Genomic DNA, 63,398 nt, shown 5'->3' with positions numbered 1-63,398 from the left:
TCTTGTTTGATGGATTGGAGGGAGGTTTTTTTTTTTTTTTACTGAAAATGAGGTACATTTTTACCAGTTTTAAGGGAGTGCTGTTTCTTGTGTCTGATTCTGTAGTGGTTTCAAAATATATTCTAAGCAATTGTTGCTCTCCCAGCTTTCCTTCCTATCATGTGTATGCTGTGCAAGAGCACTGCTCCTCTGAGACTGAGGCACTGCTAATAGACCGATGAGTAAGTATGCTTAGTTGTACACTTGCAATGAGGTTTGTGCCTATTTTACATTGCCAGTACTAAAAGCTAGTTCTAAGTATATAAGAGCCTTGGCTAGATCAGACAAAGGCTCCATCTAGTCCATTCTGTTTACATAGTGGCCAACCTGTGGGAGCCCAATTGCACCCTCCTGTTGTGTTCCCCAGCAACTGGTGTACATAGGCACACTGCCTCTGATATTAGAGGTAGACATTGATAGCTTTTATTGTCCATGAATTTGTCTAATTCCCTTTTAAATCCATCCAAATTGGTTGCTGTCACTACATCTTGCGGAAGTGAATTCTATAGTTTAACACAGTTTAACTTCACAGATGTACTGTGTGAAGAACTTCCTGTTATCTGTCCTGAATCTCCCACCAATTAGTTTCATGGGATGACCCTGGATTCTAGTATTATGAGAGAGGGACAAAAATGTCTCCCTATCCATATTCTCCACACCATGCATAATTTTGTACACCTCTATCATGTCTTCCCTCACTTGCCTTTTCTCTAAACTAAACAATCTCAGATGTTGTCATCTTTGCTCATAGGGGAGTTGTTCCATCTCTTAAATCATTTTAGTTGCACTTTTAACAACTACAATATCCTTTTTGAGGTGCGGTGACCAGAACTGTACACACTATTCCAAGTGTGGTCACTCTATAGATTTGTATAAGGGCAGTATGGTAAGAATTATCTGTCTCCCCCACTCCCCATCAGCCCACTGGGGTGGGCAGGGAAAGAGAGATGTGTGTCAAAAAGAGAGGAAAGGGTGGCCCACCACTGGCTTTATTCCTGAGTGAATGCAGCCAACAACAGAAAAAGGATTCCTCACTCTTGAACTTGTAAGAAGCACAGCTGGCTTCATTTTGGTGGGACACAGATCTTTCTTCAACCCAGTTCAATTCTTTTCACTGTGTCCCAAAATAGGTAGGGGACTGTTGTTATTTTTGCTTAAGAGAATATTTTATTTATTTTGTTATGTGTTTGTTTATATAGTATCATCTATTTATTTATTTGTGACAAATATATACTGCTGACTATAATAAAATCCCTCAGCAGTTTGTGCATGGCACTTTACATACACAGGTATGTAATTTCCCTACCCCAAAGGGATGTAGGGAAATAACAGAGGAAGGAAGGTGAAGGGGAAATGGAGGTGTGAGCAAAGGATGATTTCTTCAGTTACATTGAACTTTGGTTTAGCAGGGCCCTAGGGTTCATTGTGGCTCTCTGCATGCAATCAGTTCAGGTTTTTGGCAAGAGCAATCTGTCCCTTCCCCGGAAGCCCATTGGGTGGGGAAAGAAAGAGGGAGAGAGAAAAGGGTGGCCCAGCCGCTTTGGGTTCTAGTCCTGCCCAACACACAGCCCCTACAATAAGGCACATGGAATAGGGGGATGATCCACAGGCTTCCCGGAAAAGGTGAGTTTTGAGGAAGGAAATAAAGGAAGATGGTTGTACAGAAGACTTCTGGGGGCGGGGCAATTCCAAGCATAAGGGGCAGCAAGGGGGAAATGGGCGAAGTCATTTCAGGGAGCAGAAGACCTTTGGATGGCTGAGGGTAATGGAGCTGGATGAGCGAAGGTCACAGGAAGGGATGTATGCATTGGGATGTAAGTGCAGAGCGATAAGGAGGGACATGGCCAGGGAGGGCTTTATAAGGAAGGACAAAAAGGTGGTGCAACAGCCCACTAAGGGATTTTAGGACTGGAATCACATGATCAGAATGATGAGAGGTGAATAATTTTCTCAGCAGATTGCTAGAAGGATGCAAGTAGATGAAGGTGAGACAACAAAACACTTGAGTGTAGGAGAATGCACTAGTCGAGGCAAGAGATGATCAGCACACAGACAAAAGATTTGCTGAAGGGACAGAGACAAAGGGCTGTATTTTTGTAATGTTGTAGAAGAAGATTTGGAGACAGACTGAATGGGGTGGGGGTAGGGCAAAGGAAAGAAAACTCAAAGAGGAAACCAAGACTTCATGCCTGATCAACTGGGTGAACAAAGAGAATGAACAGGGAGAGGAAAGATGAGAAGTTTGGTGTTGGACATACTGAGTTTGAGACGAAGAATCCAAGCACAAATGGGGGGCTGGATAGAGGGCAAAACATCTGGGGTAGTGAGGTAGAGCTGAGTGTCATTAGCATATATAGGTGAGGCAAACTGAACACCATGAGGCAAAGCATGTAGAACAGCAGAAGGCCAAGTACAGAGGTTTGAGGTACCCCAACAGAGACAGGGAAAGCAGAAGAAAAGAGCGTCTCCCTATGGAGCCATTGACATACTGATTCTAAGGGCACACTCCTATGCATATTTAGACAGAAAAAGTCCTAAAACTCAGAATTCCCAGCCAGCATGTTTGGTGTAAAAATTAGACATTCACACCTATCTTTTATATGTGAATAGGACAAGCATGTGAATAATAAATGTGCCCTCCTGTGTCACATGTATTTTGGCCCTAAGAACATATAATTTGAACAAACTGGGTTTTCAGAGTTAAATATAAGACACTTCCTTAAATTAACAGAGATTGGGAGATACAAAATGCGAGCCTGTATGCAGGATTAGTGTTACATGCCTACAAATTGAGGGATGATGTAGAAACTAATACAAGGGTTAGTGATTCTGTGAGTTTATTTAGCATTTTCAGATGGGAATCGTGAGTTGTCATATGTTTCTGTTGTAATCTGTAGTCCCGTCCCCCACTGCTTAAGGGAACTTCTTCAATTGATGTCTACCAGGTCCTATCATTACAGGCCTTTGAGTGTGCCCTATAGACTCACCTGTTTAACTTGGCCTTAAATTGTGTTAGGACTTGGCTTGGGCTGTTCTGTATATGGTGCTATCTGGTTTAAATTATTAATTTTGATCTTATCATTTTCCTTATTATATTTTTGTTTTATGATGCCTTGGGAGGTTTGTTTTAAAGGCATTTTATAAATCAGTCAAATAAATAAACAATCCTAATTTTGCCTAGGAGATAACTAATATGAACCAAATTTTCCAGATGCAGCAACTAAACTGAATAAGTTAAATTTAAGTTCAGTGGCACCATCTGAAATTAGAGCCATTAATAGTTTTCTCAGACAAAGAGTCTGAATTTTCCTGATGTAGTTTTGTAGATAATTGGGACAAAAAGGGCTTGCTAGCATTAGGTACTGTCGTCATGTAGTCTCCATCCACTTTTATTCCTCCCCATTTAAACAATCTGACACAATTCATTCAGAACTAGAAAAGCAATGTAAAGATGGTGCCACTTGTTCTCCTGCACCTTGTCAATCACAAGGAACTGATTCTCTCTGTTTTCTCAGTGCACATGCCATGTTGCTTGAACCAGCAAATGTCTACCTGTGTACACTGAGCAGCTTAGAGAACACTTCTGTTTTCGATGGACGTGAGCTCGCTGTCAGGGAGATCTGCCATAGCAACCAGTGGGAGTACTGACAGACTCAAAGGAAGAACGTGAATGCATGAGTTTCATATCCGGAAGAGAACTGTGTTTGCACTAGTCTAGTCGTGATGACTTACAGTGCAATCTGAAGCATGTTTAGTCAAAAGAAAGCTCACAGTGGGGCTTTCTGAGTGCACACAGAATTACAGCTATTCCAATGATTGCATATCATGTGTAACCTACCTCTTCTTTCTTTAGGAGTTAGCCTATGCTTGCATTGTGTATTGCAAAAACATAGTTTGGGGTTTTTTGTTTTTAATTGCAGCTCTTTTGCTTACAAATATGTACTGGGAAAGATAGGTCTCAATTTTAGGTCACCCTTTGATAAATAGAAAATGTGTTCATCTTGCTCAGTGTTGTGTAGCCTTGATAAAAGATTACACCTCCTCCACGCCTCAGCGTTCAGTCTGAAACATGGAGATTATAGCCATGAACCACCGTGGGATAGGGTGCTTAGTTCATTGTTTTGGGAGTAACACAGTGAGCAGCTCAGGATGGGATGAGCTTGCTAGGGGGAGAAAAATATGTAGATCACATTTTTAAAAATCTGCTTATTAATTAATTGATTAATTTTTATTACATTTATATCCTGCCTTTTTCACTTTTGCAAGGAACCCAAGGTGATATATATAATCCTCCTCCTCTCCATTTTATTCTCAGAACAACCCTGTGATGTAGGTTAAGCTGAGAGTTGGTGACTGGCCCAAAGTCACCCAGTGAGCTTCATGCTCAAGTGGGGACTACAATCCAGATTTCTCGAGTTCCAGTCCAACACTCTTAACTCCTACACCACGCTGGCTCTTTGGGGGATTTCTAGAATTTTTTTGTAAAGTGTGTCACACTTTCCAAGTCGTTTTATGATTCCTTCCTCTTTATCTTGTCACACTTTCCCCATTTTAAACACTGCCCGATCCCTCCTTTGTCACAAATTCCCTACCCTCTCCCCATCACCGGACATACAACGTATATTATTGATAGGCCTGTCATTCAATTAAATAGAATGTACATTTCATTTTTTTAACGTCTTGCTCCTTTATGATGTACGTAAGGAAGGAGCACAGGAAGCAATGGGGGACCACCCAGCATCTGCACCAATTGTCAGCAGCTCTCTAGGGTTTCAGGCAGAGGTTTTCCCAGCACTACCTGAAGTTGCCTGGAATCGAACCTGGGATCTTCTGCATGCAACACATGTGCTCTATCACCAAGTTACAGACCACATTCACAGATGGCACAAACAATGCGAGATTAAAAAAAATGTTTAATTTTTTTTACGATCACATGCAAGTTCTATAATTTTCAGTGGGGCTTACTGCCAAATAAATAGGACTATAGTCTTTAATGTTTTAATGGATATTATTCTTAGCTATTTTATACTTCATTTTAATAATTTTGTTGTAAGCAGCCTTTTTTTGAAGAGAAAGGCAACTAAGAATTATTAATAATAATTTTAACCAAAAATATTTAACCTCATATTTAACCAACACTTGGCTAGATTTAACTGAGAAAATGCCTTTCTGCCTCATACCCTTTTTCACCAGTGTTGATTCCTATTGCCACATCCAAATTCTGTCTAGACAGTGCCATTGGGAATCAGGATCAGCAGTAGTCTAGAGCAGGCTACTGAGAAAACTGCCCAGGGCCCCACACAACAGAATGAGCAGGAGGGCTCCAAAATGCAGCCAGACTGACTTACTACGTTTTGAAGTGTGGTGCAGTGGCTAAGGTGTTGGACTGGGAGTCGGGAGATCCAGGTTCTAGTCCAGTAATGTTACCATCTAAAGAGAGGGGGACCATTAAATCCATTGCCTAAAATTGCCAGCTGCACCACTGAATATTATACTTATACTTACTATACTTATATTATGCTGATATTTAGCACCTTCTCACACTATGCATCTGACAAAGAATTTTCCTACAAAAGTATGCGGGAGATGGTCAATATGTGGGCCACCCCTCACCCCAGCCACTGTAGTGCAGCCCCTGCTGGGTTGTTTAAATTTGATGGTGTGGTAGCAAAAGAACCCAGCAGTTTGCCATCAAATTTTGGTGGTAAAACACAACAGAGGATGAAAAAGGACAAATCTAGCTTGCTTCCAACCTGTTGGGTTTTGCTGGATTTTTGGGGCACTGCCACAACACTGAATTTTGGCAATAGCAGCAACACAAGTGTAGCCTGTGGGGAGGTTTGGGGGGGGGGAGTACCTCCCAAACCCTCTGCGGTTGCCCACCCCTAGCTTACGACATAGTAACGCCAGTAAGCCTTTAGGGTGCCCTAGCCCCTTTTTTTTAAAAAAAATAAAAATAAAAATCTTGGACCTTTCAGTAACTCCTCCTGGAAAATATTTCCTTCCAAACAGTTGGGCTTGAAAATTTCACAATCCTTCTATTTGTTTTTGTGTTTTTTAAGGTATGTGCTTTATATAATCCACTACTGTGTCAGAGAAATTATGGTTGAGGCGGGATCAGTCTGTAGGAAGCAGCACATTGGAAAGCACGCTGCATAACAATCTATACCAGTTCCCAGTTTTGGATCGTGGATGGTGACAGAATGTGGAATTGTTCAGTCTCAGAGCTTGAACATCAACCATATGTACTGAACAACTGTTCTTTAGCATTTATAACATTGGAACTCCTACATAAGAATCCTGCTGAATCAAATGGGACTGAGTCCATCTACTCCAGCATCCTAACAGTGGACAAGACAATGCCTTCAGGAACCTGACAAGCAGGACATTAAGCTGTTACCAAGTTCTGCTGCTCACACTTTGGTTTGAAAGAATTCCATTTTGTCTGGGAAGGCAAGTTAAGCTAAGGCTTGGATTTTAAAAAAAGGATGTACTAACACAGCCATCCCAAACCCAATGCCATTCAGATATGTTAGACTACAACTCCCATCAGCCCTAGCAAGCACAGTACCAATCTCTGCTGGTCTATATGATGAGTAGTTTCAGCAGGCCTGGAACCTCTGGAATATGTAAATACACTACTCCCTATCCTAATTTAATCAACCCTCATAGGCATGCCCATTGAATAAGCTTGGAGAGCTCTCAGAGGTAAAGAACATTACTCAAACCGGATCATAGGTACTCAGCTAGCCATTAGAAACATTGCTAGGGACCCACACCCAAAATAGGCACACAACCTCTTCTGCTGATCAACACAGTGAGAAAATCAAACACTGTCAGTGTCTTCTGATTCCCTTTGTCTTCTTACTGTATTAGGAAGAACCCCTACACAAACTCTGAGGTTTTAAGAAAGAATCCTTGATTTGGCAATAGAGATTTGTCTATGTGAGCTCCTTCCAGGTCATGTCTATCCTACAGCAAACTAGCAAGGAAGTTCTACCTCTCCCCATTTTGCCACAACATTCCTGCATCTTGGACGGTTCAAGCAGAACCCAATTTTAGTTTTGTTTGAAGTTCCTATCATACAGGCCTGAAGGGGATCTGCAATAGCTCATCTTACCCTCAGTCACCCACCATTGCCTTTTCCTTCAATGTTTTAAGACAAACTATTTCTTATTGTCTAAGAGCTGGGGTGTCCACTTCTTTGAAGGGAGCTGTAAAGAACAGCCCCCTGCAACTCAGGTGTTGTGGTCCCCTGACTCCCCCCCCTTCTAAGCCCTCCACTTCAAGATAGGTAATATCTGTGCTTCACCTTCTCTTTCCTTTCTAATCAAACCTTTCCTTTTGCCTCTAATTTTTCAAAACTGTTACCCATGCCCACCTTGAGCTAAGAGTTATTTACATGTAGGATACTTTCCCCAATTTGATTAGGCATTGCACATCTTTTGTGAACCGCCCAGAGAGCTTCGGCTAGTGGGCGGTATAAAAATGTAATAAATAAATAAATAAAATAAATAACCTCTGCCACCCTCCTACCTTCTTATTTGGCATCCATTCACCTTCCTCCATCTCTCCACATATTGTTCCATTGAATGCGTTCTTTTTCTCCTACCTCTTATTTCCTGAATGCTGTTTATGTAATTATATGGCCAGTCTTGAAAGAAAACTTACTTTTGAATACTTAGACGAAGGCTAGGAAACCTTTTTGAGCTGTGGGCATATTTGGCAATTAGAGAGACCAGCACAAAATGACTACCATAGGAAGCATAGCTAGTAAAAGTGAGCACAAGGCAGTGGTGGGGTCTGAGTCCTAATGCACTAAACAACTGCTCTGAATCCAGAATTTTCAGCACCAACAAAAAGCTATTTCACATCTGTCCCAACTGCCGGTAAGAAAATGTATAAATTTGCATTGCCTACCCCAGCCCTAGACCAGGGGTGCACAACCTGTAGCCTGGGTGGGGGGGGCACATGTGCCCTGAAACCCCCCTCCCCACTGCTAAATCCACACACAGTCCTGATTTTTTGCTGGTTGTACCATGCCTCCTCTTCCTGAGCAATCCTGATACAGATTGCTCTTTTGCCACCACTGCTACCAGTGAGGAAAGAGTGATCTGTATCAGAATTGCTGGGATATGTGCATATGTACAGGGCTCCAAACTCCAGAGCCAATTTGGCCCTTGGTGCCAAAAAACTTGTGCACCCCTGCCCTAGACCAATGGTAGTTGGGTATGATGGAAGTTTTAGTTCAACACATATGGAGGGTACCAGATTGAGGAAGATTGCCCTGGAGGCCAGTGTCCACCATGTAAATAACAAGTCATGTGCCAACACGGTCATCTTTTCGGTGCCAGGTGCAGATAACCCTCTACTCCCACACATTTAATGGTATATCATGAGGCATCTATGCCTGTTGTTTTAGAAGACATCTATTAGGAAACACATTGTTTATTTGTTTTAACTGTTTCCATTGTTTTATTTTTTCTATGTTAAATTTTTTGACTAACTTTGTTCACTCAAGGAAACAGAAATATAGGCTCAAAATTAAACGGAATAAAATAAATAAAATTCAAGTAGCTAAACTAAACTTTGGCTTAGAATTGACTACATTCACTTGGTATGGAGCTTACATATCCACGATCAAGCAGGATACAGCTTTCAGACATATGTAGCTAAGTTCCCATCTGTCCTGGTCCTAAGGTGGCAGCATGGGTATAACTGGCCAGTGACAAATCAGATCAACAAATGGCTCAAAAATGGAAGGCAAACTTAAAAAGGAAAAAAAGAAGTCAACAAAAGCCAAGGTGCAGTATTGGTGACATCAGTTCTAACCAATCCCCGAACTTCTTTCTCTAGGTGTCCAGTGTACATAAAGTATTATTTACATTTCCAAAAGCATGAAATGTAAACTAATTTCCTATAGAAACTCATGTGTAACAGGATTTAATAAACAGACAGACAGATCCTGTTGGGCACAAATCCTGTTGAAATCAATGAGACTTAGGTTGAGTAAATATGGTTAGAGTTGGATTTCATCTCTCTCCTGGCAGGAGATTTGGGTAATAGCTGCTGTAATTGATGGGCCATTGATTTGGGCAGAAGAATCGGTTGTTTATGAAGGGCACCATTTAGTATAGGTGGTTATTAGTTTCTCACTTATATTGGTATAGCAAACTGCATCTTCCCTCTGTTCCATTCCCTGTGGTCACCTTTCATTGAACGTGGTATGGAATGGCTTCTACATGACTCATAGCATACCAGACAATCATATTTCTATGACAATCATAATTCTACAAATGGGACTTGCAACAAAATGTTGCAGTATGGAATGCACCTGTTTAGGGTTCCAGCCAGCCATGCCATCCTTTTTGTTTGGGGTGTATATGGTGAGGGCAACACTCTGTACATGCTCAGAGGTCCTCTCTATTATTATTACTTCCTACATTTCAGAAGTGAACCTCCAGTATTGAATCCAGTCTTGGGCTGACCCTTAGGAAACTCTGGCTGGCTCTCAAATAAAAGTCTTGATTCTCTTTCTTTCTTAAGCATCGGGTGGGCAGGACAGGGAAAATGACACAGCAAGCATCGATCTCCATAGAATCTAGTGCTTCTACCTAGGAAAAAGATGAGTTGGAAATCAGGCCTGACACCCACACTACCCTCTCCTGTTATGAATTCTGTGTAAACAAGATTAGATTAAATACTCTGTAGCTCACATTATGGGAAATTATATCTCACATTTTGGGAAATTCAGTCCCCTATATCCCGATGGATGTGTGGGGTCTGGATTTCTTTATAGTTATTCATGATGAAGGAAATGCATGATTCTGACAAATCTGCCCAGGAGTATAGCATTTTACCTAATTTTATGAGCAGTAGGCAACTTGTGACTCTCCAGATGTTTTGGCCTACAACACCCATCCACCCTAGCCTGCATAGCCAATGGTGAAGGACGATGGGAGTTGTAAGTGAAAACATCTGGAGGACCACAGGTTGCCTATCCATTTCAGAGTTGCACCCTGCAAACAGCTGCCAACACTCCCCACTAATGAAACCCTGGCAATGCTCCACGCAGCTGAATGACCTCTTCTATTGGCAATTAATGGTGGATTAAAGCCAAAAAGGCCGCATAACCACCACCTACTGGGAAACCCACCCATCCCACACACAGTTAACTCTTACAAGTGGCCATTGGTGCCTGTAACTCTAACAAATCTTGTAGCACTTTGAGGACCCCATTTCTAAGATCCTTAAATGAAAAACCTCCAACACCCAAGCTCAAGAGCTCATTAAAAAGAAAGCCCCATTCAGTACTATACACCACCAGACAATCGCAGAGAAGGTACGTAGTCTATTGTTTCATCCACTTCACAAACCCCAGAGAGCAGAATAAGATCCCCCCCAAAACAGATAACTATGTAAAGTGCCATGTTTGCAACTTGCTGAATCCGACCACGTTGGCCCCAAATCCTAAAATTATCCAGGGCTGTACCAAAAAGACCGGGGGGGGGAACTCTACCAACAAGCCCACACTCACACCGTTTCTCCCAATCCTGTTTGATTGCACACCGAGCCCAGCTTTTAACTTCCGATGGTGACAAAGGAAGTCCGCTGTCAATGAAAGCGGCCTGAGCAGCCTTGGCCTGCTTTCCCTCATTTAAAAGGGCCGCCTTCCCTCACTCTCCGCCCCCTCCGTCGGTTGTCAGGCACGTGGTGCAAAGAGCGCGCGCTGGGAAGCGTAATATAGCCGGCAACCCAGGCGAATTCGCTGCGCCCCGGCTCTGCGCGCCCGCCGGCCGATGCTCTCTCCGCCTGCGCTCCTGTGTCACCTGCACTCTCCAATAGGGAGCAGCAGCACCAGCACCAGCACCAGCAGCACCGCCACCTTCCCCGCCGGCCGCGCCTAATGGGGAGGAGGTGATTTCTCGCGACCAGCCTTCTCCTCCAATTTCTCCCGCTTTCTCGCTCTTCCCCGGCGCCTCGGAGCGAGCGAGAAGGCGCTGGTACTGCGAGCTCACTCGCCAAACACCCCCCCCCCGCCTCTTCCTTCTTGCGGCGCCAGCCCTCCCGCCCGGGCTTGCTGCCGGGGCTCCCGCCGCCCCAGACCTACGGTCGTCGCAGGCGGGGAGCGCTCAGCTGGGATGGCCGCGGGCGCAGCGCGGGGCTGAAGCCGGAGCGGCCCCGCCATGGCCAAGCAGTACGACGTGCTCTTTCGCCTGCTGCTCATCGGGGACTCTGGCGTGGGCAAGACCTGCTTGCTGTGCCGCTTCACCGACAACGAGTTCCACCCTTCGCACATCTCCACCATCGGTACTGTTGCGGGGGGGGAGATAGCGTGAGGTGGGGGTTGGAGCGCCGGGAGGAGGAGGAGGAGGAAGGGAACTGCCAGCTGGCCTCTCCATCGGGAACGGGGACAATGCCTTAGGAGAGCCGACAAGACTGGCCCTCGAGCGGGAGCGAGCCTAGGCTCTTACTCTTTGTGCGTCGTCTCTGGGGCCCGACTTGAGGGAGGGAGGGAGGATGGGAGGATGGATAGGCAACCGTTGGAGCTGAGCGGCTGCTCTCCTTATGCTGCCGTTACTGGGGTGGAGGTTGCATCGCGCGTCAAGACACTGCGTCTTTGGCGCGGATTAAGGAGAGCGTCTGTACCTGCACAGCTGCGAGGGAGGGGGACATTTCAGATCGGAAAATTCGACTGCTTGAAGCAGAGCTGTGACACCCCTATGAAGAGCTAACGCAGTAATCACTAAGCTTCATCTGCCGCGCGCGCGCGCGCACACACACACACACACACACACACACACACACACACACACACACGAGACCCTTGTTTTTGTTCTTCAATGTTCTGGGTTCCAGTTACCTGTTAGATGCTGCATCGGGCCCAGGCCTTGCCTCAGTTGTAGGGAGCCAGTTTTTATTTTAGTACTGGGCCCCAAGTTATCGTATATGTTGCTGCTGCTGCTGCTGAATGCAGTAATGCCAGCTTATCTCAAAGGTGAAAATAAAAGTGACGTCAATGATCTAAAACATGAGGTAGGTATAAACCCATGAGTCACATGGGGGTTGAGCAGAGGGAAAGCCAGCGAAAGGCCCGTTGTTTTGTGAAATGCCCCAATACTGGTGGTTATGCCGGTCCCAGGGAATAAAGGCTGCTTTCTGCGTGGTTTTAACCTGTCTGAAAATCATGCTTGGGTAACATGGAACAGGCCTGCTTCTGAGGATCTGCTTTTTGGGGGGGGAAGTAAGCAGGCCCATTTGTATGCCGAGAATCTAGAAGCCGCTACTGTATGAGCCCGTTCTATTTTTAGATACAGGCGTGACTAGTGGGAGCATGCTCATGAGCAAAGCACGTAACATGTGAAGCATCCTTGAAGAGACAAAATACTGGTTCAGCAACAGAGTCCTCTTGGCTTCTATTAGAACTGTTTGGGGTGTACCAGAAGGAGGCATAGTTGTGGCGGATGGGGTTTCTAAGCCCCAGATATGGTTTGTGATACCACACCTTAGTTGTGAAACATGTAAAACAAAAAATAAAGGAACTTTTAAAGTATGAATGGAGTTTTCCTAGTGGATAGCCTCATCTAGCCCCCAGATGCCAAGGATTAGGAGTCAGAAAGTGCCACTGCTGTGGTGGCTTTCATTTTGAGAAACTGAAATGGACCATTACTAGGATTGTGGTAATAATGTGACTGTGACTTCTTCTGCCTCTGGTGAGGGCAAGTGCTGACATGAGTGTTTTGTGTGGAAACTATTCACCTACCAAAGTTTTAATCACACCTTGGCTGCCAGGCATTCATAATGTATGACTGGTAGTGGCAACCAGTGATGGGCAACTTGAAAATGAAGGTGCTTATAGATGTGTCTATGCTGACACGCAAAGTCATTTGATGGGATCTGAGAGTTCATGATTGAGCTGAACTAGAAGTCATTAGAAGCTTTCAAACAGGAACCGGTGCTGCTTGAGTAAGTGAGTCAGAGACCCCAGGGCTGCTGTCCTTTTTGCAGTTGTACAGCTCCTTCTCACCACACTTGGTAATACATAGCCAAAAAGCATAGCCAAAAGTAGGGCTAGTTATTCTGATCTGGTCCAGCAGTAATCTGATCTGAAGATACCAGTGGCCATTGAGAAAAGCCTCCTGTTATTTCGGAGCTGGTTTACTGGCTAATTCCTCTAAGTGGCTCCAACTTGAAAGGCTTACAGTGGAGTTAAGGGTTGAACGCCACAAAAGGAGTTTCTTTTGGCTACATGTTTTTGCTTCTTAATAGAAGCAGTCATCCACAGAGTCCAAAAATGCATTGCAGGACAAAGTGCAGTAACAACAGAGCACCGCTGAGGTTTTATGTTGTTGATGTAGCTCAACATTCCAGCTTGTCACTTCAGCTTTCTGAGGGACAGGCAAGCTAGAAGCTGTGTGGGTGGAGAGAAGATAGGGCTGCAGGTTACGTTCCCCTGGATTGTGGCAGCATTTTTCCTCTGTCGCTTCTTGTGTCCAGTAGAGTCCAAATATCTCAAAATGTGATGTGGGTTTCCCTGTGCAGGTATGAATAGATGTTAGGAGAGGTGTGATGGAGTCTCACCTCTGAAATACACTCTTCCACCTACTAGCCCAGTTCATCTTAACGAAGTCAGAAGCCAGAGATTTGGAGAGATATCCAGGCCATCCATGAAATGCATTGAAGCTGCTAATGGCGTGTTTGCTAATGATATATTTGCTATTGATCAGCCTTTAAGCTGAAGAGTTGAAGTTCTCCATTATTTAGCTTTCTGTGCAGTAGGGTACTTTCCTCATCATAAGCTATTTTAGGAATTGCAATCAAGATACAGGGTGTGGTGAAATTCCCTTTGCTTTCTATTTTTAAAATGTATCTGTAGTATTAAAGAAATATACCTCAAGCATTAAGAATTAGCGGGGACTGCCCATGTCCTATATATAGTTCCTTATTCAATGTATACTGAATATATATACTGATAGCTACTATTTACAAGGGCAAACCAAACGGTAATGGTAGCAGTTTAGGCTGAGATGCTATACTCAGTGGGAGTAAGCCTCATTGAATTCAGTGGGACAACTTTTTGAATAGAGATGCGTAAGAGTGCATTGCTAATCCCTGCTATACGCAAACAACACAGAAGTATTTTACTGCTGAAATGAACCTCTTCAGCCTCCATAGCCTGTTCCTGTATTTTCAAAGTGTGTAGAGAGATACTTTGGAGCTCTTTGTAACACTTCCAGCATTTCTGTTGGCTCTGGATGGTGGTTCCCCAACCTCTGCCAGAGAGTGAACACAGCTTAAAGAAAGAAAGAAAAATAGGCCTGAAGCCTCTAAAATCCTCCACCCTATCTGTGGGTTGTAAAGTTAGAAAACTAATTTTGCCAAATATTCTCTGAGGTTTGCAGCGGCAGAAATCTCCCAACAGTTTAGGTGACATGAAAAAGAAAATTCTTTCTGTGAAATTTAAACTCTGTAATGAATAAAACAGAATTGTTCATACTGGTGGATGAAGGAAACAATGGACTAAAACAGGAGGACTAGAAGAACTTAGGGGCCAAGTTCATATATTAAAATAATATTAACTCATTTTAGAACTGGCTCCATAGTTGTATCTGAAATTCTCCATGCTGTTCAGTGGTCTTCAGATTGGAGGGGCTGTTTCCCCTAAAATATTCTTGGCATAGATGAAATTCTCCAACAGTTCAGAGGAAAAAAGAAAATTCTCGGAAAATTAATCAGTACAATTCTTTTCTGAGAATTTTTGGGCTGGTTCTAAATATGTATTTTGTGTGTGTGCGAGAGAGTCCTTGGAATCACCACAGTTTTAGTAGGTCTGCAATGTGCATTACTCACTTAAGTGCAATCCTAAGCATGTTTAGATAGAAAAAAGTCCTGACATTCCCAGCATGGCTGTCTGGGTCATGCTGGGATTTGTAGGACTTTTTTCTGTCTAAACATGCATAGGATTGCACGCAAAAATGTAATATGTGAAATGCAAAGTCAAGTATGATTAGTTGGAAATATGTTCTTTTGAAATCAACATGGTTAAGATTGAATATTTTTTTCTACTCTTACGAAAAACTCAGTACTAACTACTTTGCTTCTGCAAATCAGCACACATGTTTCTTTTGAGACAACTACTCTTTTTCTATGTTTGTTCCCAGTGCATACTTGTTGATACAGGGAAAGGTGTTTTTCCTATCCAGTACTACTTCTGTGCAGAAAGTGAGGGTGTGCAGAAGATAGTGTACTTAACTCTTATTGGAATAGGTGAAGTAGGTAGCTCAAATCTTGGGACACTGTCTTCATCATTGTTCTCACTGAGGACCATTTTGGATGTCAAGAAAGTGGTAGAGGCGCAGAAACAGTATACCCCCTGGTGCATGATCACAGTTTTCTGATCCTACACCCCCACACTGTCTCCTTGCCTTTAAAGTATAAATATTTAAAAAAAAAATTACACCCTCCTCCCAAATTGAGCACAGTACAGGTGGAACTGTTACCACCAATCTCTATTGCTTTGTCTGACACTATTTGTGGCCTCTGATTGGATCTCAGTTTCAGGAGTTTTCTTGATTTCATTCTTTGTTCCTTTTTGGGGGGGTATTACAATACAGGCTGCAAGCATACAAATGCTTGCTTGAGAACAAGTTCCACTGAATTCAGTGGGGCTTGCGTCCTAGAAGACATGTAAAGATTTGCATGAGTTGAATCACATAAGGTCTATATGACCAATATGAGCACTTTTTTGCGGGGTGGGTGGATGGGCAGAATTAAGCTAAAGTAACACATTTTTAGTTTCATCGTTCCCTATAAAATAGTTAAGTACATGCTGAAATGGGTATGCTGGGTATGTACATTGTTATAGATTCATCTTTTTTATTTCATAGAATCATAGAATATTATGGTTGGAAGGCGCTTATAAGGACATTGAGTCCAACCCCCCTGCTCAATGCAGGAATCCACCTTAAAGCATTCCTGACAAATGGCTGTCCAGCTGCCTCTTGAAGGCCTCTAGTGTGGGAAATCCCACGACCTCCCTGGGTCATTGGTTCCATTGTCATACTGTTCTAATAGTCAAGAAGTTTTTCCTGATGTCCAGCCTGAATCTGGCTTTTTGTAACTTGAGCCCATTATTCTGTGTCCTGCACTCTAGAATGATTGAGAAGAGATCCTGGCCCTCCTCTGTGTGACAACCTTTCAAGTATTTATTTTATTTATTTATTTATTACATTTATATACTGCCCCCATAGCTAGAGCTCTCTGGGTGGTTTAAAGAAATTCTAAAATTGAGATAGAAACGAGTATACAAAATTTAAAATTCTAAAACACAGAACATACATACATAAAGCATTAAAAACAGTTAATAAGTACTTGAAGGGTCTCTATCATGTCTCTCAGTCTTCTCTTTTCCAGGTTAAACATGCCCAGTTGTTTCAGTCTCTCTTCATAGGGCTTAGTTTCCAGTCCCCTGATCATCCTCGTTGCCCACCTCTGAACCCCCTCCAGCTTGTCTGCATCCTTCTTGAAGTGTGGTGCCCAGAATTGGTCGCAGTACTCAAGATGAGACCTTACCAGTGCTGAATAGAGGGGATCTACGATCTCATGCAATCTATTAATGCAGGCCAAAATAGCATTTGCTTCTTTCTATTTTCTTTTTTTTTCTTTTTTGGCAGCCACATCAAACTGTTGGCTCTTATTTGTTTTAATATTTATTTTAATTTATTTAATTATTTACTTAAATTATTTTAGAGTATTTTTATCCTGCTCCTTAGCCAAAAGGGCTCTTGGAGCAGCTTACAAATAATCATCTCCCTTAACACAGCCTGCTGGAAAGCTGGCTGGGGAATGCTGGGAGTTGTAAAACATATTTCTCTCTAAACATGAAATTAATGTATTGATTATGCATTCTTGCTTTTGTATTGTTGTTTTGTTGTGAGCCGTTTGGGACACATTTTGTAGAATACAGCATACAAATTAAAATGATGAAATGATGATGAATCTTAAGCTTGTTGTAGAATGTTAGTGGAAATACTGCAGCAGGTCCCAAACTCGTCACCTTTTTTCTAGAAGCTTCTCCGGCTAAGAAACCACGTTTCCTTGTAAAGGCGGCTTTCTCCTTCCAACCTCGCTAGAAATGCACACCTGCAACCTTGTCCTGCAAAGCTCCTTTCCACCAAGTGCTTAACATGCCCCAAGAAGTTGCTCAGATTCTGCCAATGGCTTCTCTGAGCGTCATCAGAGGGAGTGTTTTATTGCGCACTCATGACTGGCTACTCACGGTTTTTCGCAGGTGCTTTTGCCAACACCATCCGCCTCTCGTGCACCTCCCACTCCTTCTGGACTTCTTTCCACAACCAAATAGACCCTGGTAAATCCAAAATATGCCACTATTTCCTACTATGCAGGAAAAGCAGCACGGTAAAAATGCCCAGTGAATGGGTCACGTGTTCATTGTTTGCTTCTTTTTTCTTCCCTGTGTAAAGAAAGAGGAAATATCGTGGGACAGAAGTGGGGGGGGGGGAGCGATGGTAAGGAAGTGCGGTTTCACCCCCGTCTGATGACGCCCTCTAAGCAAAGTATGTTTTTGTAGATCTCCCATGTGAACAATGGCAGTAAACTGTGAATGGATACGCCACTACCACAGAACAGTGTAAACTTCTCTGTAGTGGTAATTTCTGTGTTAAAAGCTACTTAGCCGGTGTGGAATGATGTCCACCGATTATCCCATTTGTGGGCTTGCAGCAGAAGGACTTCTTGTTCCTGGTGGATATCCACTCTTTTTTCTTACATGGAAGTAATCTCCTTATAAGAAAAAAAATGTGTAAAATGGCTAAAACAGAGAAGAATATCACTGGCCTGCGCTTTCAGCTCCCACTTCCTTATTCTCCTGAGATGGGAGATTAGCAGGTGATGAAGGGGTGAAATTACAGGTGTGCTGCCTCTCTTGAAAATCTTGTTGTTCTAGCCTGCCCTGCTCCTTGGATCTAAAACTCACTCAGATTGACCGCAGCTGATTTTAGCCAAGTAGCAGTTATGTATGAATAACTATGTAACTCTTCTTGCTTGCACTTATAATGCCTTCAGCAAGGCACCATGTCTTGCTTGCACAATTTCCATCACCCAGTGAGTGATGCAGATCCTCATTTGCATCAAGTTAATGAAATTCTCATGATTGTAACAGCAGATTGTGTGGGAAATGCTTTTTGTGGGGTACAAAGGATCACAAAAGAAACTTGTCCTTGGTTAACTCAGTGTGATAGAATCATAGAATCATAGAATAGCAGAGTTGGAAGGGGCCTACAAGGCCATCGAGTCCAACCCCCTGCTCAATGCAGGAATCCACCCTAAAGCATCCCTGACAGATGTTTGTCCAGCTGCCTCTTGAAAGCCTCTAGTGTGGGAGAGCCCACAACCTCACCAGGCAACTGATTCCATTGTCGTACTGCTCTAACAGTCAGGAAGTTTTTCCTGATGTCCAGCTGGAATCTGGTTTCCTTTAACGTGAGCCCGTTATTCCGTGTCCTGCACTCTGGGAGGATCAAGAAGAGATCATGTCCCTCCTCTGTGTGACAACCTTTTAAGTATTTGAAGAGTGCTATCATGTCTCCCCTCAATCTTCTCTTCTCCAGGCTAAACATGCCCAGTTCTTTCAGTCTCTCTTCATAGGGTTTTGTTTCCAGACCCCTGATCATCCTGGTTGCCCTCCTCTGAACACGCTCCAGCTTGTCTGCATCCTTCTTGAATTGTGGAGCCCAGAACTGGACACAATACTCTAGATGAGGCCTAACCAGGGCCGAATAGAGAGGAACCAGAACCTCACGTGATTTGGAAGCTATACTTCTATTAATGCAGCCCAAAATAGCATTGGCCTTTCTTGCAGCCATATCGCACTGTTGGCTCATATTCAGCTTGCAATCTACAACAATTCCAAGATCCTTCTCGTTTGTAGTATTGCTGAGCCAAGTATCCCCCATCTTGTAACTGTGCATTTGGTTTCTATTTCCTAAATGTAGAACTTGGCATTTATCCCTATTAAATTTCATCCTGTTGTTTTCAGCCCAGCACTCCAGCCTATCAAGATCACTTTGAAGTTTGTTTCTGTCTTCCAGGGTATTAGCTATCCCACCCAATTTGGTGTCATCTGCATATTTGATCAGCGTTCCCTGCACCTCCTCATCCAAATCATTAATAAAAATGTTGAAGAGCACTGGGCCCAGGACTGAGTCCTGCGGTACCCCACTCGTTGCCTCTCCCCAGTTTGAGAAGGTTCCATTGATAAGTACTCTTTGAGTCCGATTCTGTAGCCAACTGTGAATCCACCTAATAGTTGTTCCATCTAGCCCACTTTTAGCTAGTTTGTTAATCAGAATATCATGGGGCACTTTGTCAAAAGTTTTGCTGAAGTCAAGATATATGACATCCACAGCATTCCCACAGTCCACAAGGGAGGTTACCCAATCAAAAAATGAGATCAAATTAGTCTGACAGGATTTGTTCCTGACAAATCCATGTTGGCTTCTAGTAATCACTGCATTGATTTCAAGGTGTTTACAGATTGACTTCTTTATAATCTGCTCCAGAATTTCCCCAGGGATGGATGTCAGACTGACTGGTCTGTAGTTCCCAGGTTCCTCCTTTTTGCCCTTTTTGAAGATAGGGACAACGTTAGCTCTCCTCCAGTCATCCAGCACCTCACCCGTCTTCCATGATTTTGCAAAAATAATAGACAAAGGTTCTGAGAGTTCTTCCACTAGCTCCTTCATTACTCTAGGATGAGATTTGAACTCATTCAAGGAAATTAGGTGTTCTTTGACCATTTGTTTATCAATCTCAAACTGCAATCCTGCCCCCTCATAGACCCGCTTTTGGGAGAAGACTGAGGCAAAGTAGGAATTGATCACTTCAGCCTTTTCTTTGTCATCTGTTATCAATTTGCCATCCCCATTAAGCAGTTGAACCACCATTTCTTTCCTCTGTCTTTTACTACTCACGTATCTGAAGAAAGCCTTTTTATTGCTTTTGGCATCCCTCGCTAATCTCAGCTCATTCACAGCTTTAGCCTTCCTGACGCCATTTCAGCACTTCTGTGCCACCTGTCTGTACTCTTCTTTTGTAGCCTGGCCTTCCTTCCACTTCCTATATGTATCCTTTTTTGTTTTCAGGTCATCTCTAAGCTTTTTGTGGAGCCATATTGGTTTCTATCTTTTCTCCTTGTTGGAATTGTTTGTAACTGTGCCTTTAAATTTTCCTTTTTTAAATACTCCCACCCATCCTGCACTCCTTTTCTCATTAGGCTCACTTGCCATGGGACCTTACTTATCATAGTTCTGAGTTTATTAAAATCAGCTTTCCTAAAATCCAGAGTACTTGTATGGCTACACTCAACTTTTATCTCCTTCATAATCAAGAATTCAAGTATGACATGGTCACTTTCCCCCAGAGTTCCTGTAACTGCCACTTTATCCACTAAGTCATCCCTATTGGTCAATATCAAGTCAAGGATTGCCGATCCTCTAGTTCCTTCCTCCACTTTCTGTAGGAGAAAGTTATCACCCATACATGCCAGGAATTTCTTGGAAGGGCCGCTTTTGGCAGTATTTGTCTCCCAACAGATAACAGGGTAATTGAAGTCCCCCATCACTACTACATCACACTTCCTTGAAACACTGGCAATTTGTTTCTCAAAAGTTTCGTCCTCGTCTTCTCCTTAATTGGGTGTTCGGTAGTAGACTCCGATTATCATGTTCTTTTTATTCCTTGCCCCATTTATTTTAATCCAGATGCTCTCAATGGGGCTCTCAGTCTGATCTGCCTGTATTTCTGTGCAGGGATAGGTATTTTTAACATATAGTGCAACTCCACCTCCCTTTCTATTTCTTCTGTTCTTTTTGAACAAGTTATATCCTTCAATTACTATATTCCAGTCATGGGAGTCATCCCACCAAGTTTCAGTTATTCAGTTATTCAGTTGTGCCCCTGTCACAAAAGGATTTACTTGTCAAGTTTTTGTAGTAAACACTGTGCAAGCCATGGTTATAAAGTACCCACAATAACTGAGCATCCCAGGGTAACTTTGTTAGATCATGGAAACCAACCTTCCCCAACCTCATAGCCTCCAGGTGTTTAGACTATAACTCCTGTTATCCCTGACCATTGGCCATGGAGTTGATGGGAGTTGTTATCCCAAACATCTGAAGGGCAGCAGGTTGAGGAAAGCTGGTATTAATCTTCTCTTTCAACTTCCCACTTCTTAGGTACCATGCACTGCCCACTAGCTATGTATTTTGGCCAGCCAGATGTCTGATAAGCTCCCTTGGAAGCCCCCCCAAAATGGTTGGTCATACACTGTGTGCTGCAATGTGTTTGTCTGAGTGCTACAGGCTTCGGGTGAATTATTCCAGGTTCCTTCTCAGAAATGACAGTGAAACTCTTCGTTTTAATTCTTCACCATTGTAGATATATTTGTTATTCAAGATGCAGAAATGGGTAATTCCAGAGCAACGAATATATATGGATTTATGTAGGTCACCACTTGTCATATTCTAAACTTCACATCATTTAATTACACCCAGCAGAATGTGTTGAATAATGTGTTGAATAATGCTGGGGTCACCCTTGTAACTCCATGTTTATTTTTCTTCCCAGGAGTCGACTTTAAAATGAAGACTATAGAAGTAGATGGAATTAAAGTCCGAATACAGATCTGGTAAGTGACCCAGATATTGCAACATAGACCATTAGAAGCCTGAACTTATTTGGCAGACCAATTAGGGTTCTTTGCCATGGATTCATTGTGTGACTGTGGGCAAGTTCCACATTCTCGGCATCAGTTCCTTATCTGTAAAATGGTAACAACAGTGACGTAACTTGCCATTGTAAAATGAACATGCACAGAGAATGTAAAGCGCTCTGCAAATTAATTGCTTTGTAAATGATCGATAATAGTTGGAAATCAATACTGTATATTGAACACCATCTACAAAGGCGGTTTTTGTGAACCGCCCAGAGAGCTCCGGCTATTGGGCGGTATAGAAATGTAATAAATAAATAAATAAATAAAGCAGGTTCAGCTGTGGGGAGGGGCCATTCAGTTTCCTGGATGTTCAGTAGGATGTGTTCGCCATGTGTATAGTACAGGGAAGAGCTTCTTTTCCCCTGTTGGCTGCATTCCCTCTGGGGCAGTATGTTGGGATCTGCATGCCAGCTGTGGGTGGGTCCAGAGCTCTGTCCATTCATCCCACACACCACACACACATGCAGGGCCTCTCCTTCACAGCACCACCCCCTCCTTTCTTCTCTTCCTCCCCAGGTTGCAGGTGCAGGCCCCCAAATCTGGATTGGGACTCTAGTGGGGGCTTTAACTCTTTCTCACTGCAGTCCTAATCCAAATAGGGGGGAAGCACACCTCCAATTCACATTCTAAAAAAAGCTTCCATTCATTTCAGTGGGAATTTGGATCAGGGCCACAGGAAGAGGCAAAGGGTTAAAGCCCATTATGCCCCCCCCCCCCTGAATCCTGATCTGGATTGTGAGGTCTGTGCCTGCAATTTTCAGGAAAAGCCAGGGAAAAAGAGAAGCAAGGAGAGGGTGGGGCTTAGGAGGAATGGCGTACAGGCCAGATGGGCATCTTCTGTGGGAATACACCCTGTAGGCCGGTGGTGCCCCGTTTCTGGAGTAGTGTAATCTTTTCATGGGTTCCTGAATGGGGATTGTAACTATTTTTCTAAGTGTGGATTAAAAAAATCTATGTTCTGGACTAAATTAGGGGCCTTTCCAGACAATTTAAAAAACAAACACATGTACTTTTCTCTTTCGGATATATTCATGTTGGTGCCTACTATTTACAGCAGTTGTAGTACTAAATTCTGTCCCCATGCAATAGAAGAGGGAGCGACATTGAGCCCAGGCCTGGGATTGCCACTTGGCTTTATTTATTTATTTATTTATTTCATCAGCAAACAATACAATATGAAAACAGAACTGACACCGAGCATGCAATAACCTATCGACAATGACCTGCATTTAGCGATGTGTGAAACAGCAAAAAACGAGCTTGCCAAAGTTATCTGAATTCCATCTCGAAGATTGTTCCAACTTGAGTCCATATCAGATTGCAAGCTTTGTTTTCTTCTTTTTGCGTGACGATCCATGGGTATTTCCATGTGCATTCCATCCAATTCTGTGCATCTTTGAAATGTGAGCATTCTTTCCCCATTGATTAAAGTGTATTTATGCGCATTTTTCAAAAGTACAATTTTTTTCATATGCATTTCCCCAATGTTTGTATAACCGTCGAACATAATTCAATCACAGATTGCGTTCAAGTCCATGTTCACTCCAGAAAGTGAAAACTAGGTGAATCTTGATCAAAAACGAACTGAATCACATTTCCCATACATCCCTTCCTGCAAATAGCAATACAGATATATAAAACTGTAGGCTAAACTTCCTTTTGAGTGTCTACCAATCTAGATTTAGCTAGGGAGTATTAATTAGGTATTTCCTGATGGTTACATATGATTGTGAAGAAATCCAGGGTTGCCAGTATGTGTAAAAGTCATTGTCAGTTGCGTTATTAGCTCGTCGGTATTTTTTTTCCTAGTAAAGCAATATCCTGAAGTCTCCTCTCCCAAATTTCAGTTGATGGTCCACTTATAGATTTCCAGTCTGACATGAGCCACTTGGTTTTAAAGGAGGGTGTTATGCACTCCCAGCATTGGGGTAGAGCAGGGTGGTAGACCATCCTCAAAGAATTAATTAAAAACAAGAGTTGGACATCTCTAAAAATGGGATATTTATGGCATGAAAAGAACTGTTTTTCTGGGAAGCCCCTAGAAAAAACTGCTTTCAGAGGAGTACGTTTAAATCTGTCCAGGAGGGGGCAGTTGAACCACATGCACCTCCATAGCTGAAGAGCTCTCTGGTTTTTTGGGTGCATCTGCAGGAAAATTATCTTTCCACAATATTAGCAATGACTAGTTGTGGGCCTTGGGGCAAGTAGGTCATAAAACAGGCTGTAAAAGCAACAAGACAAGTCATATTTCAGGATGACTTGACTGCAGTTTAATACAGATGGGTTTGGCTGTTTGAGCTCTTCTGCTGTAGCCGTCATTTTCTGACGCTGCCCCCGTTCTACGGTGCATTTTGCGAAACGTGCATTGCATTTTCTGGCAGGGTGGGGGGAATTGGTGCATTTGTGGGAACTGCTTCTGGCTATATTTGATTACTTCCTTCACAAAACACAGAAAGACAGATGGGATAACGAGGCCCAGTCCACCAATATGGCTGAGACCAGTTGATGCTTGGCGCCTCTCCCTCCTGAAATGTTTCCACTCAAGCTGGTCGTTATAAGAACAACTGCGTAACTTTAAGAATTGGGGCCTAAATTTGCTTATTTTCTTCCTCCTTTCTCATTCTTTTTTCCTTTTGTGTCAGGTCTATGAGATAGAAAGACTCTGAAAGCAGCCTTTTTAAAAATCTTTGTATAGCACTTGGAAATTTTAAGTGCTTTATAAACACTAATGATTGCACTCAATGGCCCTCAGTCGCTGTATGCTGCTCATAACCTGAAGCCGCTAAGGGTTTTTTCTATGGGTAAAGAACACTCAGTAAATGGATGGTATTATAAAGGAGCCCACACTTACAATGCAACTCTATGCGTGTTTGTTCAGAAGTAGGTCTCACTAACTCCTTAGTAAGTATGCATAGGATTGCAGTCTTGTTCTATAATTAGGGCTGCATGCATTTGGCACATTGATGCAGAGCTTTGGCATCCTCAAATTTCTTTTATTTTGGGGGAGGCTTTCATTTCATTCTCACTGGACCCTGTCTCACCCCCACACTCCCATTTAAACGTAGGATTCTGGCCCTCATAATTTGTAACGCCTGGAAATTATGTGAGCCGATTTTCCAGAGGCTTAAAAACCAAAGGGGTCAGGATAGGCCTGTAACCTTTTTCTACGATTCATTCGTTTGTTACACTTATATCCCACCCTTCCTCCATGATGCTCAGGCAATATTCACCCTGTGAGGTAGTATTCAACCTTCCTTTCTCCTGCGCTGTAGCTTAGGCTGAGAGAGAATGACAACCAAGGCTGCCCACTTTGCTGTATGGCTCATTGGAGATGTGAATTCAGGTCTCCCCAGTGCTAGTCTTATCATGTTAAGAATATCACCAGGCTGGCTCTCTGGGCGTGTTTGGATGGCACGTTAGTCCACAGAGTGTGAATAGTCCACTCTGCAGATGACTATTTGTGTGTCACACCCTCTCCACCTTCCCCATTGCTGGTTCCTGCTTACCATATCAGGGTGCTGCCATTCCACGGGGAGGAGATATTTAGTTTAAAACCCTCCTGATGAAGTTATTCATGCTGTGGCCAAACACATTCTTCCCAGCCCTTGTGAAGTGCAGCCTGTCCCTTGCCAGCAGTCCATCTTCCAAGTAACGCAGCCCATGGTCCCAGAATCCAAATTTCTCACGTTGGCACCAACTTTATACCCAGTCTTTCACCCAGAGTAATTTTCTTTCCCTTTCTTTTCCTCTTCCAAGAACTGGGAGGATGGATGAGAAAACTATATGGGGCCCAAGGCACTTGAGTTTCCTTCCCAAAGCTTCAAAGTCTGATGTGATTTCTTCATAGCTCCGCTTGGCAGTATCATTTGTTCCCACATGGATGAGAAGAAAAGGACATGTGTCAGTGGACTTTATGAGCTTTGGCAACCCTTCAGTCACGTCTCGAATCTGTCCTCCAGGGAGACAGCATACCTTGCGAGTCCATGGTTTTTTTGCAACATACTTGAGTTTCAATCCCACGCAGCAGGGAGTCTCCCACAATGACTACTCTTCTCTTCTTGTTGTTGTAGACCTTGGTATTGTTGCCTCTCCTCAACTGACCTTCTGCCTCCTGCTCACTGCTGCATGGGGTCCCCTATAATTCTTCCTCTGCAGACTGTCCTCCAGCCTCATCTTCCAGTACCTGAAAGCGGTTACATAGCTCTAGTGGTTCCACTTGTGCAGATTGTCTTCTAGTTCTTCTGCTCCTAACTGTCACCCTTTTCCAGGGCATTCCAGGGCTCTTCATTGGCTTTCCTCACTTCAGCATTCTCCACTTCTGCTTCAGCTTGCTGTTGCTCTTCCACCTCCTGTGCTTGTCTCTGCTGCTGAAGTCCCACCGTTCTGTCTAAGAACTCTTCATCTTCTCTTATTCTTTGGAGAGTGGACACTTGTTGCTCAAGTACACTCATTTTTTCTTCCAATAGTGCAACCAGCTTGCACTTGTTGCAGGTGTACACTATGTTGGTCTCAGACAGGAACACAAACATTGCAGGTCACCACCACTGGAAAATCCTTTCAGTCCACTGGAGAACCCTTTCCATTTCATCTTGACTACATCTAAGTAAAGCTGCATGTATACAGATTTGCTTAATTTGAGCACAAGAAGTAGGTTTTCTTGGTGCAGTCTTTACGGTGGGAGACTTGTTCCAGGGGCCACACAGATTTATATAGACAATATAGCTTCCAGATTGCTACTTCTCCTTATGCTCTCCTTCTGTCCTTTAGAGTGTGTGTAAACATGCAATGACATTTTTATTATTTCTGTCTTTGCTGAACTTTGCTCTTGTTCTTGAAATCTGCAGTACAGCTATGTCATTTAGTATCCATGTAAGGTTTTGAGGCTGTGGTTTCTTTCAGGCCACAGGGCTTTAAAGTCCCAAACAAGAAGCTGGGGGTCTGCTGGGAACAGGTGGAGGTCTCCACTCACTGTAATGATGTCTGCTTCTGTTCCAGGGACACTGCAGGTCAGGAGCGATACCAGACCATTACCAAACAGTACTACAGACGAGCCCAGGTAAGACTGTGTTTTCCTAGGTTAGGAGTGCTGCCGAAAGTATGGGGGAACCAGTTGCTAATTGCAGGAGTCATCCCAGTGTCAGCCTTAGTATCATTTCTCTTCATCGCTTGTTGCCAAAGGTTTTACTTAAACCCACCAAGATCACCTGGTGGATGGGTTTGGGTTACTCCCCTTAGGACATTAGTTTCTACTCTGAGACCCAGGCTATTGGGTCTAATGCTTAGTCTCACTGCCGATCATTGTTATCAAGAGCCCCAGGGTTAGACCTTCTCAACTGAATTGGGAGGTGGCAAGCCAATGGACAAGCTGGCTTTTTTGTCTCAAGAGGTAAAATGGCTTGGGTCAAATCAATAGGGTAACCACCAGGGAATTCCTGAATGAAGAAGGGGCTTAAGAGCTACTAATACTGTTCATAATAATAATAATAATAATAATAATAATAATAATAATAATAATAATATTCTTACCCGCCTCTCCATCCTGATCGAGGCTGGGTACAACAATAAGTATAAAATATTGATTAAAAACATAGTATACATTGTTAAAACTTCCTAAAAAACATACTAAAAGCATCCTAATAATGGTAGCTCTGCCTCCTGTGCTAAACCTGCTAACTCAGCCTTCCCCAACCGGGTGCCTTCCAGATACATTGGGACTGCAACTCCCACAATTCCCACCCAACATGGCCAATGGCAGTCCAGCACATCTGGAGAGCAGCAGGTTGGAGAGGGCTATGCTAGGCAGCCTGGTCTGCCAGCACTCACGGTGGTTCCAACGTGCTTCCAAAATGACCAGCTGATGCAGAGAGGCAGTCCTCCAGCAACCTGTTTGGTGAAAGCTGTGATTTCACAGGTGAACATAGAAAAGCATTGTGCCAACTAGCTGCTGATGCTGCTCATCCTTGCAGGAGGTCTTCAAGCTGATTTTGGACAGCCATCGGTTGGGGGTGCTCTAGATCTGGATTCCCTGCAGGGGGCTGGACTAGATGGCCTACGAGGACACCTTCCACTCATTCTGTGTTTCTATGTACCAAGGGGAGACTTAAGGCAAAAAGACCATTAACTAAATGGGTTGGATCCAACACCCACATTCTGTTGATGGAAATTGTTTTCTCTGTGGAATTGGAAGGTGGCAATATCCACCACCATCCCTGGGCACCCTCGAATTCTGCTCCGCTGGCTGGGAAACCCTCTAGAGCGGATTTTGGGGCAGCTCACAGGGCTGCAAGGGGGAGGAGAGAGGGGGAGAAGATCCCATCACACTAGTGGACCACCGCTAGCGCGACATTGAATGTAACCCTTTTGTTCATTCTATCCCAAATCCTCTGAACAGGCTACATACAACATCTTCTCATGTCTACATGCATACACAAGCATGTGCGTGCGCATACATCCAAACGCACACCCTGCACACTCTTTCATGTGCTCAAGGACAGGAGGCGCAAGACTAATCCCCAATGCCTGGTTCTTCTTCTCCCAATCCGTCGGCATCCTTCCTCGGGGAGGGTGCTTACGGCACGTTGTGTGAGAAAATTATCTTTCTGTGATTATAAAAGCCCTTTCACCTTTTGGATTACGTGGCACCTGCCTTTTCCTTGATCCCTTCATTTTGTTTTTTTGAACTGGCCCTCTCCTCCAGGGGATATTCTTGGTGTACGACATTAGCAGTGAACGCTCGTACCAGCACATAATGAAATGGGCCAGTGATGTGGATGAGGTAAGTGGGAAAATCTCCTTGCTTCGTTCTCGTTCTCTGGGGGACATCTGCTCGAGCATAAGAGATGACACCATGGCAAAATGGATGCACAGCCCCAGCTCAGAGGCATACTGTGCTCTCTCAGCTTGAGAAAATTTGTTCACACAGAAAAATCACACATTTGATTAGATGCTTAGTTGGGATGGGTGAGCATGCAATGTTTGAGCTTGTTCAGGTTCTCTGAATTCCTACTCCAAAATTCGGTTCATCTCACTCGCATTCCCAAGTGCAAGCGTCTTTCTTTTCTTTCTGATTGGAAAAAATGTGCATTTTTAAAAGTACACATCCAAAATGCACACTTTCCCCCATTCATTAAAATGTGAAAATGCATTCTTTTTTAAAATGCACAGTTTTCGAATGGCCTTGCAACTTCAGAAGCATGAGAACATTTTCTCTGAAAATGCACGCATGTTTGCCTTTAGGGTTGCAAATAGGACTTGTTCAAATGTTTTGCAAACAGAAACAAAAATCTTGTACATTGCTAGCATTTGGTATCTCTAGACTGTAAGATTAATCCCACTTTGGACAACACAAGAGCAGTCTGGGTGTCCTTGGAGCACACACACTTCTAGAGTGTCTGTATCCTTGTTTCCAATAAAAATTAACAACGATAAACTCCCATTTTTGGCAAGTACTCACTGGAAGACTTTTCGGGGACAAGCAGAACATCCAATAATTCCCATGTCAGCTATCCCTGACATGGGAATAAGCCGTCTGGTAATAGTGTAGTGTCCTTGCACACACCCAATGGCTGCCTTTAGGACCTAAGTAGGCAATCTGGTACTCTCCAGATGTTTTGGACTACAACCCCCATAATCTTTTACTTCTAGCCATGTAGTCCCAACACATCTGGAGGGCATCAGGTTGCCTACCTTGCTTTAGGATATTAAGGAATTGTGTAGATCAGCTTTTCCCCAACCTGGGGCCTTCCAGATGTTTTGGATTCCAACTCCCAGTATTCCTGATAATTGCCCCTGGTGAGGGGCTGATGGGAGTTGAAGTCTAAAACATCAGGAGGACCCCAGTTGAGGAAGCCTGGTGACGGGAGCTACTTGGTGACTCCTTGTACACATTGGCAGAACTGACATTGAAGTGAACCATTGCTTTTGCAGTGAATCTAAGGTGTGTGTGTGTGTGGGGGGATGAACAGGTCTGGATTGAAGATGATGACGATATGGGCCCAGTCCAGAAGATCAGCTCTAATGGCTCATGTGACCCATCCTGTGCTTAGCTAACTTTCTAGAGCCCTAGCCACTTTCAATGACTTGCCCCATTCCCTGCATGGCAGACCTGTGGAGCTTCTAATTGCCATGTAAGATCAGATATTATTATTATTATTATTATTATTATTATTATTATTATTATTATTATTACAATTTTATTCATTTATTTCATTTCTATACTGCCCAGTAGCTGAAGCTCTCTGGGCGGTTTACATTTCATAAAATTATAAAAATACAGCATAAAGTGAAGAATTAAAAATACATATACAAAATTTAGACAGCTAAAAAGAGTTTCTATAAAACACTAGACCTGTTTAGATGACTGGCATAAATGCTCCCATCTTATACCACTAAATGTCATTAAATGCCTGGGAGTAAACACTAAATATATTGGAAGGTGCCAGTTCCCCCGCATTTGTCTTGCAATGATGGAAGAAACGGTAGTTGTGAAAAATTTCCACCCCATGCGAGTGCTAAGGGCACAGGTGTGGGGTGTAACTCAATCCTCAGGGTGAGCCATACCTTATAGCTCAACTTTTGTGCAGCTCCCATCTATTCAGATTGGGAAGGGCTAAAGCCTCTCCCCTTTTCTCCAGTATGCTCCAGATGGTGTCCAGAAGATCCTCATTGGGAATAAAGCAGATGAGGAAGAGAAGAGGCAAGTAGGCAAAGAACAAGGCCTCCAGGTAAATGCCTTGGATGGGTACTGGTTGTCGTCCTCCACAGAGGGCTAATATTCACTAATAGCAGATGAGGTGGTTAATTTGCATCTCTGCTGTACCATTTCAGACTACAAGTGTGGCTCACATGGTTGAAAGCATCTCGGTACAAAAAATGTCCCTCCACATCAAAAACTGGCGTATCGGGAATTCTCCCTGTGTGGAGGGAATGTGTATGCATTTGCTTATGGAGGAGCACTCAGTCATGTGGAGCCTTTACCAGTGACTAGTATACCAACCTTGCACCAATTCCACTTGCAATTTGACGTAGCACACTCAGAAAACAGGTTTTATCACTTTATTACAGTGGGTGAGAAGTAGGCCAGCGTTTGATTTAGAAAGGAAGGCAGTTAAGGTTCATTAAGTTCAGAACCCTGTGGAAATGCACTCTGGAACCTGGCCTCTTTCCTGCATAGGCAAGATCTAGTTTATAGTGTAACTGGTTATGGTTTTATAAAAAATGGATTTGAAATTTGGACCTTGTTTCACCAGTTTTCCAACCCTCTACTCATGAAGGGAAAGCTACAAGACCAGGGGGGCTGTCAATGTCTTCTTTGCCCCGGGGTGGCTCCAAATCTGTATGGCATTGGTTAGATGGGGACTTACTCTGATTTTTCCAGCCAGAGTGAGGGCAGCCCAGCTCTTCTGCCAATCTGTCCTCACTCAGGAGTTGCTCTGGGTGCATTCCTGGTGGATGGCAACCCCTAATTGGTCGACGTCCATCCATGCAGAGGGCAGGGGGGCAGTTTGGCAAGTGGAATGGACACTGGAATGCCCCACGCTGCCTTGCTGTGGGGACAAGAGTTTATTTCATTCCCCCAAGCTGCTGCTGTGGTGGCCACTTCCTCTTCCTAAAATATTTTCTCACACACACTTTGAGCTGCTGCCGCCGCCATCTCCTCCTCACCAGAGTCTCAGGGAGGGATGGGAGAGGGGGCATATGACAGCCATAAACCCTGCGCTTGCTCCTTGGTGTGGGGATTATCTGCCACAACCCTATAGGAGCGAAAGCACAGGGCTTGGGGGGAATCCGATGCCAACTCAACGCCGTGAAGATAGCCCCCAAGTATGCCTCTTGAGCTGCCCTTTTCATTAGGGGAAAGCTCCAGTCACTACCTAGCCTGCCTTAAGTAAACTGTCTTCCTAGACTTGGTGGAGGAAAACAAAAGGGACAGTGGGGTTGACAGAACTGGAGCAATATGTCGGCAGTCGCTGTGTTTGTATGTCAACTTGTCAGAGCTTCTGTCTTCCAGCTGGCTAAGGAGTATGGCATGGATTTCTATGAAACAAGTGCCTGCACCAACTTGAACATCAAGGAGGTAAGAGCCTTGGGTATGGAATTTCCAGGGCAAAGGTGGGGGGGGGTGCTTCCTGGTCAGTGCTCTGTCAAGGAAGAACAAATGAACAATCCCAAAGAAAATCCTTGGGAACTCCTATAACTCTTTACTCACAGAGGCCAGTGGTCATCCCACCCTTGAGATCGAAAGCAAAGTGTTTTATTGCTGTTGTATTAAGAGAGAAATCTCTGATCTCTTTCAGTCTTTCACCCGCCTGACAGAGCTGGTCTTGCAGGCCCACAAGAAGGAGCTGGATGGACTCCGTGCAAACGCAGCTGACGAACTGAACCTGGTGGAGCTGGAGGAAGAGGCGAGCAAGGCGGAGGGCACAGAGCATTCTCCCAAGACCTGCTGGTGCTGAAGGCTCTCCAGTGTTCTTCCTTCCCCACTCCCCCAGTGCAGGTAGAAAGGCTGCCACCTCGAGAGGCCTGGCTTGCTGGGCTCCATCCCTCTGGGCCTTCGGTTGCCATCTGCTCTGCCGGATCCTCTTTGGATTTCCTGGTGTTTCTCCTTGATTGGTGATTTCTGTTGTCCCCAAATTCCCTGGATCCAAATTTCTTCAGGTGGGCTCGCAATTAATGCAGAACATCGCCCTGCCATCTTTACGGAATAGTGTGGTTGGCAACTACAGTTGGGGTCCGTCCAGCATCCCCTCAGACTCCAGGTGCTCTGCAGCCTTGCCCTTTTCCATGGGCAGGGGAGGCCTTTGGTCCTGTGCCTGGGTGGGGCTAGGCCTGTCCTCTGAGAACAGGGCCCCTAGGATGGAGAAAGCTGCCTTTCTTTAACAGCTTTCCAGGCAGGCTGTTTGCTAACACCACCCTCTATAACAAGTCTGCAGGTGGCTTGTTAGTGCTCCGCTGCCGCCCCCAACTGCTTTGCCTTGTCATTTCAATCTCTATCTAATGCCTGTGCAACTTTGAGCAGGGTTTTGGCGGGCCCTGAATCCTTTGGGGCCGGAGTTTGACAGCTGCCCCCTAGAGTTGACAAACTCTCATCCAGACATCTCGCCAAAAATGGGCTTTGTCCCAAAGTGAGTAGCAGCCGTCTTGCCCTGCTAGATATAAATGCTGGGAGCAACTGGAGTCTAGTCCTACTGGGAAGGGTTTGTAGGGTGTGATTTGTGGGGTCGGGTCTAACTTAGACCTACCTGACCAGTTACAGGGAAAGGAACGTTTGCTTCTTCCTAGCCAGACCACACTCCATTTTAGAACTCCATGGAGCCTTGTATTGTATTGGCAAGCAGGAAAACTACCCTTTCCTGTGACTTCCTCAAAATCAGTAGGGAGTCTTCCCTTGGCTCCTCTTGAGTATCTTTGGGCAGGGATACAAGTACATCATGTACCCCTGAGGCTATGTCCCTGCACCCATGGAGGGAGAGAAGCCATCTTGTCTGTGTGGCTTTGAGAGCCCCCTTCAAATGATTTCCCAGCTACCCACCAAAGCCCTGAGTCGGAAACAGAGCATTGTAATCTGTGCATTAAATCTTCCCTCATTTGTTTCCACTCTGGAGGTCCAGACTATAAGATGTTCAGAACCTCATGGGCTCTTTTTAGGATTTTCTCTGAAACTCAACCTGGTAGATCCAAGGGGGAGATTTTTTTGTCATGAGCTGCTAACACAGCTCAATTGGAGCAAACGAAAAACTTCCTGCCTGCATGTTGCACCGGCATCCCCCTCTTGCCTGGCCGTTGACTTGCTCAGTGGGAGAGGCCTATTAACACGCTCAGCGGTATGCCCTGGTATTCCAGTCTATATGCCTGCCTGCTCCCTAGTAGCTGCCCCCTGCGTACCAACACCTTGGAGGATGCTACGGCTCCCCTCCTATATGTGTACCAGAAATGGGCCACTCCTGCTGATTCAGAAAGGACTGGCAGACGGAGACTTTTTTGGCTGGGATGTGTTGGCTGTACCAAGATCCTCCTGCTGCTGTAGTGAGGCTGCCTTTGGCAGGAGACCTAAACGTGAGCCATTCAATCCATAGTAAGTGGTTCTTGTGGCCTCAGCCAGCCTGTGTAGTGAATGGCCCCATTCTTAGCCACAAGATAATGGCAGATAATCTACCTGCCTTTGCTCTTTTCCTCCTCCTGGATATTGACACTCTCTCTCTCTCTCTCTGGTTCTCTTTGGAACTAATCTAATTTTACTTAAAGGAGGGGAAGGGAATAACACAGCCTGTCCCACCTGGTTCCCTTTTGGACTACAACTCCCACCATTCCTGAGCATTGGCCATACTGTCTGGGGCCAATGGGAGTTGAAGTCGAAAACACCTGAAAGGCACCAGGTTAGGAATGCCATGGAATAGTATATATTAGGAAGAAGGGGAAATAGTAGAGCATGGAAATAATGCTGGTTGTCTTTACCCACATGTTTTGCCCTTGTGGGTCAAGCAGGGTGCCTTGTGGTTCCAAAATGGCTCCACTTCGGACATGTGCCCTTTTCCAAAAACTTCCAGTTTTACCACTTTCCTTGCGCTGGATGGGTTTGAACTAGTATCAAGCCGCTGAAATGTTTGGAAGCAGTGATGCTCTACACGCTGTGCCTGTTGCTGGCGGAAGGGTTCTTGTGGCCACCGCCACCTTGCAGTGGGGACTGTGCAGTTGTCCTCACCCTTTCAGGATCTTTGGGGAGGGCCTGATGCAATTGGCCACAGGGGAGCGCTTCCTGCCAGAACTCGTTTGACACTAGAGACAGGGTAGACACTCACTAGAGACACATGTAGCTATTAACCCGTCGAGAGTTTTTATACAGTAGGACCCCAAAGTTGGCTAGCGAAGGATAAATTGCAGCAAGATGAGTACAGGGAGAATGGTTGGGCAAACTAGGAAGCTTTGCCCTGAGAAAGGAGGCAGGCAGAGACGAAGGGAAATGGGGTGGGCCAAAGCAAGAGCAGGTCTTTTTCTCTCTTGAGTCTTTTCATGCAGCCGGAACACTTTGGGGCTGATTCTTTGGAGCCTCGCTTGCTCTTACTGGCTTTGGTCTGCCTAAGGGTGAAATGACAACTGAAAGCCAGTTCGTATGGAACTTCTGCCCAAGGCCTGGTAGCTATTTTCTCCCCTTTCCTCCATTCCCCCTTTGGCTTGGATTGTAGGGGACACAAGGTGAATGGGTTGAGTTTGTCGTGAGTGCAGGTAGCAGTTTTGTACAGCCACTTCTTATGGTAGCGTGCAGGACCCCTTTGCTAGTTGTGTGTGATTAATTTGGCTTACCAGTGTTCCATGAAATCTGGGATGGGAATTAAAAAAACAACAAAACCGGAACAGTGGCTAGCCACCTGCAGAGTGGTTGTCACTTGCATACACACATACACAGATCTTTAAAACTCTGTTGGTTGGGCCACCCTCAATAAGGTGTGTCTGAAAGGAGAGGGCTGCCACTGTCAGTGGGGAAGAGGGGGGCACTGGGAATTACCAAAGCTTCCAGGGCCCCAAAGCTCTGCCAACCTATATGACAGATATATTAAAGTGTTGCCCTTGGAGGGCCCATGGATATGTTCCCTGTAGCTCTCCCCTGCCTGTTGCAGTCCAGCATCACGTTGGTGCCGCTTGCTCCACGTAGGATCTTAGCTGTCTTTCCACCAGTATAATACAAGCTGAGCTGCTGATGCTGTTACCAACGCACAAAATTGACTCCAATGTATCTTCACAACACACCTGACAAGAGAAGGAGAAGGCAAGACTCTTTGCCCATCGGTGGAGATGAACTGGAGTTCTTATTGCCAAGACCCAGCAGTGTCTCTTTCTGGAGTGTAGGAATTTAGATGCGGTTGGTGAAGCCTCTAGCTCACAATGCAGAGCATAACAAACCATCCTGATAGTGCCTAGGGAACTGCACTCTGGGTTGTTGGGCAACTCTTGCGGTGAGAGAATAGCTCCCTAATCAATGCCAAATTTCTCTGTGCAGATTAGAGTGGTGCTCTCTAGCGTGGCTTGATTTCAGGCCATCGTTTGGAAGGAGGATTCTGGGAATCTAGTACTATATACAGTATTCTGAGGCTCCCTCTGTCCTGCAAGTCATGGGTCATAGCAACTTGTCTGTACGCAGAAACTTGCACATAACTTGTCATGGGATCCAGCCAAACGTACGACTTTCTGAATCCTCTGCTGTGTCTGTAATTTGTGAACTTTGCACTCTGACTGGGTTTCCTTGTATGACCTGTCATTGTAACTCATTATTTTAAACAAACAAACATCTTTACAAAATAAAGATTCTCAAAGTGGTCAGTGGCTGTCGTATTGCCTCCCTGGATGGCTAACTCTCTCCATGGTGCTGAGAACATTACTTGGAGGGAACTCAGGTGGTCAAGTTGCAAACCCTTCCCACTGCATTCAGAAAACTGAATTTGTGAGCACACAGCTCATTTAGAATGGATACAGTTTAATTTGTGTTGCAAGTAAGTTCACCTGCACAAGAAATGAACCAAAGAAGCAGATGAGATGGGGAAATGAGTACATGCATTAGCACCATTATTTCTGATCAGGGGCAGGTAAGGATTAGCTCTACTCACGTGAGACAATCTATAACTGACAAAATCCTGGGGTTATCATTAATTTTTGGTATTGTATTGGCCCAATTCAAAATGATACCATTTGAACATTAAAAATATGTATTTATATGTTCTTGTGCAGATGCTTCAGGACAATGGCATGCTGTTAAACCCTCTGTACCTCAAACTATCATGACAAGCCCATAGATTACAAATAGGAAAGAGAAAAGAAGGGATGTAGATCAGGTTGACTCTGTCTCATCTTTCCTATATGTTGTGAGACGTGGATGACCATCAAGAGGAGAAGTGGGAAAACTGGCTTTCAAGATGTCAAGAGTCCAACTCCCATCAGCCAATGGTCTGAGATGGTAGTCCAACATCATCTGGAGGGCCACAGCTACCCACCCCTGGACTACAGCCTAGTACACCTCACTGCCCAGCTTTTCAGAAGTATGAGTGGTTTTGAAGGGGAAGGAGATGCACCCTTGATACATGTCTATAACTCGTGTTCTGCACATAATGGACCAGAATTGACTGTAGATAATGAGCCACCACCAGAGGTGTCCACATGTCTTCTCTCAGTGGGGTGGAGGTATGTTATGAATTGCCCCACCTGGGTATACACAAGAAAACTGGGCTGGCCCTCAGAGATCAGATAGCTCAAGCCTGAACTGGCTTGTGACCTCTTTGGTGCACTAGATTCAGGGAGAGAGTTCTGAGTCTGGTTGTGTGGTCTGTAGCATAGGTAATGCTCATATTGAGAAGCTCAGGCAATTGCTGACATAGCCATTTTGAGCTAGACAAAATTGTTCTTCAGCCCTTGGTGATCTTGGGATGCTTTGGCCAACCACTGGAGAAACTTGCCTCAGGACAGTTCCTTCCATTTTTTTCCTTTTAGAAAATTATCTCTGATGGCTGTACTCTGGTTACGTGCCCTACCTTCCTCTCCTTGAGCTCACCAGCAATCTGATCCAGCTGTTAATAATTCAACATGTGCCTGGTGCCAGGAGAAGCAGAATTCTCATTAGAGGTTTTCATTATCTAGGGGATGTGCACAGTAGCACTGGGAGGCAATTTTACTTCTTTCAAAATACTGTGCTACAATTTTCATAGCAGAACACGCCTTGCCAGCCAATAAAAAGCTATTGAGGGGGAAGATCTGCATCTGTTGGAACAAGGCATAGAAATATGAATTGCACATGGTATATGGAAACACACTCTCCTCACATAGCCAAGGTGGCATTACATGTAAAACTAGTTACACAAAAATAGCCTTTTATATCTTACAGTTTTCAGTTTCAGTTTATTTATTTCGGTCACAGACCAGTACAGCAGAAAGCATAATCAGTAACAGTATTAAACACTCTGATACAATGCATACAATAAAATACATACATAAAAACACAGCAGTTTCAGCCTGAATCTAAAATATTATCGTTCAGCAATAAAACTCTTCAACATCAATTTCTGTTGGCTTATGGCAGCCACACAAAAACTGGCCACTTTTAGCGTAACCTGAGGATTCTGATCTGATAGAAGATGTTTTAGGTAGTATTCATCTGATCTACTCTTCTCACATAACCAAGGTGGCATCACATGTAAAACTAGTTACACAAAAATAGCCTTTTATATTTTACAGTAAGCCTAATAACTTATTACACAGTACTACATGAGCAGACACCTGTGTGTATTCCCCTGATTCCATGTGATAGATGTTCTGCTTGCTCAACCCACACAGAGCTATTACTTTAGAGAGCTGTATCTTCACATGATGATAGCTGTATTTATCATGGCTGGCAATGCTTAGCATCAATTAAGGCTGCTATTGCTCAGATGGGTTGGTTGGTTGGTTGGTTCACATAGGTACTAGCTTGAATGCCAGCCTACTGTCTTGTAGGTGACCGATTTGCTGTCAACATCAACGGTTCCTTTTGCCACAAAGGCTCTCAAAGAATCTGCTACTTTCTCCTGTAGTTTTTGCATTGTGTGTGAAATGCAGGTTCTTCATCATCGTTAGTGTCTGAATAGGGAGAGAGTGATGATTTACCTGCAGGAACGCCAACATGTGACAGTTGTTGTACCCTGTTCATTGACCTCTTTAACAGACTATCAAATGGGATGTTTCACCAGTACACCTTGGAGAAATGGCTGAGAAACATACATTGCTTCAGAGAGGGATGCTTTCTCTGAGCTCCTCTACTTAACTGACTACCATGAGGTGTCCAGCATTTCAGACTTCAGTCATCCCTCCAGTTATGCCATGCAGCAGCAACTCTTCCACCCCACCACACGCCACACTGACTGGATTCAGACAACACAATAACCAACAGTGGTTTAAGGAGTCAACGGTTGGTTATTTAACCCACCATGGGTTATTGTGTTGTGTGCTGGGAGTTTTTTTAACCAACAGTTGATTATTTGGCCCAAATAACCAATGCTGTGCAGAGTTGGCTATTTGAACCACCATTGGCTATTGTGTCATGTGGAGGGCACCATTGGTTATTTCCTTGGCCACCGTTGGCTATTTTGTCAGCCACAGAGTCGCAAGGCAGGAGCAGTCAAAGTGGCATCTGCCACTCTAATCCAGCCAGCAGCAGCAATGGCTGATGGAATACTAGTGGGAGGACTGAGGGGGGAGACAGGGCGGGGGATGAGTGAGTCAACTCAGCATGGACTAATAGTCAACTCAACACTGATCCTAATCCACACCACAGTTATTATGCTGTGTGGGGAGTACTTCCTAGATAAACAACTGTCGGGTTGGTTATTACCCCACCATTGATTATTGTGTTGACTGAACGCAGCCATAGTCTCCCTACTGCCGCTTTACTATTTCAAGCAGCCTCTTCTATAGCCATAAATTTCAAGTAATCACCACCCACCAAGCAGTTGAAGGTTGCAGAACCCCACAGCCTTGATGATCTCATCTCTGTATTATATTTATCAGGCATTTTGTTTTTGGATTTAACAGTGTCATACAATCCACTGTCCTTCCATAACAGCACCATGCTACAAAAGCAAAATCTATTGTTCCAAAAAGATCTGTTGATCTTTTCTTAAACATAACCCCGCCTTACTCAAATTCCAACAGCTTTAAACTTCACTGGACGGATTAGATATTTAAAACTGGTATATTTAAACTGGGCCATGCCTATGCTAGGAGAAAGGGATATAAACCACACATACACAGTTATTTCAGCATTTTCTCCTTTGCCATGAGAATTCTAAATTCTGTCCTGTTTTTCCCTGCTGAATCCTCTCCACTTTATGGCAGCTAAAGATTGTGCTAGAATCGGGGGAATAAACACACTTCAAATACATTTTTTCTCCCTATTTAGGCTACACATTCTTTAAAACAGAATTCATTTCTTGAAGTATGCCCACCTCCATTAACAGAGAGAGAGAGAGTATCGATGAGCATTCTAGTTTTAATTTCATCTTGCAGATAGCTCTGTGCTGGAGACTTCAGTTTCATCTGTGGAATACCCTGTAGCAGAGCCTGTCGTTGTGCCCAGCCTCACAATGACTTGACCTCTGTTAAGGACTCTTGAGTGCTGTCACAGTAGCAACAAGCTACTCTAATTTCCATTTCTTGCCCTGCCCTCCCATCTCAGGCTGCAATCCTAAACACATTTACTAGGGAGTAAGCACAATGGAACACAGTCAGACGTGCTTCTGAGCAACATGCGTTGGATTGTGCTGTCATTCTTCAAGTCTTAAGCAGTATGAATTATTGAGCATTGGCCTAAGTATCACAGTGGCTTGGATATCCTTCCTGAGCTGTACTGGCTTGCAACGGAAGACACGGTGGCCTGACCTGCTTTGTTCCGAATCAGTAAAGAGCTGGATCGATAACATGGAACGGGCTCCGCTTTCTGCACCTCACACCAGGGAAAAAGGCCTTTGGGTGCAGCCAATCGCAGGAGCACACGGAGAAGCATTTTAAGCAAGCAACTGTACCTGCAAGGGGTTCACTGGCATCCCTTGGTCCTTGCAGCAATGACTCCCATAGCCAAATCCTTCTATGATCTCAGTGCCACTGACCTCCAAGGGGAGAAAGTGGATTTCAACAATTTCCGGGGGAGAGTTGTCTTGATAGAGAATGTGGCCTCCCTCTGAGGCACAACGGTGAGGGACTACACCCAAATGAACCAGCTGCAGAGCAAATATCCTCGACGGCTGGTTGTACTGGGTTTCCCTTGCAACCAGTTTGGCTACCAGGTAAGTGACTTAATTTGTTCCAGCTCCAGTCCTCTTCTTTGCAATAGAGGGATCCATCTCAACCCTTTCCCTTGCAACTGCAAGATTCTATCTTCCAGAAGGTTGCAGTTGTTCCCTCTTGACTCCTTAAACTCCTAGAAATCAGAGCTCCTGTGCTATGCACACTTGCTGAGGAGTTGGGGAATGCAGACCCATTTAAACTTAAGGGGACTTCCACTGGAACAAACATTGTAAGAACATAAGAAGGGCCATGCTGGATCAGACCAAGGGTCCATCTAGTCCAGAACTCTGTTCAAACAGTGGCCAACCAGCTGTCGACCAGGGACCAACAAAGCAGGACATGGTGCAACAGCACCCTTCCAACATTATAGTATTCTATAGGAGGCATGTTCAGAACTTACCTCCTATGGGATTGTAATTATCTGAAAGATGCACTGTGATGGCCAGAGCATAACTTCCAAAGAGTTGTCCAGTCCTGCAGGATGTTCAGAAATCATGCAATTGCTAAAGTATAACTTATTCTGGCTCTACTATTTAGAGATGCATAGGTAATTTAGATATGGGGCTTTGTTGCACACAGGTCCTTGTCCTTTTCCTTTTTTGAAGAGGGTGGTTTTGCATCGAAGGAACTGACATGTTATTTAAAATATGGATGAGTCATCCAGCTTTTGGATAAGCAGGCTAACCAGCATCATCCTAACAACCACCTACAGCACTGGATACCGTGGGGAAACATATACAGAAATGACAAGGCATTATTTATTATTTAAAATATTTAGAATCATAGAATAGTAGAGCTGGAAGGGGCCTAAAAGGTCATTAACAAATTCCACGGCAGGGTACAATATTAATTAAAATGACTAAAACTGAAATAAAAATCCACAATAAGCAGAAAATCTAACAAAGCAAGGCATTAAAATCAGCAAATGCTTGGTTAAATAAATATGCCTTCACCAGGCACCAGAACAACATCAGGGTTGTCATCTGTCATACTGCAGGAGAGAGAGAAGTCCAAGGGTAGGGGGCCACAACCAAAAAGACCCTCTTTCTGGTTGCCTTTGTCTAGCCTTCAACGGTGCTCCTACACTTTTGCAAACAAAACAAAATCCATGAGATGTAATTTCTTTCATTCCTGCAGCCATTGGAGGGGGGGAAACTGTATATTGGCTAAACTTTTCTTTGCCATCAAGCTTTTAAAGGCACAGAGGCCCTCCCTGAAGTAACAATTAGCATATGTGCATTGAAGACATAATAAACTGGAGATTTTTATTGGATACATTCGATGGCCAGCAATTTAATGGAAGACCTAGGTTATTACAATGTTGGTAATTTTATGCTGGGCATGAGAGACTAATTGCAGAGTACTTCTGAATACTATTTTGGCTGATAATAGATGCTCCATATAGGTTAGGAGACTTTTCTTAGAGCAGTAGGAAAATATTTGGACATTTTTATTTTACAACCTCTGTATACTGCTCCACATCCAGACAGATTTTGGAACAGTGAACAATACAGATAAGATAAAAGAATAAAAACACCATGTTAAAATAAATACTATTTTAAAAAAGAAATGGAGTTCTGGTAAACCCACAGCCGGTCACTCAAGGAAGCCTTCCTGGAATAACAATGTTTTCAGGAGGCACCGGAAGCAACACAATGGCCCCATTCAGACAACACGCTAAATCATGCTGCTTAACCACAAAATGGTTAGTGGAATGCATTATGCATTCCATTAACCATTTCATGGTTAAGCAGCATGGTTTAGTGTGTTATCTGAACGGGGCCATTGTTGCTGCCTGCTTGACTTCCAAAGGCAGGGATTCCATGCAAAGGGGCCACCTCACAGACTCCAATCGGGTCATAGGTCCATGTGGAACCACCAAGAGCCTGCCATCTGATGACCTCAGTGACCTGGATAGGTTAGTAAGGGAGAAGGCACTTTCGCAGGTATCCTCAGGTATATTTGGGTAATATTCTATTGTTTACTGACCCTTGTGTGGCGCAGAGTGGTAAAGCAGCAGTTTCTGCAGCTGTACCTCTCCCCACGGCCTGAGTTCGATCCCAGTGGAAGCTGGTTTCAGGCAGCCGGCTCAGGTCGACTCAGCCTTCCATCCTTCCGAGGTCGGTAAAATGAGTACCCAGTTAGCTGGGGGAAAGGTAATAACGGTCGGGGAAGGCAACGGCAAACCACCCCACTATATAAGGCCTGCCAAGAAAACGTCAGCGAAAGCTGGCATCCCTCCAAGAGTCAGTAATGACTCAGTGCTTGCACGAGAGGTTCCTTTCTTTTCCTTCTATTGTTTAGCCCTTAATAAAATAGCAGTAATGTTTGATATTATGGGATGCATATTAGGGAAGCCTTTTTGATTTAGGAACCACTCTAAAGAAGAAATTAACTGGGAAGTCTACTAAAAAGTCTTCAACCTAGGCTGGAACAATTACATTGATTCCAGAGGAAACTATGGTGATCTATGCCGGTTGGGCAGGGTGGTGGTGGTTCCTTAGTAGCACTAATGATTAATTTTAATATTTTATTATGTTTATTAGATTCCTATAAAATTCTCTAGGCAATGTCCTTTTAAAACAGAATAAAATGTAAAGCTCTAAATCAATACAATATAAAATCAACATAATTTTAAAACAAAGCAGATATAAAGCCAGCATGATAAAACAAACACACATACACACACACCTGATTAAATATAGTACAAAATAGAACATAAAAGCAGCCAAGGAATAAACAGGAGTGAAGAACCTCCGATGAACAGCAGGGATCAAAATAGCAAAGATTTAAAAGGCCTGAGAGAACAAGAAAGTTTTAACTTGGTGATGGAAAGAAAATGGCATTGACACCAGGCAAATTTCCCTGGGGAGAACATTCCATTACAAGAGTCACTGCTATGGAGAAGGCCCTCTTTCTAGGCGCCACCCTCCAAGCTGCAGAATGAGGGGGGGACTTACAGAATGGCCTTTAAAAATGACCTTAGGGTGTGGGAAGGTACCTATGGGAAGATATGTTCCATTGGACACCAAAACTGTAACACCTTGCATCAGGTGTGGAGCTGGCCCTCAATCCATTGATAGCCATGTCAGGTGCCCTGGATTGCAATCTCCCCTACTTATTTATGCATTGCTTCTCTGGTTATATTATGCACAGCATGGGCTCCTTCGCTACAGGCAGCAGAGACGGTAGAAGTGGCTCTGCAAATTATGCCTCATCAGTCAGCCGCTAGATGTATGTATTCTGCAAAGATGTTTTCAGATGCAGGAGTGATTTGCAGCAATGTTATTTGCCTCTCCAAGGCTGCAATGTTATATTCATTTATTTGGGAGCAAGCCCCATTAAACAAAGTAGGATTTCTTTCTGAGTTAACAAGTATAAGATTAAATTCTTTTAGATGATCCTAAAACAGGCAAGTCTGAAGTGGCCAGTTGCAAAACAGGGATACACCTGCTGAAATTCTCCATTTACACAACTATTAAAAGTGCAGCAGCCCCAATTCTAGCCCTTGCCAGAATCACAGAACTTTAGAAGGGCCCAAACCTTCCCTCCCAAAGTAGAATCTTCCACACAGTCTCATCTAGATAATCTTCTTGACCTCCAAAGGATCTGAAAGAGAAATAAAAGCCATTGGCTGAGCTAGTGCCTGGGGCATCCGTCAGCCCTTGTTCCTCTAAAGAGAAGAGCCATTACCAGATGAGGAAATTGTAGTGGGACTACTCCAATATGCTAAACGAAGAGGAAAAGCTTTCTTAGTCTTCCTAGTCAAAATGAAGGGAGTACATTAGAAACGCAATATCCCTTACAAAGGTATATATCAAACACTTACCTTGAAACTAACCTAGTTCCCACACCTGTTCTAAGGAGCCCCTTCCAGAATTTTGTGCACCTCTTGGGCCTTCGCAGCAGCAGCCCCTACCCTCAGGAAAACCTTCCCTCCTGCAGGTTGGGAGGCAGAAAATGTAACAACTTTTAAATGCCTCCTGAAAACAGATCTTTTCACCTAGGCTTTTCCTGGGCTGTAACTGCTTCTTTTACACGCTGCTTTTAAACTTGTATATTGAGTCTTGTCATGTTGTATTTTATGGTTTTAATTGTGAACTGCCCAGACAGCCTCGGCTATTGGGTGATATAAAAATGCAATAAAAATATGTGAGCCTCTGCCCCTGTAGGGAAAACATTTTCACGTAAGTCAGTTCAATTGCGCATTTGTGGAGAACATGAACCAAAGGTTCAAGGTTGTGCTTAAGTTGCTGCACGGATACCATTAAAAAAGATGTGGGGAGCCTGTGACCATCCAGATGTTATTGGATTACAATTGCCACCATTGCTGGCCATTGACTATGCTGGCTGGGGTTTATTTTAGTTGGAGCCCAACAACATCCAGTATTGGGCAAAATATGGGATACAAATAAAAATAATAACAACAACATCTGGAGGGCCACAGTTTCCCCACCATTATGAGAAACACAGAACAGACCAATACTGACACTTTGTACATGGAGTTCCATTTATCGTTATGTGCTTTCCGCTTCACCCCAACAGGAGAACTGCACCAATGAAGAGATCCTCAACAGCTTGAAATATGTGCGGCCTGGGTCTGGGTTTGAACCCAACTTCACTCTCTGTCAGAAATGTGAGGTGAATGGCAAAAACACCCACTCTGTCTTTGCCTATCTGAAGGACAAACTTCCTTACCCAGACGACAACCCCTCCTGCCTCCTGATGGAACCCAAGTTCATCACGTGGAGCCCTGTGCACCGCAGCGACATTTCCTGGAACTTTGAGAAGTTCCTGGTGGGGCCTGAGGGAGAGCCTTTCAAGCGCTACAGCCCCAGATGCCTCACCACCAATGTAGAGCCTGACATCCAGCGTCTCCTGAAGCTTGCCAAATAAGAGGAAGAACCAACTGGTGCTCCAGAGATGATTCCAATAGCCTTTATGTAGCAAGGCGGGTCAGACGAATGGCTAGAAATTCCCTGTGCTGTGATCATGAGCTCCCCCTCACTGCCCACCTTTAGAAATATCCAGGGCCCAATTCCCTTCTCTTCCCTCTTTTGCTCAGTGTATGAGGTGCTTTGCCCTAGCTCCTGACAGAGCCAGCATCAGACTTTTACCGAGTGACGGTGCCCTCTTAAAGTTCAAAGGAGGGGGCCTGAGAAATGTAAAGGTGCTGATTCCTTGGCCCTTGCTTGCTGGGCACTATTTATGTCATGAGTCAAATAAATGAGTTGAAGAACCCCACACACCCCTCTGTGTTTTCTTATCCCACAGCCACCTAATAAACCCCCTCCCTTTAAAATTATTACTTTTCCTTCCCAGCTGATACTAAAAAAGCCAAACCTCAGCTCTTTCCCATTTCTTGCTTTGGGTGCTCTCTTCTTGCTTCCCATAAATGTTGGCATTCATACAAAGCAGCGCATACAAGATCAGGTAGAATCACTGCATAGAGAGCTTCAGCCACGGGGCAGTATAGAAATGTAATAAACAACAACTTCAGTTTCTTATCCCTCCCCACATAAGCACTTCAAGCCTTGTAAACAGTAACCCTCACTAGGCTAAAATATTCTCTGAAGAGCAAAATGTGGTATCCAATTACAATTACCTCACACCAACTTTTAGACTAGCACACCAGCCACACCACCCTGCCAACATACACAAAGCTACTGGAAAATTGACAGCAGGAAAATTATTCTCCTGGAAAATGGACAGCAGGGGTGAGGCACTTGCAGCCTTCCAGATGTGTTTGAACAGCTTCCTAACCATTGCCCATGCTGGCTGGGGGATGGGATCTGGGCCAGATCTACACCAAGCAGGATATAACACTTTGAAAGTGGTTTGAAAACTGTATATGGAGTGTGCCCTGGGCCCTGACAGTTGTCAATATTGTTATAAAGCAGTAGTGTAGATCCTGCCCTGAAGTCAAACAACTTCTGGAGGGCCACAGGTTCCCCACTCCAATTTTAAAAATTGGCCATTATTGGTTCCGTAGGGGCAATTCCATGGTTATGAGGCAACAGAGGGGTCCTGCTTGACCATGTCATAAAAAGGAATTGAGAAGCAAGGATGTGATCCCTGAGGCAAAGGTCTAAACTGTTTTAAAGATCTGACATGTTAATCTTGACTTGGGCCCTGTAAACAACACTGATGTTTCAAGTTTTTCAGTCAAGCTGAGGCTTCCAAATTAAAAGGCAGAGTGCTTACAAATGAGGTTACCAAAGCCATGAGATTTCAAAGTTTATAATTAGCAACATAATAGTACTAATGGGTACTAGTCCTGATGGCTATATGCTGCCTCCAGTATCAGAGCAGTATGGCTATGTACAACCAGTTGCTGGGAACATGGGCGAGAGGGTGCTGTGGGACATGTCCTGCTTGTGGGTTTCCACTGGCAGCTGGTTGGCCACTGTGTGAACAGAATGCTGGACTAGATGGACCCCTGGTCTGATCCAGCATGGCTCTTACGTTCTTAACATGAATACAATAGATGAAAAAGCAAGTGCATTCTACATGACAGAAAGCATTTCATCTGACAGGACTGGTTTTTTTGTAATTTAAATTTTAAAAAAGCATTTTAATTAACAGATACGAATCGTTTTCTTCTCACCACTACTCATTTCAAATTGCAGTTGCAATCTTATACCCACCTTCCCAGGAGGAAGCCCAATTGAGCTCAGTGGGACTTATGTCTGATAGACAGGTATAAAATAGTACTTCGGAAGATCAGGTTAGCTTGTCTGCAATTATGTTATAGCAGGACTGTTACAGGATGGCAGTGTCTTATCAAAAACTCTGAGATACACAATACTCTCTTTCCTGCCAAAGCAGCTGTAGTCTTCCAAATGTATAATATTCCAAACCTCCCTTCTAAAGGCCAAAGCGAACTGGAGAGAAAATGTAGCTGGATGTATGATTCAGTAAAAACCTATCCTGTGGAAACTCCATCAGACTTCTAGTACTTTTAACTAGGGATGGGGGAGAAATTAGCTCAACTTGCATTTTAATTTAAACTTACCTAATTTCACACTTTCAAACCAATAAGCAAATCAACATTGTTATCAACACTTCTCCAAATTTTGCAATGGCATTTTCTAATAAAAAAATGTGTACATTGGGGGAAAGTGCAAACAAAAACGTGTATATTAGTGAAAACAACATTAAAATGTATTATATGCAGAGTCAATGTGGTACAGTGGTTAGAGTGTTGGACTGGGAGTTGGGAGTTTTGGATTCTAGTTCCCACTTGGCCATGGCAGCTTACTGGATAACTTTGGCCAGTCAGACTCTCAGCCCAACCTACATCATAAGGTTGTTGTTGTGAGGATAAAATGGAGAGGAGGATTATGTATGCCACCTTAAGTTCCTTGAAGAAAAAAAAGATGGGATATAAATGTAATCAAATGAGTAAATAAATATTAGGAAAATTGCTTTCAAAATGTGCCCATCTGGCAAAATTGAATACAAAAATGCATGTATTAGGAGACATACTCACAAAAATGGGTATGAATTTTCATGCAAACTTTTTAAAAAATCTCAAGAGTTTAGAACAAACTAAACTTAAGTTTGGAAAAATTCCCAATGAAGAGTGTAAATATGATAAACAGAGAAAACAAAAAGGTCAGATTTGTTCATCCCTACGTTTAACCTTCATGCCCAGTGAGGCAAAATAGTCTACTATACCTTGATAATTTAGGATTAGCACCCAGGAGCACATCACCTCTCTTTACAATAAATCAGTGGTGGGTTTTTTTGTGTGTTTTTTTAAAAACCTAATATAGAGGCTGCCTACATTTTATTGGCGCAAAAGAGATGTGGGTAAAGATAGTTTGTTTTGCTGGACCAGCTTTTTTTGGATTTGCACATTGTGAGACAGGCAGCAACTCGGCTCATTTCCTTCGGCCTCAAAAGCTGGCCCAGTGACTTCCCCCCCCACACACACACCCTTTGTATCCCTTGCTTTTAAAATGAGAGTCCAGAAGAATGACCATGTTAGCTTATGGCCAAAAAAAAGCAGAAAGATCCATGGTATCTGAAAGGCTAACACTGCATAATCCCATGCAAGTCTAATCAAAATTCCCACTGAATTCAGTGAGACTTACTCCCATGTAGGCATGCATAAAATTGCAGTCTTACTGTGGCATGAGCGATCTTAAACCTGGGGCCTAATCCAGCAAGAACCCGCACTAAATGGATTCGAAGGTACCAATATGACTCCTATTCACTTGTGTGAAAGAATTATAGATTGTTGATGGAAAATGGATGCAAATAATAAAAGCAAGAAAAGCTTAGAGATGCCCCTCAACTTGCAGTTGCAGTTGTTCTGGTTCCCTGGAAGCAACAGGTGTCATCCCAGGAGGCTGTTTATTTGAGCAAGGGGTGCACCTTCCTCCCCTTAGATGAGAACAGGTAACAAACCAATCTGCCCAAGATTTTATAGGGCTTGTCTCATGTAGATTCAGACTGTCACAACACACACACATACCTCCCTCCCTTCACTAAAGAGGATAAGGGGGGGGGGAATTCCTTGGCAGGAAAGAAATTTTTCACAACAAAGAAGAGAGCATTCTTATCAACGAGAAAAGTACAAACTGTGCAAGACAGCTACTGTGCATTATCTAACTCTTGTTAGTAGCAAAAACCTCTGACCTTCACTATACAGCTATAAAAACCAATTCTAACTTCATAATAGTTGCCGACTGCTCTACCAAATAAGTAAACATCTGCTACTAAACACTGCATATGACTCTGTGCCTGTTCATACCGGACTCCTTGCCATTCCTTCGAAGCCAAATCCAATCCATGAGCTTCTGTAGGCAATAGCTTCATCTGGTTTCTTTTGCCTTAGAGCATTCTAGAAAAGGTGGTATCAAATCCTGACATGCACAAAATCTTGGCTACATGCAGTTAAAGAAGTCCCACTGAGTTCAATGGGACTTACTCCCAGATAAGTGTACAGTTGCAGCCTGAATCTCTCATTTGCTTGCATGGAACCAAGTTCTGAAATCACAGCATTTCTAGTAGAATTGTGTTTCCAGTAATTACAAACACAGTAATTTTGAAACCAGAATCTGTATATAACACATGCAGCAGCAGCCACGTAACTGCTGAATGTTAGAACACCAGGGTAATTTCCTCTTCTTAATGAATAGCTGCAAAGAACTAGCAGCCCTTGAGTCCTAACATAGCAAGGATCCAGTGGGACACACAACTTTTTAATTATTTTAGTGAATTTATCAGGACATTAGGAGAGATTTCAATAAGTTTAGTGTAAAAAAAAAGATGTTGACATTTCGTTGCATGATTCCCCTACCCAATCAACATTCTCCAGAGAAATACAATCAGATTTTAAAAGGATAACAAGTTTTAATAGAAATTAAAGGGAAAGGGATGGGGGGTGGAAGGAGGGCAAGCCCTTTTTTTGGGGGGGGGCACATGGCTGAAGATCCAGATTAACATTCTTTTAGGGAACAAATTAAATTGAACTTTTCTGATTTATACCTCATCTAATACATGACTTGTTCCTTAATGGGCAAGTCCAAAAGGTCCTCAATTCAGTTTTCATGAATAGGCACAGAATGTACTTTCTAGAGTTCTAAAATAATACCCAACTGCAAATGGTGCTCTGCCAATCCAGAATATGGCAGGTTTGGCCACTGGAGATGGCTGGGGGGCAGGAGGACGTCCAAACTGCAGGGTTGTATCCCAGAATAAAGTGATTAAGTGATAAAGTGATTAACATGCACATTCCTGTGCATGTTTAGACGGAAAATAGTCCTACAGTTCCCACATTCCCCAGCTAGCCATGCTAGCTTGGGAATGCTGGGAGTTGTAGGACTTTTTTCAGTTTAAGCATGCACACCCTAAATGAGAGTTCTAGCTTAAACCATAGAATTACTTCAGTCTTATCAATGACCTCTTCCCAAAAGGATTCAATTGAATGTTTCCATTTCTTATGTCCTAGAATTGCTGGTGAATGAGCAATTAGTTTTCAAAATGCCCATATTCAATAATATTTTTGAGAAACCGTTTCCCCCCATTTTTTTGTTGAGCAGCTCTAAAGCCAAGGCCAACAAATAAGGTTAATAATTGAAGGGCAGCCTTCTATTGTAATTACATAAGTTTGTACCCCAAGTCCTGAACCCATCTGGTTCTTAAAACAGTCCATACCATGTTTGAGGTCACCCAAAGTGATCTAATCTACCTTTTGAGAAAGGGTAAAATCAGTAAAGGATTTATTATTTTTAGAGATTCAGACGGGACTAGAAAATTAGGGTGAAATGTCTGAAATATACTACAGAGACTCTGCTCAATCCATTAGCACATAGATCACAAATCTGCAAAGGAATAATGTTGATTGTTATGGCTAAACTGTTGACATAAGGCTAGAACCCCCCAATTAGTCCACATTCCACAGCATTCATTTTTGGGTGATGTAGGTCAGGATTTTTCCAATTGTAAGTATGGACTGAAATAAAAAGGAGCTGCAGTATACAACCAGGCCTGTTTGTCTGCTTACATGGTTGAACTATACATCGTTGAATAACTGTAATGCTGTTTCGCTCCCCACAAAAAGGAATATAACATGCCAAGCATTAATGCCAGTGTACAAATCAGAGCTTAGCTCTTGACCAAGGTAAATCATGGTTATTCAATACAAATGGCAGAAACTCTCCATAATTTAGGGGAAAATCCAGGCAACTGAGATTATCAGATTCATGCAAACAACTTCCCTAACCTCTAATTGTATAGGTTGTGAACGTGCTAATATATATATATATATATATATATATATATATATATATATACACAAAATCTCAGCAATACCAAACGCTTGCTATTGCCCTGCTGGTTAAACTTTTGTGTTGCTATTTTTCTTTCCATCGTGTCCATACCACAAACTCTTTGAAACCTGTTCTATTCCTTCTTTATGCATATTCTAGGAAATGTTCAGAAGCTTCTGCCATTTTATGACTGCATTACATCATTCCCTTACATCACAGAATCTAGGGTAGGGGAAAAATAAAGAACGTCAACTGTCCCAATCTGAGATTTGGATTTGAGGGGCAAGCACTCAGCATCCACTGCAGAAAAGCGGAGCTGGTCTCAGGAATCCTGCAGGCAGATGAAATGTCTGCAGTTCTGTTTTATCATCCCCTCTTCATCTGACAGTGGCAGACTGCAGCATCCCCCGTTGCTGGCACTCTGTCCGACCAGCAAAGGGAGGGCTTAGCCACACAGGTAAAACATTTGAGCAGAGCTGCAATCATTCCCCAAACTGTCCAGATGAACAAAAGGACACTGAGAGGCTGGCACAGGAGGCAACATTGCTGTGTGAATAACGGAAAGGCAAAACCTACTGTGTGTGTAGACAGAATGCCTTTTCCTTCAGGATATACTAGCTGGACATATATGCAGGAGATTCACAGCTGCTGGGGCTTATAACCATTTGGGCAGAGGCACCCTGCTTCCCTGCCGCTGGCTTGTGCTTGCTGCCAAGCTGCTCTTCACCCGTTCTCTATGCATACAAACAGCAGAGGCAACCAACCCACACCTGAGCCAGGACATTTTTGCAGCAGCAGCAGGAGTGATACACATGACAGAAGTTTAGTTTTGACTACAAAGAGCAGAAGGAACCATCACACCAAGTCTAGATGTTCCCCAAACAGGATATTGCTTTTCTATATGTAATTTTCACCCCCCTGCAGGTAGGCGTCTATATTAGTATGCTGGAGAGAGCAAGGCTAGCTTTTGCAAACTGGGTCAGCTGTTCGATGCAACGTGACTCCCCTTAAAGCATAGCCCATCCTTAACAGGAGTCACGTTGCTAGGCAGAGGAAGAGGGAGATTTGACTCTCTTCAAGTACTGCCACCGTCCGACTGTATGACCTTGGGAGAGTCACTTCTCTTGAGGCATCGCATATCTGAGAGCTGTAAAATGAGAACAAAGGACAGGAGGCAAGTTGTGAGCCAGGAACAAGGTATGGCAGGGTTATATTGAACATAACAAGCCAAAAATCTCCAGAGGCCCAGTATTTTCAATGCACCCTTTGCACTGTTAAATGAATGAGAAGACATCTGTCATCTTCTTCCCACACTTCAGAGTACCAAGGCCTGCTTATCGTAATTGCCACACCATATTTAGTGCCAAGTCCTTCAGCAGGGATGGCATGAAAAAAGCAAACCGAGACCCTCCTCCTCAATTTTTGATTCGCTGCCACACGGAACTATTTCCCTGAAGTGCTAAAGTGCAAAAGGGAAAAAAAAAATCATGCAGGTCTAATGGGTTGAGGCGGAAGTTTGGGTCTTAGCCGGCTCCCTTTTAGCTTGAAAAATAAATAAATCTATGAATCTCATTAGAGACTCCATTTTGTCAGGCCTTCCAGGAATTAAAATCAATACGCATGTTTTAAAATAACAGTCCCAAGAAATTAACACTAAGCAACAAGGGCAGATGGTTTCCTCTGGAGAAAGGAAAGTGATACTCTGAAGGAACTGATGGCTAAGTAAGGCTTTCAAAACAACGGATGCTGCCCCGGCTCATTTAAGTTCCATTGATTTCAATGGGAGAGAAACAAATGCTGTACTTCTTACCAATGAAAGAAGAAGCAACTTAAACTTATTTAACTATGGCCATATTGAATCCATTATCCCATCCAACAAGAGGGCTAAAGCAAGTTTGATTTCACTGTCAACTACCAGGACGCACTTCAAATTCTCACACAGGTCTGGTCAATAACTTAGGGAACAAATATTTCAACACTGTTGGTTTAGTTGAAGTTTTAATGTAAGAATGTAACTAGAACTGATTTGCTGAATCACATTAAAGGTTCATCTCATTCAGAATTTCACTTCCAAAAGTTGCCATCCAGGCTTTCAAAGCAGAAAATAATGACGACGGTCTCCTGGAGTTTGCTCCCAACATCTGGTAATCAGGGGCAAGTTGCTTGCATTTACTTACTATAGCTATTAACCATTAAGAGGCCCATACTCCATTTTCATGGCCAATCGCCATGGCAACATAAAGGTAGATCTTATCTTGTGTTTTAACATCTGTGCAACTACTTTGCCATGTACCAAAACATTACCATTATTGCAGCAAATGATGGTTGTTCTGACAGTGATTTGATGACACAATACGTCTCTGGGCATGCAACTGCATCAGCACGACTCCACAGCAAGCAACAACCAACTCAATCGACATTTCACCACTGCAGTTTGGTTGTGAAAACTAGCCTTTGGAATGGCACAACAACAGCACCAGCGGAAACAAGTGTGGAATCATTAGACCATAAGAACCCTGCCGGATCAGACCAAGGGTCCACCTAGTCCAACACTGTTCACACAGTGGCTAACCAGCTGTTGACCAGGAACCTGCAAGCAGGACATGAGTGCAACAGCACCCTCCTATCCATGTTCCCCAGCAACTGATGTATATGGGCTTACTGCACTATAGCCACTACACAACAGCCACTACAATCTTTCCGAAAGGACAGACAATATTGCATTTTCATAGAAAGACGTGCTTCTAGAGCCCTAAACAGAAGTTTCTGAAGAATAGGGGAGTATTTGAAGAGTTATAGCATTTGACTCGGTTTCGGAAGGGTGTAATTTCACATTTTCCCCAGGCTCTTGCATCAGATGCTCTCCCCTAGCTAATTCCACCCAGCTGTTAATGGCATCCTAACTAAAGCCAGAGAGCACTGGCCATGTACCACAGGCTGGTACTATGAACGAACCATAGGAAACTCCTGGGGCCAAATAGCTACGGATAGGATTGATTGTGAAATCAAAGCACCACTATACTTTCTCCAATTTGTAAACTATGCACCTTGATCATCCCCTTGCCTAAGGCTGAAAAGGAAATAATCTGGGCAGTTCTTGCTCACCTACTTTCTTTTCTGCTGAGGATTCATTCCATTCTCTTTCACTTGTTGTCATAACTCATGCATAAGCCATGTATAAAGCAACACAAGTGCTCTCCTTTGTTTCTACCCCACCCCGACAAGCTAGGCAATGACATATCCTAATAAACAGGCCCTAGAGCTACCACACAGGTAATTGGTTCTTACAACTAGCCTCTATGCCAGCTGCAAGCTTAGGGAGCAGAATATGGCTATCATGGACAGGAAAGCAACTTTTCAGTCTTGGAGGTGGATTCCATAAGTTGCAGTTGGCAACACTTTGCCGGGGTGAGCGTCCCTTGCCCCATGGTAAGAGAGACTCACAGCAGTGCAGCCATTTAGACCAGGACAAATCTCTGGCAGAGATTTCTCCCAGGTTCTGTCCTAATCCAAGGGGAAGTGAGACATGATCTTGCCTCTCCCACCAGCTCTCTATGCTTACTAGGGAGCTCAAGAGAGAGGTGGAATCTTGCCTCACTTGCCAGGAACTTTTGACAAGGACAGAAACAGGTGGAGAAACAAATACTTCCTGCTGTTTCTCTCCTTCCCCAAAGCTTTTTTTTAAAGAACCTGCCTCTTCCTACAGCCCACGTACTTGCTAGAAGTCTGGAGGAAGATGCCAAAACTGTTCTGACATACAGAAAGCTGCTTTTACTGTTCTTCTGCAAAGCTTCCTGTAAGTCAAAAAAATTATTTCCTCTTCCGTGTAGCCATTAGCAATCACAGAAGTCTTGAAAGAGAAATGAGGATTTTTCTTCCATGAAGTGGATAGACTTGATGGAGAGACCAGATAGAAGCTTGACTGATAAACCAAGTTGATATTTGTTCTCCTCTGATCATTTGACTTTCTACATGCACTGAAAAGGATTCTGTTTATATGTGCTATTTCACAACTTGCTGCCAATGGGTACAAATCAAACCGATGCAATTAAAAACAAACAGCTTCAGAACAATGGAGTCATCAGATGAGGATCGTCGGGCAAAACACTGATGGAATCCTCTGCCCTGCCACACAGCATGCACAGCATCGTGTATTCCTAGAACAAGAGACAAAAAACAACTTCATACAGGGAAAAGTGAGAAGATAAATGCATATTTGCTTAATTATAGCAATAAACACGGAGTGAAGAATTTAGCTTTTCTTGATACACAATTCTGGTTCGTTTTTCTCCCGGCTACAGAGAACACACAGCCTTGGCAATGCAGTGCTTCACTCAGACTAACACAGAACAAACTACAAGAACTGAGTGCAGGACTTTGCATGTGGCCCAAGGAGCCATTAGCATCCTCCTTCAACAGAAAGCTTATGGGCCACATCAGACCTGCCCAGATTCTGCAGTCAGCCCAATGAGCTTCTGCACCACCCACAGCCCGTCCCATTTCCAACTGCATCTTTTTATCATCTACTTTTGGAGGCTGCTAGTAATGCCGTGTATGCTTAAAATTGTGGTCTTTAACATAAAGGAAACCATGGCAACTGTTTCTGGAAGTTGGGAGCAGCATGTGATGGGGACAGATAACTGCCCCAAAGGTAGAGGTTTGGCTGTGTGATTGCCCAGCTAGCTGCACGTGAGTCGCAAGGGCTAGTGAATTCTCTGGGAGAATGTGAACGGTCTCAAAAGGCCAATATCTACCCAGCAGAAGGAGACAGAGATGTTACATTGGGTTCTGCCTGGGAGGCTGCACTCAGGAACATGCAGTTCTGAATCTGACCAACTATTTAGGAAGAACCTAAACTAACTGTTTAGAAGAGCATGGTGCTGGCTCAGGATTATTGAAGTCCAACACATCTGGAGAGTTCTGCCTGGATGGGGAAGCCTGCTTTGGAACCTGGGTCCCTCTCCCTAAGGTGGAGGAAAAAAACCGTGAGGAAAAGTGCTACCACACCTCCTTGGCCCCTCTTAGTCAATTCAGGGGTGGGTGGTTGCAGGCCAGCCAAGGCCCAATCTTCTTCTCTACCCCTTCCCAACTAGCGCAAAGCGATCAATCACACCCTTGCCCCTTTGCTCGCTTGATAATGCTGAAGGGCAATATGGGAAATCCTCTATGCCAGGCGTGGGCAAAGTACAGCGTGAAGAATCTACTTTGTTGTTGGTATTTACTAGCACCTTAAGGCCCACCCATCAGAGCCAGATGTGAAACGGTGGATAAAGAGGGGGGACTGCCAGGGTGCCTCTGCACCCATACCCCAGCCCCAGAATTTTTCAGAACCAGAACTGAGTTCAAAGTTCTTTCATGTGTTCTGCCCCAAGCAACCCAATATGCTTCACAGCAGCACAGAGAAAACCCACTCCCTTGCACAATACACCACACTGGTAAAAAGAAGGGCAAGAAGAAGACAAGATTGGCCAGTTCACCAGAGAACTAAAAGCAATCCACCAAGATATATGCGGCTGTGGTCTTTAGAAGTTCAGGCTTGCTTAACTCTGAAGTTGACAGAGCTATTTTAATAAACATCATCCTTCACAGTTTAAAGGTCAAGACAAATGTGTAAAGTTCTTAACTAGCCTTCCCCAACCTGGTGCTCTCCAGATGTGTTGAACTACAGCTCCCATCAACCCCAGCCATCATGACCAATGGTCAGGAATAATGTAAGTTATCATCCAAAGCATACAGAGGCTGGAGAAGGCTACTCTTAACCATCAGCCACTCGCAAATGCCTTAAAGGCTGGTGTATGTCCAGTGTGAGATTGAGTGTAAAAGCTCTCTATCCCCCCCTGTTGTTCACAAGCAGCAACTGAAACCACCAGTTTCCTATGATAATAGCCGAATTGGGATACCAGGAATGCAATCTTCTAAACACACATTTACTTAGCAGTAAGCAATATGGGAATCAATGGGGCTTAGTTCAAAATAAACGCATTTAGAATCAGGATATGAGAATCCACATCTTCAGCTTCTTGAATAATGTATTAATAACTTTACAGCAAACACTGCTGCAGTTCACATCAGCTTCGAAAGCCCTAAAGCTATGCTTTTGCATTCAGTTCAGATAATGCAAATATGGATACACCCTTTGATCTCTGAACGAGAAGCTATAAGTAGTGCAGCGGCTGTAACACATTCTGCAGAGGCTGCAACCTATAAGCATGCCAAACAAAACACACACGTCCTTTAGACTCCCCCACCCCCAAAGAGATGGGTTTTTTTCCTATTACAGTGGCATTTATTTATTTATTACATTTTTATACCGCCCAATAGCCAAAGCTCTCTGGGTGGTTCACAAAAATTAAAACCATGAAGAGCATAAAAAACAACCAACAATCTAAAAACACATATACAAAATACAATATAAAAAGCACAACCAGGATAAAACCACACAGCAAAAATTGATATAGGTTAAAATACGGAATTAAAACAAGGTTTAAATTTGAGTTAAATTACGTGTTAAAATACTGAGAAAATAAAAAGGACTTCAGCTGGCGACAAAGAGTACAGTGTAGGCGCCAGGTGAACTTCTCTGGGGAGCTCGTTCCACAACCGGGGTGCCACAGCGGAGAAAGCCCTCCTCCTAGTAGCCACCTGTCTCACTTCCTTTGGCAGGAGCTCACGGAGAAGGACCCCTGTGGATGATCTTAAGGTCCGGGCAGGCACATATTCTATGCATATTTCCCAAATCTAAGTCCCAAACTATGTTCAATGTGGGCTTAGTCCCAGGTAAGTACGCACAGGACTGCATCATCAGTTCCCAAGATTTCTTGAGCCTGACTGACACAGAAATTTCAAAGTGAAGCTAAAAGCAAGCAAACAAGTTCCATGACATCAGTGAATGTTACAAGGGGTTTACCTGGTAATCGTCCACTACACTGAAAGTATACTCATGCCTCGCTATTACATGGTGACAGTCCTTACACACATCTGAAAAGGAAACCAAGAGATTTAGAAGAACAATCAGTTTACAAGTCAACACCATTTAAGGTCAGTCACGCTAATGCTAATCCAGTCATCCTCATGCCCTGACACAGAGTTGTGGAAATCAAATCCCTTGTTTCCAAAGGTCCCCACTGATTGGACAAAAGCCTAAAGGCACTTGCTAGACCAGTCATTAAATAAGTTACGCATGGTGCTCATCCATAGCCCCCCACTCTGCTCTCACAACACCCATCCCCATTCCCTTATCAATTATTTTTCCTACTGTGCTCACTTCACTTTTACTATTCCTGCTATTATCTAGAGTGAAAGGAGGAGAGAAACTGTACATGGAGTACTATAGCATTGCATTCTGATTTTCCATTGAGAAACAGCCATTGTGGCAGCGGTAACAGCAACAGAGGAAAGCAAGTGGGAACAGCAGTATCAAGAGATTGGACAGAGGTGGCAATACCCCAAAACTGGATGGGGCAGACATGTATAAGCATTATATACATTCAAAATGTCTGGGTAAATTACAATGTATTAACCTAGCATCTAAAGACTTGCAAAGTAAGCGCCAATTACCTACATTTAACACTGGAGCACCGCCACTGAAAAAGCCCCCTCTTTTGCAGCTACATAGCACATTTCCAATAAGGCAGGGGTGATAAAACCTGTGGCCTTCCAGATGTTGCTGGACTACAATTTCCATAACCCCTGCCCTCTGGAATCCAGCAACACCTGGATAGCCACAGGTTCCCCAACTCTGCAGTAAGGAAGGCACTTGAAACAGGGATTCAGCAGATTATCCTAAGACAGGGGTAGGTTATGCAAGTTTGTCCTTTCCAATCACAGCTGCTAGATCGGAAGTGGGAAACTTGCGATTCTCCAGATGTTTTGGCCTACAATTCCCATCAGCCCTAGCCAACATAGCCAATGGTGAAGGATCATGGAAGTTGTAGGCCAACACATCAGGAGGGCCCAGCCCTCAACAAGCCTATTCAGACAAGACGCTAAAGCCATCGTTAGGCTGCTAGCCCTTTGAGTGTGCTTAAACCATGGTTACGTAGCCACTATGGTTAGGAAAGGTTCACACAACATGCTAAACCATAATATTTAACTCAAAAGTCTTAACCTTCATGGTTTAGCATGTTGTCTGTTTGAAACAAGGCGATTAGCTGCAAAAATGTATAATTTGTTAAATGCTATGGTTATTGGTAAGGCAGAGGGAGCAAAATGGTGCAGAAGAAAAGACTAGAATTGTACTATCAGCTCAGAACAGTGGGTAGCACTGTGTTCTTAAGGCCCCCATGAAGTCTGTGTCACATGGAGTGAAAGAAAATGAGTTGAAGATGAGGCACAGATGGTTTGTTACACCAGGAAAGCAGAGCTATTTTAATTATAATATGAACTCTAGTTTTTGGACGTGTGGGAACACCCACTAGTACAAAGGTTTGGGATCCAGGTCTTTGTCTTCATCAGTGAAGTCACACTCGTTCATCCAAGAGAAATATTACTTCATTCATTCATTTATTTATTTATTACATTTTTATACCGCCCAATAGCCAAAGCTCTCTGGGCGGTTCACAAAAATTAAAACCATCATAAAACAACCAACAAGTTAAAAACACAAATACAAAATACAATATAAAAAGCACAACCAGGATAAAACCACGCAGCAAAATTGATATAAGGTTAAAATACAGAGTTAAAACAGTATAATTTAAATTTAAGTTAAAATTAAGTGTTAAAGTACTGAGTGAATAAAAAGGTCTTCAGCTGGCGACGAAAGGAGTACAGTGTAGGTGCCAGGCGGACCTCTCTGGCATTGCCCCGAAAGACTACAGCAACATGCATTACAGATCTAAGCAATTTCACTGGATTTTATCAGATACAAAGCTGTAAAGCATCTTGACAGAGATGAGAACAGCGAGGGCAGGAACTATTATTGGAAGCTACAGGAAACAAATAAGGAGAGGACTTCCATTTGTGCAACAGGACTGGCCCTTCCTCTCCTCCCCCTTGTGCCCCCCAAATCTCCCTCCCCCGAGGCTTCCCTAACCCTCCAGAGCAGACTTAGGGTGTGTGCAGGGCAATGCGGGGGGGGGGGGGGGAGAATTCAGAGGGGAATCCGTTTCGCCAGTGGTTTCTGTTCTGCTGGTGAACAGACACCAGTGGATACAACCCAGCATCCTGAAGGGCATCATGTAAGCAACCAGTGACGGTGATCTATTACCACCTATTTTTAAAGTTTTTTAAAAATTCATCCAACATCGAAAGCACATCTGTACATAATTAGTTTCATCAATAATCCACAGAGGGTTCTGCAATATAAGACTCCCAAGCCCTGAACATGATCACACAAGCAGTAAAAGACTAGCCTCCTTACGATCATATGTGATAATTTCCTCTCCATCTTCTTCTTCTGTTGCTCTATTTGTTATCATCACAAAATCCTTCTTTTTGCATTCAATGCAACCCACAAAGTTCATCAAATAGGATCCATTCTCCAAGCAGGTGTTACCCTAAAGCATTGAGAAAAGAAAAAAAATATTTTTATGCAACCAGTTCACTCTTCATAGAATAGCTTCATTTAATGATTGATTATATCTTACATGCAAGTTCTGCAGGCGAGCACCCTCCCACAGTATTTTCTTTCTTAAAACACAGCCATGAGGATGACTTGGATCAGGGGTCCAACCCTTTCTGCCTGCACTGATTCTCCTATATCTCATATGGGCAGCCTAAATGGGTGCCCATTGCCAACTACCCCAGCAATGGGGTAGAAGGGAGAGTCATTCCCACTCATCTTCTTCTCTATGTAAACTGCGTTCCTCCCAGACCATCAAACAGGTATGTGTAGGGTGACCATATGAAAAGGAGGACAGGGCTCCTGTATCTTTAACAGTTTTACTGAAAAGGGAATTTCAGCAGCTGTCATTTGTATATATGGAAAACCTGGTGAAATTTCCTGTTCATTACAACAGTTAAATCTGCAGGTGCCCTGCCCTCTTTTAAATCTGGTCACTCTAGTATAGCTCCTGGAGTTTTAACTGTGGTGATGAAGAGGGAATTTCACCAGGTTCTCCATATATACAAATGACACCTGCTGAAGTTCCCTTTTCTATGCAACTGTTAAAAGACACAAAAGCCCTGACTTCCTTTTCATATGGTCACCCTAGGTATGTAGTGGGCCAGGAGGAGTGCAACCTCTTCCTGCTGGAGTGGAAAGGGATCTGTCCCAGCTGGTGGAGCTTTTGAAAGCTATCATTGGAATGATTCCCAGTTGCAAAGGGCTGTATTTATTAAAAGTATATCTGGCCTTTCCACCCAGGGACTCAGGTGCCCTACTTTGAGAAACCTCTTCACTATTTTAAGATGGAGCAGAGCTGGCTGGGAAAGCAAGCTTTACTTTGGAAAAAGAGAGGACGTCGGGGTGCAGGAAGAGGTGAGGAGTCTGCTCCGTCCTTTTGACGTGCGAGCCTCCCCACCTCTCACCCCACCTGAGTGAGAATTGGCTGTAGGAGAGCGAAAGGGAGAGCACTGTACGAGGCCGAGCTCTCTCTCATGCTTATCCAATAGGAAGGGGCAGGAAGCTATGCGATGGTTTCAGAACACCCAACAGAGTAAAGGGAACTAGTGTGATCGCACGCGCATTCCCTTCTCGCGACCCTGTGGATCAGTCTACAAAGGAGCGAGTTGATCCCACCCTCTTACCCGAAGCGGGTACTCCGTCTTCACGCAGCCTCCGCACATGTTGCCTCTACTCAGCAACTTCCGGGATCTTGCGCCTCCTGTGACGTCACACTCCACGCGAGAGAGAAAGAAAGAAAACAAACGAGACTTCTCACATCCGACTCCAAGCGTGCTTCTCGGAACTGGCTGCACTATGCGCGTTGGAGGGACGGGCTTGGGCTGTGGGCGTGGCCTATTCCGTAGGGAGGCGGGGACTAGGGAGCGAGGCTTGCAGGTATGTGGAGCTGTGGAGAAGATGACGCAATCCTTCAAGCGCAGTGCGCTGTAGGTGGGTGGCTGTCGGAAGGCGCCACGCAAAGACTTCTTTAACTTGCGGTCCTGAATAACTTGCGGTGCTGCACTGGCGTTATCTGAATCCTGTTTTCTTCGGTTGCGAACTTAATCTCGAAGCAAATCTTATTTAGGGCGCAGGCTGGCTGGGGAATGTTGGCGCCCAACGTGTTGCTGTGTTTTGCCTGGATTGGGCCCATCATTTAATTTTTCACAGTCATCATCTATGTCTCTAGCCCAGGGTTCCCCAAGGCGGTGCCTATGCATGCCACAGCGCCCATTAGCAACTCCAGTGCCACCTGCAAAGCTCTTCACTCCCTTCCCCCTAATTTTTCAGTTTAAAAATTGAAAAATGTTAGGGCGCCAGGTTCTCCTTCCTGTTCCTGCCGCTGATCAGCTGTTAAGCGGGCAGGAAGAGAAAGCAAAGCCAAGCGGTAAGGGCGGGGAAGCGCGAAACTAGGAGTGGGGAGGAACTGCGAGGTAAAGGGGCGAATGAGAGAAAGCATTCGAGGATATGAAGAGAGAGGGGGGAAAGTTTAGGGATGGGGAAGGGAGAGAAATAGCGAGACAAGTGCTTGGGGGAGAGAAATAGTGAGGATGGGCGTGGAGAGAAACAGCAAAATAAAGGGGTGTAGGAGACAAAGAGCAAGGCTAACGAGAGAAAGAGGAAAGCTAAGGAAGGGGAAAGGGGGTGCGGGACAGGTTAGAGGGTGAGAGTGAACAGAGTAAAAAGAAAAGATGATCTGTGTGGACTGAAGAAGTTTGGGCCGGCCAGGAAGCAACTGTTTTTATTTCCTCTTCTCTCCTAGTCTCACTATTCCTTTCTCCTGCCCTGCGCTGCCATATCTCTTGACTAGCAGGCCCCAGGGCGGCCACATCCTCCATTGGAGCCACTTTGTGGTGGTGCCCACAGCAATTTCTCAAATTCCTGAATGTGCCCATGGTTTGGGGATCCCGCTGTAGACCATAATTCATTGTGATGACCATGT

The 63,398-nt window shown here is 43.9% G+C and overlaps 3 protein-coding genes across 4 annotated transcripts; 2 read left to right on the top strand and 1 right to left on the bottom strand.

Annotated features, from left to right (window-relative positions):
• The first annotated feature begins 11,125 nt into the window (after nucleotides 1-11,125).
• Nucleotides 11,126-36,135, top strand: RAB15 (RAB15, member RAS oncogene family). 2 transcript variants are annotated; one of them, XM_063116841.1, is made up of 7 exons: nucleotides 11,126-11,349; nucleotides 21,685-21,745; nucleotides 26,828-26,888; nucleotides 28,530-28,607; nucleotides 30,466-30,555; nucleotides 31,842-31,907; nucleotides 32,128-36,135. In XM_063116841.1, the coding sequence occupies exons 1-7, from the start codon at nucleotides 11,226-11,228 to the stop codon at nucleotides 32,284-32,286; spliced, it is 639 nt and encodes a 212-aa protein (XP_062972911.1). In that variant the 5' UTR covers nucleotides 11,126-11,225; the 3' UTR covers nucleotides 32,287-36,135. The 2 variants fall into 2 exon arrangements, with proteins under 2 accessions (XP_062972911.1, XP_062972912.1); XM_063116842.1 differs by lacking the exon at nucleotides 11,126-11,349 and adding an exon at nucleotides 12,023-12,075.
• Nucleotides 36,136-40,334: 4,199 nt separating this feature from the next.
• GPX2 (glutathione peroxidase 2) lies at nucleotides 40,335-45,777 on the top strand. The gene is made up of 2 exons (XM_063118682.1): nucleotides 40,335-40,629; nucleotides 45,176-45,777. Exons 1-2 carry the CDS (start codon nucleotides 40,408-40,410, stop codon nucleotides 45,524-45,526), a joined length of 573 nt encoding a protein of 190 aa, XP_062974752.1. The 5' UTR covers nucleotides 40,335-40,407; the 3' UTR covers nucleotides 45,527-45,777.
• Nucleotides 45,778-55,398: 9,621 nt separating this feature from the next.
• Nucleotides 55,399-62,245, bottom strand: CHURC1 (churchill domain containing 1). Its single transcript, XM_063116843.1, has 4 exons — nucleotides 62,101-62,245; nucleotides 60,773-60,908; nucleotides 58,319-58,389; nucleotides 55,399-55,568 (listed from the first exon to the last, which is right to left on the bottom strand). The coding sequence occupies exons 1-4, from the start codon at nucleotides 62,137-62,139 to the stop codon at nucleotides 55,476-55,478; spliced, it is 339 nt and encodes a 112-aa protein (XP_062972913.1). The 5' UTR covers nucleotides 62,140-62,245; the 3' UTR covers nucleotides 55,399-55,475.
• Nucleotides 62,246-63,398: the final 1,153 nt, after the last annotated feature.

Source organism: Elgaria multicarinata, chromosome 2 (assembly GCF_023053635.1).
Source record: "Elgaria multicarinata webbii isolate HBS135686 ecotype San Diego chromosome 2, rElgMul1.1.pri, whole genome shotgun sequence".
Taxonomy (NCBI): Eukaryota; Metazoa; Chordata; class Lepidosauria; order Squamata; family Anguidae; genus Elgaria; species Elgaria multicarinata.
Note: the sequence above shows the minus strand (reverse complement) of the source record. Positions and strands in the feature narration are given on the sequence as shown.

Bases quoted from the DNA above. Each gene is read 5' to 3' on its own strand.
- RAB15 (XM_063116841.1), top strand. From the start codon at position 11,226: ATGGCCAAGCAGTACGACGTGCTCTTTCGCCTGCTGCTCATCGGGGAC. The intron at 21,746-26,827 runs GTAAGTGACCCA...CTTCTGTTCCAG, and splicing joins AAAGTCCGAATACAGATCTG to GGACACTGCAGGTCAGGAGC. The intron at 26,889-28,529 runs GTAAGACTGTGT...CCTCTCCTCCAG, and splicing joins AGTACTACAGACGAGCCCAG to GGGATATTCTTGGTGTACGA.
- CHURC1 (XM_063116843.1), bottom strand. From the start codon at position 62,139: ATGTGCGGAGGCTGCGTGAAGACGGAGTACCCGCTTCGG. The intron at 60,909-62,100 runs GTAAGAGGGTGG...TCAATGCTTTAG, and splicing joins AGACGGAGTACCCGCTTCGG to GGTAACACCTGCTTGGAGAA. The intron at 58,390-60,772 runs GTAAGGAGGCTA...TTTCCTTTTCAG, and splicing joins GGAAATTATCACATATGATC to ATGTGTGTAAGGACTGTCAC.